The following is a 72,089-nucleotide window of genomic DNA, read 5'->3' as shown; positions in this document are numbered from 1 at the left end:
ATGCACTTATAGATAATGACACATGGACTTTATGTGATTTTCCTCCTGGCAAAAAGGCCATTGGTACAAAGTGGTTTTACAAGTTGAAACGCAAGCCGGATGTTGAGATTGATCACTATAAGGCTCGACTTGTTGCAAAGGGTTATGCACAATAAAAAGGCATAGATTATGAAGAGACTTTTGCTCCCAGTTGTCTTATGACTACTGTGTGTTTTCTATGTGCATTGGCAACTCGTTTTGGTTGGGATGTACATCAATTAGACATTGTTACTGCTTTCTGGAATGGTGACATATTTGAGGATGTTTATGTAACACAACCTCACAATTTTGTCAAGAAAGGACAAGAGGATAAGGTGTGCAAATGTAACAAAGCTTTGTATGGGTTGAGGCAATCTTTTTGTGCTTGGTATGAGAAGGCTGACACTCATTTGGTCAACCGAGGCTTTTGTAATAGTCCAACAGAAAGCACATTGTATGTAAAGCATGAGGGTGATGTACTTCTCATTGTGGTTCTTTATGTAGATGATTTGCTGATCATTGGGCCAAATGAGAGACATGTTTTCTAATTTAAGGCTGATTTGAATGCTACTTTCAAGATGTAAGATTTGGGGTTGTTGCATCATTACTTGGGTATATAACTTAAGCAGTGTGATGGTGATATTGCCTTGTGTCAGAAAAGTTACATATAAAGATTGCTATGTAAGTTTCAACGTGAGGATTGCAAACCTATCGCCACTCCCATGGAAACATGTTTGAAACACGAGGCCAGATATTTAGTTTGTAGTCGCACAAGTTAGTAGATTCATGCATAGCCCAGGGTCTAAGCATTGGCAGGCTGTCAAGAGGATTTTTTGCTACTTAAGTGGCACTTTACATCTTGGCTTGTTTTATCCCAAGGGGGAATCTTCACCGCCAGGCTTACATTCTTTTCGGACTCAGATTGGGTTGGTTGTTTTGACACGCGAGTGTCCACGAGTGGTTTATGTTTCATGCTTGGCATTTCATGTATATCATGGTTGAGCAAGAAGCAACCTACTGTGGCCACTTCCAATTGTGAGGCTGAGTACAGGGCAATCTTCACAGCTACGGTTGAGTGTGTATGGCTCAGACACCTTATGGCTGATTTGGGTGTTGGACAGGACATTGCCAACACTATCTACAGTGATAGTCAGAGCACATTGGCAATTGCGAGGAACCCCATTTTTCATGCTCGCACAAAGCACATTGAGGTGCATTACCACTATGTCAAGGAGAGGCTCTCAGAAGGAGAGATCAGCTTGGCTTATGTGCCAACACAGGACAACCTTGTAGACCTTTTCACAAAGGCATTGTCTCGTGAGAAGTTCAAGCTTTCCGCAAAGCTTTGGTCTTACTCCCCTTTGTGGACTGATCATGTCCTCACGGCATGGCACTTCCCTTTACTCATGTGCCAGCTCTCGTTCACGGAATCACTCGAGGGGGGATTTGTTACCATATACATGTGGTAGTGATGTGTGTGAACACACTTAGGACTGCCGGGGCATTTTTTCCCTCACTAGGAGGTTTTTTCCCACGTGCATTGTATATACTCCCATCATTCTAGGGCTATCTATCTTTCCTTTGCACACTAAGTAAAACACTCTCTATTGTGTACCTTGAGCTTCCTTAGTCTTCTCCAAGCTATGTGTGTGTTCCTTCAACCCTAATTCCAACAGCAACAAATTACATGTTCTAGCTACATTGCATGGGTTTGCCATACATGAACAGAAGGAAGTTCTTATATGGTATGTGAAAAAGTGTTAATATGAGACTATTCATTGTTGATGGATGTGGCTATATTCATTAGACTTTTTCAATTATCATCAATTTTTAAGAAAACTTATAGCTTTGTAGCAAGCCAGCTTGTTGTTCATAGGGCGATAATCCAATGCCCTATCTCGCATCAAAGGGGGAGGGAGCTACACCAAAAGGTTGCAATAGTGTGTATCACCAAGAAGGGGATATGATCAAGCATATAAGGGTGAGCACTATTTCCTCTTTTAACAAAGAACATGGTTTTATAGTTGAGGGCAATATGGGCGGTGTAATGTATGAAGTGCTACCCACATGATTCCTACCAAGCGGTAATACATTGGCATTGTAGAAAAGCTTCATTCACTTGGGAGTCTATTGAGCCATCATGTAGCAAGTGTAATGCATCCCATCTCCCAAACCACTTCTTTGTGTCTTGTATTCATATCATGCTCAAGATCTTGCTTTTATGCATCTTTTGAACTTTTTTGCTTGCTTCCCATGCAATTATAGGAAGTCAATGTGAGGGGTTGATCACATCTTTATCATGTTCTCTACAACCCTTTCCATGCCCATAACCTACTTTGGAAAAGATTCAGACAAGAAATAGGAGCATAGATGGTGTTTGTGTCTTAACTTGGAATTTTTTTTTAAGAAAATGCTTTTGGACATTCTCAAACTCTTTCCAAGCTAAATTTGAGATGTTCATGCCCCACACTTCAACTCCATACAAAAGAACCGATGTCACCAATGTGTCAAAATGGTACTTCTTGAGAACCCAACATTTGACATCCCCCGCATTACACATGTTCTCAAAAATTAAATACATAATATGATCTCTTCCTAGATTTCAAACAACCCATAGCATATTCATGCCACTTGTGATTGGGACTGGTATCTCAAGGCCAAGGTACTTAAAGCTCTTAACAACTTTGAGTGTCTCATTGTTGTACACAATTCATGGCTTCTCTTTATGCTTGGTTTTGACAAGTGTAACCTTGTTTTGGATTTATTCACTATCAATCATTGTGCAAGAAAAAACTCTCAAGGAAAGCCATAAGCTTTTATGCATCCTAACGTGTGTGATAGAAGCACTACATCATTTGCATACAACAAAAGCATGGTTATAGCATTACAAATAGTAACCTCTTCAATGTGTTCTTGTTGCATGAAGTCAAGTACCATTTTTTACAATTGATCGATGCATAGACCAAAGAGAGTTGATAACAACAAACATCCTTTTTTTACCCAAATAGTAATTGCAAAAAAAATTGATATTCTTCTTTCCATGCGCAACTAACATATCACCTTCCCATAGATTTGAGAGAGTGAAGGAGGGAAAGAAAGTGAGGGTAAGAGAGATTGAGATGGTGATAGGGAGTGAGAGAGAAGGGGGAAAAGGAGGCACCACATAATAGGGGGAAAGAGGGGCATGGCAGAGTGGAAGAATGGGGGGGGACACGGGGAGTGAATGAGAGAGAGAGAATAAGAGAGTATTTGGGAGAGGGTGGGCTAGAAAGAGTAAGAGGGCGAGAGAGAATGAGAGAGGGTGGGCGGGAGAGAGTGAGAGGGTTAGAGAGAATGGGAGAAGAGGGGGGCGAGAAAGTGGGGGGAGAGGGGGCATGAGAAAGTATGAGAGAGTGGGGAGTGAGAGTGTGAGGGGGGATTGTAAAAGGGGGGAGGGGGGGGGGGGGGCTTGATCCCCTTTTATAGAGAGGGGGTGGCACCCCCTCACAAATGGTCCAAATTGTTTATGAGGAGGAGGGGCCCCTTGCCCATGTTGGGTGCTCAATATGGGCACCCTTAGGCTAGGACACCCACATTTGGAGAGAGAGGGGGGGAGGGGGAGGGGGAGGGAGAGGGAGAAAGATGGGGTCTAGATAGGGAGAGAGGGGATTAAGGGGGTTAGAGAGAGAGAGAGAGAGGGAGGGGGGTGTTAAAGTGAGGGAGTGGGGGGAAGAGAGACAAAGAGGAAAGAGGGTGTGTGTGTGTGTGTAGCTGTTTTAACATAAATAATAAGACATAATTGAACTTCCACATTCAAAAAACAGTTGGCTCCAGAGAAAGGGAAATGATAAGTACAAAAACAACTTAGTCTTAGAATTATCTGTGTACAATGTTTATAAGAATGAAGCTTCATTCCAGTATATAGATATCAGAAGTACTTCCCTCGTAGTAGGTATAAGTGTAATCATGTGTAAACAACTGCTTTAAGCCAAAAAAAACTTCCAAGATAAGATATAGTCCTTACCTGCATCCATCCAAACAAGACAATAAATACGTTAGCCTTGGATGTGTTTTACATGTATCAAATGGACTATACCAGTTGTTATCCATGTCCAACTTACAACTTTTTTAAATGACAAGCTTAGTCCAAAGTATTTATGTGTTCCATATATATTAAAAAATGTTTTATTATTCCAAAGTTTATATTTGAGCATAAATATTATTCTGATTAGAAGGCCATAACCCCTTCTAATCCAAGTGTCTTATCCCCCCATCAACATCTTTATCAGTTTTTTTTGTTTTTTCCTTGGCCAGATTAGTGAAGCTCCATCACATGAAGCCATAAATGAAGCCTAAAAAAATTCCATTAATAGTTCAAGAATACCAAACTTGTTTTTGTTTATTTAGAACATAAATAGTTTATGCCCATTAGCATTCATGGAATCCAATTCTTCCCAAGTTTGTATGTGACTTACGTTAATTATACATCTCTTAGAAAACCAACTGGTAGAGAACCCTTGCGGTATCCAGTCGGATCGAATGTCAAACCATGAAGTAAAAGGAATAGCCTTTATGGGCTTTTTTCCCAAACTTACCTGACCATGTGAATGCAAAAAAAATGTATTGTATCATCTCATCAAAACAACCAGTAACGAACAAGTCTAGCATCAGTATGCAGCCAGGGCATACCCCCAAAAAAACCCCAACAACTATATTAAAAAAAACCCAACATTAGTACGTAGCTAGGGGCCAAACCCCAATATTCAATTAGCCAGTATTTTGCGCGACCTGTAACTACTACCAGTAACAAGTCCAAAACCAGTAAACACCTGGGGTATATCCCCCCATCCAAAAGATTTTTTTTGAACAGTATGCACCATTAGTATGTCAGGTGATCATCAACAGAGCATTGTATTGTCAAGCCAAGTGGCAACAATCACTATAACATACCCCAATAGTTTTAATTTAAACCAATGAACAGTTTACGCAGAGCAACTGAAAATCATAGTTTTATCAAGTCAAGCGAAAACAACCATTATGCGAAACCCCAATATTTAGGGAGCACCTTTAATCAAACCAATGAACTGTATTACGCAGAGCTACTCATAGTCGAAACCCAGTTATGGGACCATAGCTTGCCAACAAGTGTTTAAACCATTCAACCTTTTGTCACATACTGTCAAGTATAGCCAACCCATACAGTGGGCCTTACCAGGCTTAAGTGACAGCGATCAAGATACCATAGACTTGTTGTTTACATTATCCTAAGACAAGCAAAAAGGAAAGAAAATCATAATATCAAGCTCAGAAATCAATGGCCAACCTGTATCGGTTGAGTTGCAAGCTCCATGTTTGGTACAACAGAGAGTAAACAAACACACACAGTCCTAACTCTTTATGCAAGTAGAACACACACAAGGCTAAGTGAGGGGCAGAATGCACCTCACCTCTTAAATAGAAGAAGGTAGACCACCATTACTCATAGTGTGTAGCTTGCAAAATCGTTAACATCCCAAGCACTGAGTAGAGCGTGCTATTCCTCTTGGGGAATCCAAAACGTGTAGCCGCCTCTGATGTGGTCCGGCACAGTAGAGCAGAGCCAGCATTGCGCATCAAGGCAGGGTAGGTGAGGCCTAGTAAGAAATTTTTACCCACGTTATTAGTTGCCAGCTAAGGTCTTGCAACCATCATAACTCTATAGGGGTTTCATCCCACGGTGGATACCGACTTAGTGTAGCTAGGAAAGATGTAAGGGTATAGTGGAGATACATGGCGAGGATGACATCATTGGGGGGTAGTATAGATTTTTATTGTGCTGAAAACATAAAGACAAGTAACAAAGTGTGTGTGTGTGTGTGTGTGTGTGTGTGTGTGTGTGAGAGAGAGAGAGAGAGAGAGAGAGAGAGAGAGAGAGGGGGGGGGGGGGGGGAGCTTGAAAGGGGATTAGGGAGGGGGAGAGAGAGGGAGAGAGGGGGGTTAGAGAGAGTGAGAAGAAGGGAGGCTTTGCACATTATGCTCAGTTTGAGAGTCTGAGTACCACAAAATACTAGAGTGCTCAACTTTTGTTCACATCCGACTTGCTTCCCTCACATTTTCAGCCATGACTTAGACCTACACACTTTCCTCTCCTAGCCATAGTGTGGGCTCTCCATTGTGACTCTCGTCGCCAAAATTTTGGAGCATTGAGAATCCCCTTACATACTACATCACATGTATCTTTGGTCCCATATGTCATATTTGACCTCTGAGAACGATCATAAAATCTATCTCTCTCACGGATCCTCCTTTATTAAAAAAAAAAAGCTAATTCTCACACGATATCAATCCAAAGGAGTTGATCGTGAAGAAGAAATTTCTATAAACATGACTTGAGAGAGTAGTTCATCGCAAGCAACAATGTTCGTGGTTGCTACATCTGCAATGGTGGATGCACACGTAGCTCCATCTATAAGTGCAATGCCTTTGATGACCATAGAGCCAAAAAATGTAGGCAATGAATTATTGAGCAACCTCTTTGGTTTTGTTGTTGATAGTCACATTTTGGTGGGGTGGATTGATGCGTATATTTGCCATACAACCATATTTTGCTGAGGATTCCTCTTTGTCTTATTTTGACCAATCCAGCCATTAAAACGAATACTTCTTTGATAGCAAAGAGAAGCTACCAACCTACAATGGCCCACTTTATTCTTGCCCAAGATTTCATATCTTTTGATATGCGTGATCATGTTCATAGAAGAGAGCCGATCATGTCTGCCACCTTTGATGATCACATTTCATAGCTCAGTCATATGGAAGAAAAGATGTTTGTGGTGGTATGGGATGGGAACAATGGGCCTCATGTATAGAAAGATTGGGCATTGTATGAGCAATTTGATGAATTCACAATCCCAAAGGTTGAGTGCACCCTTGTGAAGTTCAACCCTCAGGAGATGGCAGAGTTATTATTTGTTCTTGCTATGATGGTTCTATAATTTTCCTTCACTGAAGTCTTATATATCTTATGATTGCTTAATAATACCTGTGATGAAGAGTCCATGTGCCACACACTACTACCCACAATATTTTGTTGCAAAAATTAGAGCTTACGAACCCACAATCCTTGTTGGACAAATTTAATGAGGAAGATAGAGCAAAATCTGAAAGGGCTCTTCATGGCACTGCCATGAGCCAATCGAATTGGCTTAAACTTTCAATGAATTTGTTAGCTCAACTTTTATGAAAGGTGAGTATAATTTACACTATGTATGTATGGAATGACATTAATACATTGTGTATAGGTTCTAATCAACCTCTATGTTGCTTAATGTAGGAAGAGTTAGATGCGATGTATCCAGAGAAAACACAAAATTTGCTTGCAAGAGACATAAGGGAGTACTTTTCAAAAGAAAAAGATTACAAAGCAAGCTATGACATGGCTGTAAAGACTGCAAAGAGATTCTTTGTTTGAAAGGGGATGGGGATTACTATCATCGCAAGCCCAAACAATGACACAAATATTTGTTGGAAGTGCATCACCTTTGTGGGTTGGGTTGAGAAAGGGTGCAAGGTGACCACTTTTAGAGTATTTTAGGTTACACTCGCACATATCGACTATGAGGAGTGCGTATACTTTAATTTTTCATGTGATTGTTTTTTAGCAACTTATTTTGACATTAGCTTGTTTTTGCTTTTGTAAGAAGTGTCATTTAGTGGATATATTGGCTAGGGGTAGTGTAGCAATGATCCAAGAGAAGCAATTCTCGCAGGGGCTGACAATGCATGTCCAATGGAGGAAATTGGAGAGGTAAGTACAATTGAGAACATTGATGTTAAATGTGTATATGAGTGCAATGCTACTTAAGCTTCTTGTGCAGGGGTGTATTACACTTGACGAAGAAAATGAAGTTTGAGAATTATCTGGTTAAGAAGATCCATGCACCGGCTGTACGTGATTATAGCTTCTCTTTTGAAGAGGCAATTCAAACTTTTCAAGACGAGCAATGTGGCAAAACCTTTGTGCAATGGAAGGCAACTATACAAGCCAAAAACAATGGAGAGGAGCAGCCGCACTATGCATGCATAGTATGTTGCTTATTGTATATGTATTTAATTATTTCGTTTCATGAGTACCATTGATCAATGTTGTATATTTTAATCGATCTTGCACTTTTTTATCAATATTATATGTTGTAGAGAGTGGATGGATGCCCTCAGAAAAGCCTCCCATTCCCCGTTCTCCATCACTTCAGTGATGGGTGGATGGAGTTGAAGAGAGAGGAATCTTGTACTTATTCAGATGAGTGGATTGACTCCATGGTGAAAAATGCTTGGAGAGACTATCCATGGTTCTTGAACTATCCCGATGGCGAGTTCCCAGCAAACAAAGTGGATCCATACAATGGTAAGTTCTACTGCTTTCACAGAAGGAATACTTTAATGCCTTCACTATTAGTATGATTTGCAGCACTACATAAGAAGGCCAAGTAAAAGGGTAAGAGTTCAAGCACCACCATTAATCCTCCCAAGGATGCCCTTTCTCCTAGCACATCCAAAGGATATCCAGGCCCAAAAACAATAGCAGGGAGGCTATCTAGTGGAAATAAGAGAGATTAGGTGGTCATCAAGGAGTTAGAGGAAGAGGAGAAGATTGAGACAAGCAAACAACAAGGTAGTGGTTCAAATTTTGAGCAAGGTGACTCCAAGCGGCACTCGAAATCATTAAGGTCGACTCCATCATGAGAGGTCTAGGGGTTTAATATGCAGAACCTCTCATGTGATTGGACAGAGCAAGCGTAGTCACTCCTCTTCCGACCATCGTAGAATGGCTTTTGATATGCTTGCTTCTTTTCCACTAGATAAGCAATACAAAAAGATGGCAATGCATGGTGTGCAAATTGGTGTTTATCAACCATTAATTATGTTTTATGTGATGTAGCTTCGACACACTCAGAGGAGATGACTAGTGGTAGGGTTGCTAGAGGGGTCCCTCTACATCTTGTAGTTCTCATCGATGTAGACCATCTATGAAGGTGCTTCACTATTCAAGAAGCACTCTTGAGTGAGTACACGTTGTAGGATCCTGACAGTGATTCATTGTTTTATAGGCTCCCTACCCTAGACCAACCTAATGGACTCTAAAAGTAGACTCAAAGGGGTGCAATTTGTGTGGATGGACTTATCAACACATTGCAAAATGAAGTAGGTGGCCTTCCTCTTTGGAATGTATTCTCTATAGATCTCATGGACATCATCTTTACTTCAACTGCCGTGTTGCCAGATAGTGCAATTGTGGTGGCACATTGAGCTGACCATCTCTCAGTCGGGACTCGAGAGGCTTGGAAGTGACTTTTGACATCTTCACACCCCTTTCCTTCGGATGTTCTCTCGCCCATATGCCATTATCAATAGTTTCATTGATTTAGTAAGATCTCAACCATTTCTCCTTATGTCTAGCGGTAGTTACATTCTTGTTTCCTTTGTGATGTAAAACCATATTGCAGGAGGTCGAGACTTTGATACTTGCCATGTTTGTATCGGATTGTAACGGGCTCCTAGTGGTTTCTTTCTATGATTCTTGTCCCGGAGATGTTGTAGTCGATGGAAATGGTTTAGATGTTGATGGTGACCTGATTCGAGAGTCGGTACAAGAGGCACCATGGACCCTCGACCATTGTGGATGTGTCTTTTTGCCCGATGTGGAGAAGAGCAAGTTTTGTGCTTGGTAAGTTGCGATGTGATTTAAGCTACAAATTATTGTCATCTATGAAGTGTCCAATGATGCAAGTGTCATATTTCAGGTGGCTTTTAGAAACATACATGAGGGTTGGTGATGCAGTCCTTGATTGTCTTGCTGGTTGCGGTGGCTTGGTGATGGAATGCGAGAATTTACTTCGACGTTGTATCAACATCCAATGAGAACACAATGTGTTCTGAGCACGTATGTTGTAGTAGTAGCAACTTTTGAGCAAGCTTGGGTTGACTCTACATTTCAATGATGTGTCACGACCCATGGAGATAGAGCCACCCACATCATAGCCTCAATGCCTCCTTCTCCCTATGCTACCATTTTATTGTGCACACATCCATATATAGTGCCAGGTTGGCCACCAATATGACCCATTCACCAGCTCTTCCGCCCATTTATGGCCCTTGCCACCAATGGTGCCTTTGCAGGCTTGTCGACCAACACTCCACATGTCACTCTCTCCCTAACCATCCATGGGACCACCACCTAGACCTACACAAATAGAACCACTTCCACCAGAACCATGATGTATACTTTGTATTTTTACTTAGCATATGAAATTAAAGGGTTTGATTGTTGTTGTCATAGTTTTTTTAACTTTTAATCAATTATTGTCATTTTCATGGTGTGAGTTTAGTTTATAATTAATTTAATCGATAGCGTCTAACTTTGAAAGCAACACGTTGATGAATGTGATATTTTATTCAATGTGCAATATATAATATTGTGCCTCACCCAAAAGTGTGATCGTGCTAATGTCTTAAAACATTAAGGCTACTTTAGTTTTCTTTAAAAGGAAAATTTAGCCAAACATTTCATTCATTCACAATTTCCCTCCGTACTTTTTTATGAGAGACTTCTCCTAAGCATTTTTTCCATTCTCCTTTCTTCTATATAAACGACATGTCGAGAGGGAACCGTGCAGCACAAAGGAGCTTTTGGTCATGTTCTAGCACCTCCATGTGTCAACCCTATCATCAATCCTCTTGCCGAGTATATTCTCAGTACTTTGAATATAATGCTTATAACTTTTGTGAAGCACAAAGTGCACGCAATCACAAATAGCTTTCTTTGAAACCTATGAAACCACGATACCCTTATTTTTCAATTTCAGTCAGTTGGACTGTATTGGAAATCCAATCGAGGAGGATGTCGAGCATTGTGCCTCTCTTGCTTAGAATCCAGTAATGAACTGGGGAGAGCTTGGACATCGTAGTGCAAACAAGCGTGCACCCTTCTAGAGGCGTGTGGAGGCTTGGACACAAGTATGGAGCTCGTTCTTTGCTTCACATGCGAAGGTATTCTCAGTACTTTGAATATAATGCTTATAACTTTTGTGAAGCACAAAGTGCACGCAATCACAAAATAGTTTTCTTTGAAACCTATGAAACCACGATACCCCCATTTTTCAATTTCAATAAGCTGGATTGTATTGAAAATCCAATCGAGGAGGATGTCGAGCATTGTGCCTCTCTTGCTTAGAATCCAGTAATGAACTGGGGAGAGCTTGGACATCGTAGTGCAAACAAGCGTGCACCCTTCTAGAGGTGTGTGGAGGCTTGGACACAAGTATGGAGCTCGTTCTTTGCTTCACATGCGAAGGTATTCTCAGTACTTTGAATATAATGTTTATAACTTTTGTGAAGCACAAAGTGCACGCAATCACAAAATAGCTTTCTTTGAAACCTATGAAACCACGATACCCCTATTTTTCAATTTCAATAAGCTGGACTGTATTGAAAATCCAATCGAGGAGGATGTCGAGCATTGTGCCTCTCTTGCTTAGAATCCAGTAATGAACTGGGGAGAGCTTGGACATTGTAGTGCACCCTTCTAGAGGCGTGTGGAGGCTTGGACACAAGTATAGAGCTCGTTCTTTGCTTCACAAGCGAAGGTTGGTGGCACCAACAATGGAAAGGATGATGACAATGACAATGACAATAGTGACAACAAATGACAATAACGATGATGATAATCAAAATACACCGTATGCTAATGTTGCATACCTAAACCCAAACCCCTAAAACTATTTAGCATTACTGTACCGGTTGGTTTCATTGTAGATACAGCTTATGCTAATGTTGTTTAAGTAAAAACGTAAACTTTAAAGCCTTTTGATATTACTCTATGGGTTGTTTTTACTTACATTAATGTTAAACTAGTGTTGTTACACATTCCACCATGAATAGAAGTGTGTATTTTTTTCCAAATTAACACATGAGTGAAACATGTTTGAGTGCGAAGTGTTATTTGTCTGTAGACTATGTGTTGCAAAGTGGATAAAGATCACTCAGAAGCAAAGCGAATGTTGGGAATCTTTGAGGATCCGTTCGTCAGATCCCAAAAAAGCGCTTGTTGTGAGATGCTCGCCAAAAAAACATGTCTCTACAACTATATATTATGATTTATCTAGTGACCATTTGAGTGACAATGAGATCTTTTAACCAACAATAACATTTTAATATAGAAAAAACCTTTATTTGTAATTTTAGTTAACAAAAAGACTACACATCACTACATCCTATGACTCCATCTTAAGACCATGTCTAGACTGCAGAGAACATACTTATCATTGCTAGAGGAGCTACACCTTTCGGTTAGATTGCAACTTTTTGCAACCTCTCCTCCATTTCCTTCTCCATACCAAAAAAGACACTAATTAGATAGTGGTCATATAAGATATAGTTATCATTAACTCTGATTGATAACTAAGCCTCTATAATGTTCATGCGAGAGAACAAAGTCAACATAGTAGAACTATGTCCAACTCTTCACAACTATGCCGATTTCGGCAAAGTTGATCAAGTATAGTGAAAGCTGTTAAATGAATGTTGAATACTCTATTAAAATTAAGCAAAAACTGTAATTTATTGAGTTTTTTTGCAGCAACATCAATGTGGACAAACCTCAGCTCCCTCACTCTCGTCGATGGGCCCCTGCCCTTGCAAAGTCTGCTCCCTCTCTGACCTCCAGTGCAAGTCTTGACAGCCTTCAAACACTAGGTGGCGGTAATTTGTTGCAGTAGGCACTGGCATGACCAAGATAACAACTCAATTTTTTGAAAGTGGCATCGTTGGGCTTAATTATCCATCATGTGGCCGTGCTCTTAGTGCTTAGGCCGAAGGTTCCAGTTCGAATCCCACATGGGCATGAGGACAAGGACCAAAGTTTATCCACAACCCTGGTCCCCCCTCGTCACTATATGGCACGGTCATATGGTTCAGAGGTGATCTAGGGCCCAAATTTGGGGGGGGGGGGGTGCGGCTTTAATCTCATCCGTCGGATCATGCAATGAACTAGGGGTGAATTGGGGTGAACTAGGGTGGGTGAACTGGGGGTGAACTAGGGGCAGGTAAACTAGGGTGTGATCATGTGTCATGCCAACATGGGCAGTGACACGCGCTATCGTGATGATAGGACATCCGTGTGACCGGGAGGTCTTGGACCCACACCCCGCGAGGCGGGTGAACTAGGGGTGAGCTCGGGGTGCCATTTTTTCCCGTTCACTCCTACTTCACCCTCCTTACTATATGGAATGACCATATGGCTTAGAGGGGATCTAGGGCCCAAATTTGAGGGGCTGAGGCGGCTTTAAGCTCAACCGTCAGATCATGTAGTGAACTAGGGGTGAACTAAGGGTGAATTAGGGGCAGGTAAACTAGGGTGTGCCTCGTCACTATCTCACACGGGGTCACCCAGGAGGTATCTAGAGTCCAAATTTGGGTGTGCGGAGCGGCTTTGATCTCAGCCGTCCGATCGCGTGATGAACTAAGGGTGAACTAGCCTCGTCACCATCTAACACGAGTAGGGCGAGAGGGGATCAATGGTGGAGGAGAAAAACGGGGGGCGCGTCAATCGTAGACCGTCGGATCTGATGGCACGGGGCTCCGAATTTACAAATTTGCCCGGAATTTACAAATCCCCCCACATTCACTATATGACATACTCAAATCCCCTATATTTCAATGAACGCAAGCGAGCATAGTGGTTAGTGCACATGGCTTGCAATGTGGAGGTTGTGGATTCAAGACATGGGGCGCGGCCCGCCCCAAATTTACAAGCCTACCCGAATTTACTTTTCTCCCCGAATTTACCAAATGTCCCTAATTTACAAATGTGCACCGTATGGCCCAAATCATCTCATCCATCAATCCCCTCCCACCCCGCCCATGTGAGATAGTGCTGAGGGTGAACTAGGGGGTGAACTCACCATAAACTAGGAGTGAACTAGGGGTGAACTCGGGAAAAAAATGGTGCCCCGAGTTCACCCCTATATCCACGTGACCAAATTTGGACCCTAGATCCCTCCCGGGTGATCCTATGTGAGATAGTGATGAGCAGGAGGCATCTAGGGTCCAAATTTAGGCACACAAAACGGCTTTGATCTCAGTCGTCCGATCGCGCGGTGAACTAAGGGTGAACTAGGGGGTAAACTCGAGGTGAATGGCGCCTCCAGCTCACCCCTAGTTCACCCGCCTCACAAAGTGTGGGTCGAACCCAAGACCTCCCGGTCCTCGTCACTAAATGGCACAGCCATGGGGGTGAGGTGGCTTTAATCTCAGCTGTCGGATCATGCAGTGAGCTAGGGGTGAACATGGGCAGGTGAACTAGGGTGTGATCATGTGTCATTCCAACATGGGCAGTGACACGCACTAGTGTGATGGTAGGGCATTTGTGTGGCAACCTGGAGGTCTTGGGTTTGACCCACACCCTGCGAGGCGAGTGAACTAGGGGTGAACTCAGGGTTAACTTGGGGCACCATTTTTGCCCCTAGTTTACCCTTAATTCACCGCGTGATCAGATGGAAGAGATCAAAGTCGTTCTGCACACCCAAATTTGGACCCTACCTAGATCCCTACGGGTGACCCTGTGTGAGATAGTGACGAGGTTCTCCGACTTCTAGGTGCAAGTCTCGACAAGCCTTCAAACTCTAGGTGACAGTAATTTGTTGTAGTAGGCACTAGCATGACCAAGATGACAACTCAATTTTCTGAAAGTGGCATCGTTGAGCTTAATTATCCATCGTGTGGCCGTGCTCTTAGTGCTTAGGTCGAAGGCTCCATTTCAAATCCCACATCGGCATGAGGGCAAGGACCAAAGTTATCCACAACCCCGATCCCCCCTCGTCATTATATGGCATGACCATATGGCTCATAGGGGATCTAGGGCCCAAATTTGGGGGGGTGCGGGGGATGAGGCGGCTTTAATCTCAGCCGTTGGATCATGCATTGAACTAAGGGTGAACTGGGGTGAGCTAAGGGTGAACTAGGGACAGGTAAACTAGGATGTGATCATGTGTCATGCCAACATGGGCAACATACGTGCTAAGCGTGATGGTAGGGCATCGTGTGGCATCCGAAAGGTCTTGGATTCGACCCACACCACCGTGCGAGGCGTGTGAACTAGGGGTGCCATTTTTGCCCCCGAGCTCACCCCCTAATTCACCTCTAGTTCACCGAGCGATCGGACAACTGAGGTCAAAGCCGTTCCGTGCGCCCAAAGTTGGACCCTAGATCCCTCCCGGGTGACCCCGTGTGAGATAGTGACGAGACCGGTCCGCACTCTACATTTGAAACGAGGTTATTATTCCAGCCGCAGTTTACAAATTCCATAGCCTAGATCAAGCCCACATTTCCCACCATGGATCCCATCTCGAAGGTTATTAGTGGAGTCCATCTCAGCAGCATACGTTCGCTTTCTCTAAAATTTGTGCAGTGGTCCAGCTTTGTTGTCACGACGCAAGGCACACACCCCCCCCCCCCCCCCCCCCCCCCCCTCTCTCTCTCTCTCTCTCTCTCTCTCTCACACACACACACACACACACACACACACCCACCTCGGTCACTGCTGCCGAGCTCTCGTTACACGCTTGCGGCGTTGGCTGGTTCCTCACAACACGGAAATGTGTGTAACGAATGGTACCTTTGTGTGTGTAGCTTTGTGCATCCTAACTAGTTTGGCTCACACCTGCAGGGCCAGCACATGCCCCATAGATTTCAGCTATGTGAGCTCCTTTCCATGGGGGCCCTTGACATGCCAGGAGCAGCAGACGGCAGACGCAACATGCTGCAACTCACTCTTGTCAACATTTGGCATCGGTTTGTCACAGTACCTGCTCGATACTGGCTTCTTCGAGCTCCCTGACCTTCCCACTGCTCTTGCTTGCCTTGCCTCTTTCCAGGCTACCCTTCAGCTCCATGGCCTCACCTTCAACGCCACAGGTATCTTACTCATCTCTATCCTTTCCGGCCTCGTAAGGTTGATGTTCTGGTATGCCCTCTGAGAGAGAGAGAGAGAGAGAGAGAGAGAGAGAGAGAGAGAGAGAGAGAGAGAGCTTGGAGTCCAAATCGACCAAGGCCGCTCGGTTACATCTTTGTTGCGCCCGTAACTAGGAAGGTCATTGTAAATCATCATAATCCGCCAGCAGTCGCTATCAGTCTCGTCATTTTCCTCCTCCCTTGAAGTGCGACGGCCGGGAATGGTCGTTCAGTGACCATTCCCTGTTTAAATCAGGTTCTCGGCCTCTCCCGGTTTCCCAAATTAGAACAGAGAATGGTCACTAAATGACCATTCCCTACAAACATGAGAACCCAGACAATGAGAACACTTAAGGAGAAAATAGTTTTTCCAGACATTATCACATCCTGATTAGAGTATTTGATGTATCGTGTGGTTTATATGGAATTTGCCTTCATGATCTCATTGTATATCTTTCAAGACTTTTTTCCATATTTATGACCTATGTTTGATATTTATGGAGAGAGAGAGAGAGAGAGAGAGAGAGAGAGAGAGAGAGAGAGAGAGAGAGAGAGTTGCGGTCTCTAGTAGAGTGCGCCTATTTCTAGACGATCCAATTGCAACGACAACGATAGGAGAGGATTGCATGATGCCTCGACTTCCATTCAACATCTTGTTGATCAATTCCCTAGGGATGATTCTCTCATTGAAAGAGCGTCTCATGCTTCGGAGAAGCTCCTTAACCTCTAGGCTCTAGCAAAAGCGTTCTAAATGCTTGTATCTTACTTCAGTGGCTAGATGGATTGCCTAACGTTGGTTGCATGCACAAAGTTTTTTTGGGAGAGACCTCAAGGCAACACTTTCCAGGCCTCAGTGGCTTGTGGGATTGATGTGTCAAAAGTGTAGCGGAGGGGTGTTGATACGATAGCAAGGGAGAATTATTTTTTTATGTTTGCAAAAGGCCTAAACGACTTATGAGACCCAAAATTACAGCATCGTCATACCATATAATTGTCAAGTAAAAAAACTACAAAGACTAAGGTAACAAATGCTAAAATGTGAATTAATAAGTGACTGTCATACCATATAATTGTCAAGTAAAAAAGTACAAATTCTAAGGTAACAAATGCTAAAATGTGAATTAATAAGTGACTGTCGTACCATATAATTGTCAAGTAAAAAATTACAAAGACTTTAATGGAAATGGCCTATGAACTTTGAGAATAGCGGAATTATGAGAATTAAAGAGAGCATTTTTGTGAGACTACTTCGAGAACATAGAGGGTGAACTTAATTGATGGTAGCAACATAATCATAGTACTTAATTAATTTGGCATGAACAATACTTTTGCAAGAGAGAGAGAGTTTAGAGAACTTGACAACAATTGAGGACTGGATTTATGTGGAGAAGGTCCCCCTTCCGATAGGCTTTTGTATTATAGATTCTCCCATCAATATAGACAATGACGCGCTGAAAACGTAGATGCTGAAATCTGCGTTTTCCGGGCTGAAACTGTAAACCTTGCGGAAACTGACCGTGCGGCGAGAAACTGCTGCGGGAAGGTGAGATCTGCGAGGTTCGGGACTTGATCTACGGGTACTAAGGGCTGAAAACTGAAAACGCTGATGTTCTTTGATCTTCCGTCGCAGAGAAGGCTAGGGTTTGTAGCAGATGCAAAAACACTAGGGCTGAAAATCTGTAAATCTGACGCCGATTGTCTGCAAAGGCAAAACGCTAGGCTGATCTGCTGTCTGCTGTAGTCGCCGGGGCTGATCTGCTGTGCAAAACACCAGGGTTGGTTCTTCATGCAAAAACTCTAGGTTGATGGATCTGCTCCAAAAACGCTAGGTCTCTTGGGGGGGGGTTCTGCTGAGAAGTTGCTTGTTGAGCATGTGCTCCTGCTACCTCTTTTGCCAGAAAGTGCTAACTTGGGCTTGCTTATATATTAACTTAGCAAAATTGCCCTATTTACTTTTGTAGGAAAGTCGCTTAAAAATAATAAGTGAAAATCCCAATAAATAGGAAAATAGGCTAAATGCACTGGAAAATTCCCCTAACTGATGCGAATGGATTCTGATGGGAATTCCGATGATCATGCTGTGTGCAACCGGAGGATATGCATCTATGCTAAGTGACTGGGCATGCACGGTCTACGAATAGACTCACAAAAGTGCCAGATCACTGCTAATCTAAACTGACTGAACCCTGCTGTGGTGTAGCTGGTCCACGGACACATAGGGTTGGGATGTGTCACGTGACAGATTTGCATTGTATAGCCAAGAGTGTTGGTGTAAGCTCTCAACTTCTCTACAAGCTTGGAAAACGAGATGGAGCTCTTGCACTTTCCACTCCACACAATGAGAGAGTGTGTGTGTGTGTTTGGGGGGGGGGGAGAGTATACCTCCCAAGCTAGCCCCTTTCTTGCTTTGGTCGATCCCCTCTTCTAGCACTCTCTGGCACTTGATTGGACCTCCTCAAGCCTGGCCAATCATAGGCTTAGTGTATATCAAGCAACAAGGATAGCCCTGGGACAAGTGTCTCCCTGTCCCCTTTGAGAGAGAGGACTTGACAAATGCAAAAAAATTAATAAAATCAACTAAATTATCATTGGACCCCTTGGGAGGCTAACCAATAGGCAGCAGGCTTTAGGCACACCTTGAGGGCAACATGAAGAGGAACTTGAGAAGTGTCCTATTTGCTTTCTTTGTACCAAGCTTGCCTTGTGTGAGGGTGTGTTTGCTCTCTCTCTAGCCCCTACAATGAGGGCTCGCCTCCCCTTGATTAGGGATCATATTGACTTTGTGGAACACCTTACCCCCCTCAAGCACCTTAGTCATGGAGCACCTTAGCACCTTAGTCATTAAGCACCTCAAGCATCTTAGTCAGCAAGCACGACAACAAGCTTGGGCCGGGTTCCTACCTCAAGCACAACCCTAGCTTACCTAAGGTCAAAAGAGTTTTAACACTAATCTTTGGAGGTATGTAATGAAGCTAACCCTAAGGTCTTTAAGCTCTATTAGCTAGCCTTGCTCTTTGACAGATCATCTCTCATTTGGACCCCTTTACCATTGGCGCCGTGTTGAGATAGAACCGTAAGCACATGTCTATATTCTAACCCTTGTTCCTGTCTATTCTCCCACATTAAATGATCAGTTTAATATGAGAAAATCATTTAGATTGGTTAGATATTAGATTTTATGACACTACCTCTCTCTTGAAATCATAGTCGTCCTCGACTATGAGGTAGAAGAGCTAAAGCCTTAGTCATTAGTCAATGTTTCTTAGCGGGTAGAGGATACCTTTTTATCCTACGACATCATTCCAAGATGGATGACTAATCCATTTGGTGCTTGGAAGACGTAGCTGCCGCAAACATGTCTGCTCTTTAGTCAATTTCATTCTCCCAAGTAGAGTGACAAATTCTACTGGTTGTTTGAGAGACGTTGTCATCACACATGATTCTAAGCATGCATACTACTTAAATTTGTGCACAATAAAAAGAGGTAGTTTTATAAGACAAAAACATTGATCATTTAAAAGAAACATGTACATTTGCTTACTCTAATGTAGCATTGTAAGCATTGATAAGGCTTGAAACATACTCTTGTATGTCCACTTTCACGGTAGGCCAATAGAAGTACGTCTCTACTCCTCGAAGAGTAGCTTGAATGCCTCTATGCCCCGCATAGGGAGGAGCATGGGATTTATACATAACTTTCTTACGAAGGGAGTGGGTAACACATAGCCTATTGCCATGGACAAGATAATCATCCTGCAAAGTGAATGGTTCCTCTTTCTTCCCTAAGGCAAGGGTAGGCATTATGTTTTTAAAGTCAGGGTCAATAGTATACTCATCTGTCATAGAAGATAGATCATTGTGAGCTGCTATAGACACCGCATTAACTTTTGGTCGTCGTGAAAGTGCATTGGCCACTTGATTGTGCTTACTAGCAATGTGAGCAATATGAAAATAAAATTGCGAAAGAAAATTTGCCCACCTCATTTGTTTGTCGGAAAGCTTGATTCGCATCATGAAGTACTTGAGACTTTGGTGGTCTGTTTGTAAAATACATGGAGTCTCCAATAGATAGTACTTTCATGTGTCTAGGACATGTAGAACAGCTAAAAGCTCTTTCTCATAAATGCCAAAGATCCGTTCATCCGTATTGAGCCTTCGGCTCTCATATACTATGGCATGCCCTTCTTGAAGCAAGACTGCTTCAAGGTAATCACCACAAGCATCACATTGGACCTCAAATGGCTTTGAGAGATCCGGAAGCATAAGGACTGGTTGGGAGGTAAGCTTCTTTTTGAGCTTGCCAAAATCATTTTGCTCCTTAGCAGTCCATGAGTACTTAATGTTCTTCTTTGTTTAGTCATGTAATGGTCCTGCTATTTGAGAGAATTTTGCTATGAAGCGTTTATAGTATACACATATACCAATAAAGCTTCTTAGCTCATGTAGATTCTTTGGATTAGACCATGCTTTTATTACCTCTAACTTGGGTGAATCCATACGGATACCATCTTGAGAGATAATATGACCTAAGTATGTAATCTCTTGAAGGAAAAATTCGCTTTTCTTTTGATTGAGAAAAAGCTTGTTCTCCCTCAATGCTTAAAAAATCACATGAAGATGTTGCTTGTGTTTCTTCAAGGACTTGGAGTAGATGATGATATCATCAAAGAATACTCTAGTGAATTTGCGGTAGGGTCTAAAGTTTTTCTTCATTAAACGACTGAACGTGGCTGGTGCATTAGTCAAACCAAAACGCATGACTAGATATTCATAAAGACCAAATGTTTTATGAAACGTGATCTTTAGGATATCTTCATCCACTATCCTTATTTGATGATAGCTACTTTTAAGGTCAATCCAAACTGAAGTAGGTAGAGTCTTGTAGCTTATCAAACAAACCTTCTTGATTTCTACCATTTTCATTTGATAAAACATTACTGTCGTTTAGAGACTCTTTGACAAAAATTATGTACGCAGAAATTGAGCTTTTCATTGATTTATCAAAAGCAGGAGGATTTACAAGTGGAATAGTACGACCAGACTCACTAACATCTATATACATGCTCTTTCCCCTGTAGGTGAAGTAGATTCTCCTTTCAGGGAACTTCATGTTGGTAGCCATGCGGTTGAACCATAGTGCCCCTAGGATAGTATCCTCATGTTGGAGAGGAGAGATGAAAAAATCTTCTTTGTTGACATAGCTTTGGACATGAAGCCTCAACTTCCCAATCAATAGAGTAATGGAGGCTTGCTGTCTCTTGAAAGTGGTATCGGCGGTTACAGTATCTCTCATCTCGAAAGCTTGAATGCCCAACTTGGTGGCCAACTCCGTTGATATGAAGTTGTGAGTACAGCCAGGATCAAACAAAATGAAGGCACCATGCTCCCTTACCTTTCCCCAAGCATAGGAGAGAGGTGATCCTTTGCAATGAGCATCCTCTTTTGGAGCTTCGATAGTGGAAGCTCTAGGAGTCTCATTGTGGGCATTTCTCTTGGGGCAAGAACAGTAGCCATGTCATTGCTCCCCACACTTAAAACATTTGTGATCCTTGCGAAAAGCTTCAAGCTCTTTAGGAGAGAGTTTATTTTTACCTTTGTAAACTCCTTTCTCCTTGGACCAAGTGTTGTTGATGTTGGAATTGCCTTGGGAAAAATTTTGGACATTGGTTTTTTCCTTTGCATCACTTTTGTCTTTGCTTTCCATGGGCTTGATATTCCTTCTAGCCCTTTGTTGGAAATTGATGCGCGAAGCAACCATAGTGTGGTGGATTACTGGTGATAGAACCGGGCCGTTGGGAGTTGACGTACTCGGCCATCTCTGTAGGTAATCCTGCATAGAATTGTTGTTTTTGCTCGCGAAGTCTATCTTTTGAAAGACAGTAGCCTTGAGATGTAAATCCTAAAACTTGTCTACATATTTGTGGATAGACTCATGGGAGAGAAGCTTCAAACTCCGCTATTTGGTAAGCACTTTGTCCTTTGCATCGCTTGCAAGGAATTGCTTCATGATAGAAACTCGTAGAGTTTTCTATGTCTTTGGGGCTTCGCCGTTGCCACAAAGGCTAGCCCACCATTGACGAGCCGATTTCTAGAAGTGCATAGCTACATGGCGTAGCTTGGAGGACTCCGTGAAGCCCTCATCTCCAAAGGCCGCATCAAATTGATGGATGAAAGCCAATACTTTGTCGATAGCACCAAAGGTGCCATCATAGGTGAGAAAAGAGATACTCTTTCCTCCCTCTTTGAACGTTGAGCTTTTGTGACCTTCGCCATGCAGGGTAAGATTTGCGATGTCCTTCCCTCTTGTATTCTTTAGGAGAATAGCCATAGCTTTCGTCAGAAGAGGAGGTGGGTGAAGAAGGAGAAGAGGGTGACCTCTGTCTTACCCTATTCTTCCTTTGTTTCCTCTCTTCTCTTTCGGAAGGACGAGAAGAAAAACTGTGGATTGACCGTTTCCTCTTGGGAGGAGTTGGCGGCCATCTAGACCGCCGTCTTCGTGGAGCCACATCTTCAGAGGAACTTAGGGATTCATTACTTTTTTGTTCTTTGGATTCCTCCTCTCGTATGGAAGAGAGTCGTTTTTTGGGGGTCTCAAGAGGCCTCCTAAGCTCTCTCCCCTCTTGGAGAGGAAGGAAAATCCCATAAGCGCGAAAACTTCAGCTTGCAAAGTAGGGTTGCCCATAGCTTGTTGCAACCTAGTAACAAGATAATTGACAAACATGGGGGCATCATCATTAGCACCTTCATGTCCAAAATCAAAGTTATCAATGTTCATTCTACTCTCATGGTTATTGTCAACCATGCTAATTATACTTGTGTATATAGAATACTTTGTGCTTTGGTACCCTCAAAAACCTTAGTCGCTACTCTTCTTTACCTTTAAAAATCAGTCCTCAAGCAGCCACACCCGTGGTTTAAACACTGTTAATTGCAAAGACTAGTGGAGAGGGTCTAACATTGCTCAGTTGATTATGGATCTTGTTGAGCTTGCTCGTAGCTCAATAATGGTAAAGCCAAAGGCAAGCTCCAAGAGGCTCCATTATTAAGACTGTAGTTCGTAACGGTGTATCTCGAACTAAGTCCTTCTTAACCAAGATGATAGATCCCTATCCCACTTACTCTATTGCAATAAACATGCCCAACCTTTCATGGACAACTTAAGGACCTCTCTTCTTAAGCAAGAAAATAGAAACCAATAGCTCTGATACCAATGTAATGGAAATGGTCTATGAACTTTGAGAATAGCGGAATTATGAGAATTAAAGAGAGCATTTTTGTGAGACTACTTCGAGAACATAGAGGGTGAACTTAATTGATGGCAGCAACATAATCATAGTACTTAATCAACTTGGTATGAACAATACTTTTGAGAGAGAGAGAGAGAGAGAGAGAGAGAGAGAGAGAGAGAGAGAGAGAGAGAGAGAGAGAGAGAGAGAGAGAGAGAGAGAACTTGACAACAGTTGAGGACTGGATTTATGTGGAGCCGGTCCCTCCTCCAATAGGCTTTTGTATTATAGATTCTTCCATCAAGAGAGACTTGTACAATATAATCTTTGTGTTCCTTGTGACCTAGGTGATGCAATGAAGATGGAAAGCTTCATGCATCACAAGCATAACATAGACTTTGTAAAAAGGATTAACTATCCCCAGCCTCAGACCCAAGGCCTCAAACACTTTCGAAGGTGGAGAGAGCTAGCGGGGAATGAGGATAGGGAAGAGGAAGAAGAAACATTCATAGGAGAAAGAAATAGTTTCGCACTTATCGTCACTCTTCTTGCTAGCATACATAATAGTATAGTAATGAAGATAGAGAAGATGGCAAACTTAAGTATTGAAGCATGGCTCTTGGTTAGATTTGCATTCCATAGCCAAGAGTGTTGGTGTAGGCTCTCAACTTCTCTACCAGCTTGGAGAAGGAGATAGAGCTCTTGCACTTTGTACTCCACACAATGTGTGTGTGTGTTTTTTTTTTTGGGGGGGGGGGGGGGAGAGTATACCCCCCAAGCTAGTCCCCTTCTTACTTTGGTCGACCCCCTCTTCTAGCACTCTCTGGCACTTGATTGGACCTCCTCAAGCTTGGCCAATCACAGGCTTAGTGCATATCAAGCAACAAGGGTAGCCCTGAGACAAGTGTCCCTCTTTCCCTTTTGAGAGAGAGGACTTGATAAATGCAAAAACAATTAATTAAAACAACTAAATTATCATTGGACCCCTTGGGAGGCTAACCAATAGGCTTTAGACACACCTTGAGGGTAACATGAAGAGGAACTTGACAAGTGTTCTATTTGCTTTCTTTGTACCAAGCTTGCCTTGTGTGAGGGTGTGTGTGCTCTCTCTCTAGCCCCTACAATGAGGGCTCGCCTCTCCTTGAGTAGGGATCATGTTGACTTTGTGGAACACCTTACCCTCCTGAAGCACCTTAGTCATTAAGCATCTCAAACACCTTAGCCAGCAAGCACGACAAGCATCTCAAGCTTGGGCCGAGTTCCCACCTCAAGCACAACCCTAGCTTACCTAAGGTCAAAAGAGTTTTAACACTTAACCTTTGGAGGTATGTAATGAAGCTAACCCTAAGGTCTTTAAGCTTTATTAGCTAGCCTTGCTCTTTGACAGATCATCTCTCATTTGGACCCCTTTACCATTGGCCCTTTGTTGAGATAGACTCGTAAGCACATGTCTATATTTTAACCCTTGTTCCCATCTATTCTCCCACATTTAATGATCAGTTTAATATGAGAAAATCATTTAGGTTGGTTAGATATTAGATTTTATGACAAAGACTAATATAACAAATGCTAAAACGTGAATTAATAAGTACTCAGTAGGTCCTACAAATTTCGAAATAGAAAGACATAACAAAGAGTACCATTTTGCTTAAGACCATGCCAATCTTCTTTTAACCGATCAAGGTACTGTGGCGGCATGAAGCGCGTCTTGAGCTTGTCTTGGAAGTCGACCCAACTAAAAGAGAGGGGTACGCCATCCTCGGAATTCTCAAGGTGCTCCGCCAACTGTGACTCCTGCCAAGCTTGATACCAATTAATGGCATCACTTGCTAGATATATGGCAGCCATAAAACTTTATTGTTACGTGATTTTTTGTTAGTTGCAAAGTAAGCATTAAATTAATGCAACCAAGAATGAATCACAGATACATCCATCTTACCATCATACTTACTAAACGTCAACTTCTCAATGACTAGATTGTTGGAGTCGTTGTCTCCACCTGTTCTACGTGATGACTCGCCGGCCTCCTTGAGTGGCTCGCCTTTCGTAGAGAGTACTTGTAGGACCAACTCTTGTATGCGTTGGTCCCTCTGCGTCTTTCGTTCTAACTCCATAGCCTCTCGCTTTTCTTCGGCTGCTATGCGTTGAGCCTCGCATGCTTGCTCATGCTCGAGCTCCATATGTTACCATATACATGTGGTAGTGATGTGTGTGAACACACTAGGACCGCCGGGACATTTTTTCCCTCTTTAGGAGGTTTTTCCCCCCGAGCATTGTATATACGCCCATCACTCTAGGGCTATCTATCTTTCCATTGCACACTAAGTAACATACTCTCTATTGTGTGCCTTGAGCTTCCTTCGTCTTTTCCGAGCTGTGTGCGTTTCTCTGCAACCCTAATTCCAACAATTGGTATCAGAGCAGGTTGCGTCCTCCCGGGCTTAGTCGCCAGTTGCTCCAGCACACGCCTGCTCACTTTCTCTGATTTCAGTGAGCTTTGGCAAGCGTCCGCAGGTCGACAAAACTTTCGGGGGAGCTCAGTCTGCTCAGATTTTTGATTCGGGCTCATTTCGGCATCCGTTTCCACTACAGACAGTACTGCACAAGCTATTTCGTCATTTTGTGTAGAGTTTTTGTCAGTACCGTTTTTTGCATAATAGGTGCCTTACAGTCTTCTACGGTTTGTGCTATATAGCACGTGTTGTTCCCGCTCCATTTCTCCTATTTTCGGGCAGTTTTTACATCAGGTGCAGCATTACCATGGTTGACAACAACAACACAGATGTGTTCAAGATGTTTGCTGTTGAGGATAGGTTGGATGGGAACAAAAACCCTATGCTGGCTTATATGATGCAACACGTTCTTGTGTCAAAGGGCGTCTGGAATATTGTGCAGGGCATTGATGTACGTCCTGGTTCTGAGGATGTAGGCGATGTTAAGGATGTTGCAGGTCTTGCTGCTATTAGAGTTGTTTTGCCTACGGCAGAACAAGCTTGTTGGGATGTAAAGGATGCGCAGGCTCATGCATTGATTGCCTTGTCTGTGAAGCGCACCATTGTTTCTCACATCCGTTCAGCCAAATCTGCAAAACAGGCTTGGGATATTCTAGCAGGTCTTTATGCAAGTCGCAATGACGCTAAAATTGCTTTGCTGCGTAAAGAGCTGGAGTCGAAGATTATGCATGAGGAAGATGATATGGACACTTTCCTTGCTAGTGTCAAGGATATCTGAAACCGGCCTGTTCAATCCAAAAAGGGCGGTAGACTTTACTTTAAACCTTGATTTAGCTTTCACCCATTATTAGTCGTCTATTTTACCTGTACTTTCAAGACACAACAAAGGGGAGAGGGATACAGGCTGCTAGATTGCACCTGTATGAGTAGACAGACACCAGATTGGCCCCTAACTTAGGCGCCCCTTTCGGTATTTCTTTATTGTTCAAAAGAGGGAATAAACGCTGTGGTTCCTACAAGCTGCCCCGCACAAACTCGGCTGAATTTCCACTGTTCCAGCCCGATTTCGGCAGCATAACTGTACTAGAACCCTTCACGGTCAGTATTCCCACGCATTGACTGACTTTCCCGACGCATACGGGCACTTTGCAAAACCTGGCGAGAATCTGCAGCACGCTGAATTCTCTGTTTTCAGCCCTGAAAATGCTCCAGATCGCCTGTACAGCGGTCCCCTTGCGTCCCCGAACCTCCTGGGGGTATTAGGGTCCGTTTAGGGCCAAAACCCTAAACCTGCAAAAATACACAGCAGGCTGTAATTCACTGTTTCGGGCTCCGTTTCGCGTGCCGGTCGCATCCCTAGCAAGTCCTCGAGCTCCCGCACCTGTAGGGCTACTTGCCCTTTGAATCGGACGAGATTTCTGGCGTGAAACCTCTCCGAATTCACCTGTACCTGCGGGGGGATTAGCCGCTAGCTAATCCAGTACCTGTGCAAGAGGCTCTTGCCTCGGCAATCGCGCATGAACCCACACAACTGTACATTGGTCAAATGAAGAGCCCACTAGAGGGGCATAACATACTGCCAAAGGGGAGAGAGAGGGCAGTGCGTAGCGTGCAGGGCATCACTCCTGGCACCGCACTGTGCATAAGAGGGAAAGCAAGCACTCCATAGCTCTTAACCTGTGACAGAGACTTGCAAAATGAGCCTCCCAGCTATAAATCACGTTTTTGCCTTCTCTATAAGTAGTAAACTGGCCTCAGAGTGCCAAGTGTCACTCATTTGTGCATTTTCCCGCTTTAGACCCTCGGGTCTAAAAATATCTCACCTGCAGCCTCTGTTGACTTGGCCACAGAGTAACAAAATGATCCCCATGTCAAACTGCACGTAATGACGCGAAGACATTTTCAGGTCCCAAAATAGCAGTTCCCTAAATTTTAGGAGATGCTGCCATTGTATCTTTCTAGGTCATCCGACCCTCTTTGTACACTGCGGCCACATCCAAAACTGAAATGTAGCCTCTGTAGCAAAGGATTCCACTTTGGCTAGTCAATGACCCCACTTGGCTAACCATAGTCCTTGTCCAACCTTAGTGCTCTCTTGCCCTCAGGCCTGGACTCCCTCTGGACAGTTCCACACTAGCTATGCAATGCAGGGCAGTTAGATTTCCCGAGGGGTGTTTCCAAAAAGTGAAAGTAAATAGATAATAAGAAAGAAATCAACAAAAAGGATAGATAGTAGTCACACGCTGGTGACATACCCCCCTCCTGAAATCTCAAACGTCCTCGTTTGCATCTATGTCGTACATGCTTACTGTCAACACTGATGTATTCAACACCTGTCGACACATATACGACACATACATGCTCATTGTCAACCCTGGTGTATTCAACACCTCGTCGACTCATGTATTGCCTGCGTGTGAACCCTGTCCCAATGACATAGTGGTAGCTGCACACTCTGCCATTGCTTTGAGTCACTAACTTTCCAATGACAAAATGGTAGCTGCACATTTTGCCACTGTCTTATAGTACACGTTGGATCCCGTAACACTTTCGAGCATACCCAAACCGACAGTTTAAGAATGCAGTTACACATGTACTCCTGAATAGAAGCAATCATTGTATCCTTGACAAACTGACAAGAAATACTCACTTCTATAGCACTAACCAAACTTTTGGACATTCCATAAGAGCAATTGCCAAACTGACAATCTGTACAGCTCTAACATTCATGTAACAGGTATTTCATTTGAGCTCACTTTAAATACCATGTACATCATTTGTTTCAGAAGCCATTGTCACACTGACAATCCATTTAGCTTTGAAACTCAAGGGGTCAAGGTAGGTTGCAAATCGAAGGCTTCCAGGTAAAGTGATAACACAGTTGGTGACTCTGCAAGTTCACCTTCTTCCATCCACTTAGCATCCATTGGTGGATAGTTTCTGAACTTTACCAAGTAACGCCTGGCAACCTTGCCTTTCACTTTCCTTTCTTGTCTTCCTTGTCTTCAGAATCAGCTGGCCTTTTCTTTGTAGGACAGTTGTAAGCAATGTGGCCAGGCTGCTCACATATAAAGCATTTGTTCTCTGTCCTCAGGACCTTCTTTTGCTCTTCTGACTTGCGAGGAAAACGTCTTTTCCATTTCTTTGCTGGTCCTTTTTCTGATTCAGCCGTAGCTTTGTCTTTCCCTGCGTTGGCTGACTCCTGAGTCCCTTTAGGAGCCTCATTGGGAACGTGCTTCTTGGCTGAATTTTTCTTGCCTGATCCTGCCTTGACGCCAGTGTTAAATTCACAATCTTCTCCCTTGAGCAAACCATTGCCAGTGTTTGCTACCTCGATGAGCTGCGTCAAAGTAGTGACTTTTGTCTTCGTACAGTACTTTCTCAATCCTTTAGGTAGGCCACAACAGTATTTTTCAATCTGTTCTGTCAATGGCACAAACCTATAGGAAGTTACTGGAAGTAGAGCTTTCCAAAACTTCCGATTGTAATCATCCAGATTTCTGCAAGTGGCAGCATTAAGCTGGTGCCATTCTGTCATGACATCTGCTTCGAAATCATCAGATAACCAAGCTGCTGCAAAAATCTGCTTGAAGTAAATCCATGTGGACGGAGCTTGCCCTTGAAGCAATAAAGTTGTCCACCATTGTCCCGCATTCCCTGTCAAGAAAGTGGCTGCCTTGCGGACCTTTGAAGCCTCTGTAAAGTTTCCCCCTGCATAGGCCTTATCAAACTGCTGGAGGAATGAAAGAGCCTTCTTCCTGTCATCAAACCCTGTAAAGGTCGTGAATGACACACCTTTGCCACCTTCTTTGTACGGAGTTGGCCTCTCCAGCGGCGTTAAATTGTCATATGGAAGTGACTGAAACATGGGAACACTATTAGGGTTCATCTGTGTTCCTTGGCCGCTATTAACTTGACCTGGAAATGCCATATTTGGCTGCTGATTTGTAATTCCAGCCATGCCAAAATTTGCTTGTGGCATCCCAAATTGTCCCTGAGTGCTTTGAAACCCTGGTTGCATACCCATGACACTGTACATGGGGTTAGGCATCATCGTTTGAGCACCCGCAAACACTGTTCCTGGCGTATAAAACTGATTTCCAGGTGCATGACCAGCCATGCTTTGGAATACGGATCCACCTCCAAAATAGCCAGGGTGTACTGAAGGTGGTGGGAAGACCTGTTGCATAGCCTGTAAGTTGCTTCCCTGCCCATTAGAACCAGCTATAGGCTGCTGAAAGGTGGCGGGCTGAATTGGTACAGCTTGAAAAACTGGCATCTCAACCACCTGTTCTTGCACCTTAGGCATACGTTGTGGAGACTGCATGTTCTCCGTCAAGTGTACAGGTGTTTCCATTGACTGTGCGGTATGAATCACCTGTGTTCGAGCCTTAACAGGCTTTTGAATATGATCCAGTGACCCAACTTGCTGAGACGGAACAGGAGGTTGCAGAAAGGCTAAAAACCTTGGATTCTGCATTACTTGTGTGAACATAGCCACAGCAGTAACCAACTGGGTCCTGAATATATCATCATCAGTCTGTGGTGGTCTTGAGGACTCACCCACTTCATGTGTCTGTTGACCCTGTGAAGAGGAAACCTCTTCAGTCACATCATCTGGTCTGTCAGCCATAATTACAATTCCCTGTGTCTCGTCTATGATCCCCTGTGTCTTCAAGCCCAAAAACTGACCAAGGCTCACTTTTATGGGAAAAAGTGATCAAATCCCGTCGATGGAACCATGAAACCGGCCTGTTCAATCCAAAAAGGGCGGTAGACTTTACTTTAAACCTTGATTTAGCTTTCACCCATTATTAGTCGTCTATTTTACCTGTACTTTCAAGACACAACAAAGGGGAGAGGGATACAGGCTGCTAGATTGCACCTGTATGAGTAGACAGACACCAGATTGGCCCCTAACTTAGGCGCCCCTTTCGGTATTTCTTTATTGTTCAAAAGAGGGAATAAACGCTGTGGTTCCTACAAGCTGCCCCGCACAAACTCGGCTGAATTTCCACTGTTCCAGCCCGATTTCGGCAGCATAACTGTACTAGAACCCTTCACGGTCAGTATTCCCACGCATTGACTGACTTTCCCGACGCATACGGGCACTTTGCAAAACCTGGCGAGAATCTGCAGCACGCTGAATTCTCTGTTTTCAGCCCTGAAAATGCTCCAGATCGCCTGTACAGCGGTCCCCTTGCGTCCCCGAACCTCCTGGGGGTATTAGGGTCCGTTTAGGGCCAAAACCCTAAACCTGCAAAAATACACAGCAGGCTGTAATTCACTGTTTCGGGCTCCGTTTCGCGTGCCGGTCGCATCCCTAGCAAGTCCTCGAGCTCCCGCACCTGTAGGGCTACTTGCCCTTTGAATCGGACGAGATTTCTGGCGTGAAACCTCTCCGAATTCACCTGTACCTGCGGGGGGATTAGCCGCTAGCTAATCCAGTACCTGTGCAAGAGGCTCTTGCCTCGGCAATCGCGCATGAACCCACACAACTGTACATTGGTCAAATGAAGAGCCCACTAGAGGGGCATAACATACTGCCAAAGGGGAGAGAGAGGGCAGTGCGTAGCGTGCAGGGCATCACTCCTGGCACCGCACTGTGCATAAGAGGGAAAGCAAGCACTCCATAGCTCTTAACCTGTGACAGAGACTTGCAAAATGAGCCTCCCAGCTATAAATCACGTTTTTGCCTTCTCTATAAGTAGTAAACTGGCCTCAGAGTGCCAAGTGTCACTCATTTGTGCATTTTCCCGCTTTAGACCCTCGGGTCTAAAAATATCTCACCTGCAGCCTCTGTTGACTTGGCCACAGAGTAACAAAATGATCCCCATGTCAAACTGCACGTAATGACGCGAAGACATTTTCAGGTCCCAAAATAGCAGTTCCCTAAATTTTAGGAGATGCTGCCATTGTATCTTTCTAGGTCATCCGACCCTCTTTGTACACTGCGGCCACATCCAAAACTGAAATGTAGCCTCTGTAGCAAAGGATTCCACTTTGGCTAGTCAATGACCCCACTTGGCTAACCATAGTCCTTGTCCAACCTTAGTGCTCTCTTGCCCTCAGGCCTGGACTCCCTCTGGACAGTTCCACACTAGCTATGCAATGCAGGGCAGTTAGATTTCCCGAGGGGTGTTTCCAAAAAGTGAAAGTAAATAGATAATAAGAAAGAAATCAACAAAAAGGATAGATAGTAGTCACACGCTGGTGACAATATCAATGAGCAGCTCATTTCTGCAGGTGAAGTCATTTCAGACAGTTTCCTTGTGCAGACTGTTCTCGATGCCTTACCAGATTCTTACCAGACTTTTGCTAGTACTGGGAGACTTATGACCCAAGGAAATCCAGAAGTTGTCAAGTTTGATGCATTATGCACATTGCCTTTGCAAGAGTCACTTTTCAGAAAAAACAGGACTAGACAACGTGCAATTGAACAGGCTTTTATTGCTTCTCAAAGAAAGGGTGGTAACAGCAATGCAGCCACTTCTTATGGTTCTGCTGCGAGTGGCAAAACTTCTATTCCCAATGCTTCTGCTGGCAGCACTTCGTCTGGCAATTCTGGTGATAAGGGCAAAAAAGAAGATGCGTTGCCATTGTTGTAAAGCTAATGATCACTTGATCAAGTCGTGTCCTAAGTTGAAGGCCAAAGAGGCTAAGAAGAAAGAGGGTGGTTGTCACCAGGAGGTGTATTTTTCCTGTTGCCTTCCGTAAATAAGTATTAGATATATTTATTTTATTTTTACTTGTTTGTCCCAAAACCCTTGAAAAGGTGCAAGTGGACATTGCATGGCCAGTGTGAAACGGTTGCAGCCAAATGGGTTTCTCACATCGGGGATCTAGGTCGGTCAGATAGGGACTACCCGGGCCAGTTAGCACTGAATTCTGATGAGTATGGAAGCTCGTGTGCGCCAAACTGGATATTGGGCCACTCGTCAAGTCACTGCAACTTTATAAGTTGAAAGGGGCTAGTAAATTAACCCACATTGTAGATGTTGGTCAAATGGTAGTCTTCAATGATGGTCAGGAGACCGATAGGGACTCCATGGAAGCATCTCCTAAAATTTAGGGAACTGCTATTTTTGATCGGAAAATGTGTTCGCGTCATTAGCTCTGGAATGACAAGGGCAACATTTTATTGCTCTGCTGCCAAGTCAACTGACGCACCAGTTGAGATATTCTTAGCAGGGAAAGCCCAAACTCGGAAACTGGGCGACGTGTCAGCCTGTGAGCGATTCTGCCACTCTGGGAGGCAAAAACGAGCTGCATATCAACAAAGGGGGCGCCATTTTCAGCCTCAGGTGGATTGTAGCAGGTACAGAAGCTATGGAATGCTTACCTTGCCCTCTATGCACAGTATGGTGACGGGAGTGATGCCCCGCACGCTACATACTGCTCTCTTTCTTCCCTACGTACAGTATGTTATGCCCCACTAGTGGGCTTCTCATTTGACCTATGTACAGCTGTGGGGAAATATGCTTTCATGCCGAGGCAAGAGCCTCTTTGCACAGGAACCGGTGTAGCTAGCTGCTGCACCAAAGCAGGTCCACGAGAGGGTGATAACCTCTCGATTGCGCAGTAAATTCAGCACTGTTTGCTTGCTGTTTTTACTCTGTTTTGAGACTGTTTTGTGCCCGGGATGCTTCCAGAATCAAGGGGCACCAAGCCCAAGGTGCAGGGAACAGTGTAGGGACTGTCGTGTGCCCAAATCAGGTCAAAAACAGGACTGAACCAGAAATTACAGCGACCTGGAATTTACTGTTTTGTGCTCCCGACTGAGGGATAACGCCAGTGGGATAGAGTCTTGAGCTTGGAAATTGATTCGGGTTGATTTCGGTATTGTTATGTTGCCGAAATTTTGCCGAATCTGGAGCGTACTAGCTGGATGCAGGTGTTATCTTCCAAGGACTCTCTTTTTTGTAATTCTCTCTCTCTAAATTAAAGAAATACCGAAAGGGGCGCCAGTCTTTGGGGCCTACAGGATGTCGGTCCCGTGTGCGCAGTGACATTCTAGTCGTTGGACGCAACTGTGTTCTCTTCCCTTCTCAGTGCTCTGTGTAAAGTTAACAGGTAATTGAAATAGTACCGCCCTCTACGTTGTATAGGCCGGTTATATGGTTCCATCGACGGGATAGCCACTTTTTCTTCAAAAAGTGCAGCGTGGATTGTTGTGGGTGAAAGCAACACAGAGCTTGTCGATATGGCAGAGAAGAGAGACCAAGTACCTGAAGAGGGATCTTCCTCACATGGCACAGAGAAAATTCCTTCAACTCTTCAAGAAGAGGACAGGTTGTTTAGAACTCAACTGCGTTGCTGCATGGACATGTTTCAGCAGTTGGCTAACAACCCAAGGATGCAGGAGTTCTTACAGACTCCGACACAGGGTGTTCAGACTCCTACACAGGGCATGACTGAGCCGTTGCAGGAAAAGGAGATTTCCAATGCGCAGAGGACTCGTGATGCTCGAGGGAAAGCCCATGTGGTTGAGCAACTAGCGGTGTCCAATGATCCAAAGCAACTTGCTTTAGCTGGACAGGAACCGTTTGTGAATGGTCAAGGGAGCAATGAACAAGCTATGCGTCAGACCCTTCCATTACCTAATACTTATCTTGGTTATTTTGGAGGTGGTTCAGTGTTTCAAGCTATGGCTGGACCTTCCACAGGTTATATGTCAGGGAATGTGTTCGGGACAATGCAAACAGGCATGGGTAACCCTATGTACGCGAACATGGGTGTCCAACCAGGTTTTCAGGGTGCCTATGGCCAGTTTCGAGTGCCTGGAACACAATTTGGTATGGCTGGTTTTTCGCAGCCATACGTACAAAATGTAGATATGACAGGGAAAACAATTGATGCGAGTGTTGGAATGAACACTCATGGAGCACCACTATTACAAGCACCTGTTTATGATAATGTGGCTCCTTTGAGTCAGCCTAAGGATTACAAGGAAGGTGGGCAGGGAGGGAAGTTTGAAACTTTCAGAGGAACTGAGGACCAATTAAAGGCTTTGACCTTCATACAGCAGTTCGATGCAGCTTATGCTGGAGGCAACTTCACGGAATCTTCAAAGATACGCAAGGCTGCCACTTTCTTGAAAGGGAATGCGCTTCAATGGTGGACTGCATTGTTGAACCAAGGTCAAGCCCCAACAACGTGGGTCCAATTTAAACAACTTTTTGCGCCTGCATGGTTGACAAACACTTTTGAAGTGGATGTGATGACGGAACGGCACGAGTTGAATGCTAAACAGTGTGCGAATCTGGAAGAGTACAATAAACGGTTTTGGGCCGCACTGTTGCCAGTCACCTCTTACAGGTTTGTGCCTTTGTCAGAACAAATTGAGAAGTACTGTTGCGGATTGCCCAAGAAAATCAGGGACTACTGCACAAAGACTACTGTCATGAATATGTTTCAATTGATAGAGAATGCAAGAGTGGCCAACAATCTGTCGAAGGGAGATTCCGATGGATTTTATAGCCACAAGAAAGGGGCCCAGGGCAAACAGTTTTCAGCCAAGGGCAATGTTGCAGCAAAGCCTTCTGAGTCTCCTGCAAAGAAGCCTTCCATTGAAGAAGCTGATACGTCCAAGAAGCAGTCTAAATCTTCTTCGGAACGAGGACAAGGACAAAAAAGGCATTTTTCTAGCAAAACTTTTCAAGAAAGGAAAGCTCTTAGGGAGGCCAAGAAATGCTACATTAGTGAACAGGAAGGACGCTTTGCAAATGAGTGCCCACAGAAGAAGTCACAGGATAAGGATGATAAGTCAGACCATAAAGGGAAGAAGCCAAAGCCGAGTGCAGGACTTGTTCCAGATTTGGTTGGAGATCAACCAAACACAGATGCCACGGAGCTGTGCAGAGCTTGGGGCAAAGTTAGAGACCAGATAGTGCTGGTTTTCTTTGATCCAGGAGCCCGTGCAAATTTCATATCACCAGAATTGGCATCAAAGTTGGGCATTCGTGCAGAGGAGATGGGTATGACAGGCGAAGCAGGTTTGGCATGCCCAGGACATTCAGAGCCTGTTACTCCCATTCTGGGAAAGCTTCGTCTGCACATTCAGAGCTATGTGGATGCGAAAGAATTTCATATTATGCCGCTTGAGGGCTGTGATGTGTTATTGGGTATCCCATGGTATTACAGGTTGCATGCTATGGTGGATACTTACAACAAAAAGATTACCCTTGTACATAGAGGAAAGACTCATGTCCTTGATGTAAAGCTTAAAGACGAGTCTGTTCCCGTTGTTTCTGCTTCTACTATTTCATCTGTAATAAAGAATCATCTTTCTGCGTACTTGATCTTTGCAAAAGAAGTACCTCAAGTTGTATCTAATTTGTCTACCTTAGATAAAGACAGGTCAACTTTTTTGAGTGGTTTCAGTGATTGTTTTTCGGACTCTTTGCCAGGGGAGTTACCTCCTGAGAGACGTGAGGATCATACTATAGATCTTGTGCCAGGTTCTAGTCCACCGAATAGAGGAAAGACTCATGTCCTTGATGTAAAGCTAAAAGGCGAGTCTGTTCCAGTTGTTTCTGCTTCTGCTATTTCATCTGTAATAAAGAATCATCTTTCTGCGTACTTGATCTTTGCAAAAGAAGTACCTCAAGTTGTATCTAATTTGTCTACCTTAGATAAAGATAGGTCAACTTTTTTGAGTGGTTTCAGTGATTGTTTTTCGGACTCTTTGCCAGGGGAGTTACCTCCTGAGAGACCTGAGGATCATACTATAGATCTTGTGCCAGGTTCTAGTCCACCGAATAGACCACCATACAGGGTTAGTGCAGCCCAGTAGAAAGAGATTATGGGTCAGGTCAACGAGCTTTTAGAGAAGGGGCTGATTCAGCCCAGTTCATCCCCTTTTTGTTCGCGTGTACTCTTAGTGCAGAAGAAGGATGGTTCATGGCGCATGTGCATTGACTATCGCGCCTTGAATAAGAATACCATCAAGAACAGGTTCCCCATACCGAGGATAGATGACATTCTTGATCGGCTTGAGGGAGTGTCATTGTTTACAAGAATAGACCTAAAGAGCGGGTATCATCAGATACGCATTAGACCAGAAGATGTCCATAAGACTGCGTTCAGGACAACATTTGGTCTCTATGAGTTTCTTGTCATGCCATTTGGTCTCACAAATGCTCCTGCCACATTTAATAGAATGATGGACATAATTTTTAGACCACATAGAAACTTCGTGGGTACCTTCTTTGATGACATGATTGTCTTCTCAAAGTCTGAAGAGGAGCATAGGGATCACGTGACCGCAGTTTTCAATGAGCTACGCAAGAATAGGCTACTCATTAATGCAAAGAAAAGTGAGTTCTTTTTGCAAGAGATTCACTTCCTTGGGCACATTGTTTCAAAGGATGGGGTACGCATGGATCCTGCTAAAGTGGAAGCAATTAGGTCATGGCCAGACTTGAAGTCCGTACATGACATTCGAAGCTTTCTAGGCTTATGTTCCTATTACAGGAGGTTCATCCGAAATTTTGCTGAGATTGCTTCTCCACTCCATGCACTGCAAGGAAAAGGAGTTACTTTCAAGTGGACAGCCAAGGAAATTTTAGCGTTCAAACACTTGAAAGAGAAGCTGACTTCAGATCCGGTAATTATTTTGCCAGATCTTTCTAAACCTTTTGTGGTTCAATGTGATGCGTGTGGCCATAGTCTTGGTGCAGTTCTAATGCAGAATAGCCGAGTAGTCGCGTATGAGAGCAGAATTCTTTTGAAGACTGAAAGGAACTTGCAAATCTATGAGAAAGAATTGCTGGCAGTTATTCATGCTCTCACTAGTTGGAAACACTATTTGCTAGGGGCTGATTTTGTGGTCCAAACGGATCATCAAACCTTGCGATATTTTCTTACACAGACGAAGTTGTCTGAGAAGCACATGCGATGGGCAAACATCTTGTCAATGTTCCATTTTCAGATTGTGCATGTGCAAGGGAAAAAGAACGTGGTGGCTGATGCGTTGTCACGAAAGCCCCAAATTTCAGCAGTGTCAATTCCGTACCATTGTGAACTAGAGGAAATGAAGACACAATATGTTGAAGATTCAGATTTTGCAAGGATCTATGACTAGCTTGTTGATGGGCAACATCATGAGCACTATATGCTTAAGAATGACTTTCTCATGATGCATGGAAAGTTATGCGTTACTAAACAATTACGGCCAAAGATTTTGATGGAAAGTCATGCTCCACCTTATGCTGGGCATCGTGGAATTGATGCGACAGTGAAAGGGGTTGAGGCATTCTTCTATTGGCCAGCTTTGCGTCAAGATGTTGACACATTTGTAAGATCATGCTTAGTATGCCAAAAAGTCAAATTTGACAGACAAAAGCAACCGGGATTGTTGCAGCCATTGCCGATCTCTGATAGGCCATGGGAAAGTATAGCAATGGACTTTATCTTTGATCTTCCAAGGACGCAAACAGGAAATGATGGGATTTGGACTATCATTTGTAGGTTCAGTAAGCAGGCCCATTTCATTCCTGTTAGAAAGAAGATAAAGCCAGAACACATGGTCAAGATATTCATGAGCAATATCTTTAAATATCATGGGATGCCTCAGTCAATTGTCAGTGACAGGGATCCATGTATGACTAGTCTTTTCTGGAAGGCATTGTTTGAGAGCATGGGCACTACGCTCAAGTTCTCTTCTTCGTTTCATCCGCAAACTGATGGACAATCAGAAGAGGCAAATTCTACTGTCTTGGATCTGCTCAAATGTTATGTCTCAGAGTACAAGGCAACTTGGGAACACCATCTCCCATTGGTTGAATATGCTTACAATAACACTGTGCATACGTCAACAGGTAAGGCACCATTTGAGATAGTGGAAGGAGGAAAGAAAGTCCCGCCCATTTTGCAGACTAAGGACAAGATATTTGAGGCAGACAAGTATGTGCAAGATATGGATGAAACATACAGGAAGATAAAGATTGCTCTTGAGAAGACTCAGGCTAAGCAAAAGAAAGCTGTTGATCGTCACTGTCGTGAACTTGTATTTTCACTTGGTGATTGGGTACTTTTGCGCTTTAAAAAGGCCAGGTTAAGGAAAAGGAAAGGCAAGGAACGCTTATTTCCTAAGCTCAGTATGCGATATTATAGTCCTTTTCAGATTTCAGAAAAGATCAGCGATGTAGCTTACAAGTTAAAGCTACCAGAAGGCCGGAAAATACATAATGCTTTTCATGTCAGCCTTCTAAGGCCCTTTGTTGGTGATGTGCCAGAGAATATGCTTGATGAGGAACAACCAGAAGTGGAAGAATTGGATGAAATCCTTGTTCCTGAACAGATATTGGCACATAAAGAAAGAAAGGTTAGAGGAAAAGTTGCAAGACGCTATTTGGTGAAGTTCAAGAACTATCCATCGTTAGATGCCAAATGGATGGAAGAGTCTGAATTGGTTGATTCACCTCAGCTATTGCAATTGTATCTTGAAGCCTTTCAGATGGAACCCACAGTGACTTGATGCAGCCTTTTTGGAGCAAGGCAAGAGCATGGTTCATGATGCTCAAGAGAGTAGTTAAGCAATTGTATCTACTCTTTCCATACAGAATTTAGCTAGAGAAGTTTGTGCTCAAGAGTACACTAGAAGACTTCTATGCTTGATATATGTGTCGGAGCCAGATTGGTGGGATTGTTTAATCGTCCAACGCTACATTTCCGGAAGCATGTATATCTTGGATTCCCATCATAGAATATATGTGATATCAGGAGATATCCGCATGTATTATTGGCATGCAAGCGAGGTCGCTTGTAGTATTTCAAGGGTGGGGTGTGTCACCAAGAGGTGTATTTTTCCTATTGCCTTCCGTAAATAAGTATTAGATATATTTATTTTATTTTTACTTGTTTGTTCCAAAACCCTTGAAAAGGTGCAAGTGGACATTGCATGGCTAGTGTGAAACGGCTGCAACCAAATGGGTTTCTCACATCGGGGATCTAGGTCGGTCAGATAGGGACTGCCCGGGCCAGTTAGCACTGAATTCTGATGAGTATGGAAGCTCGTGTGCGCCAAACTGGAATTTGGGTCACTCGTCAAGTCACTGCAACTTTATAAGTTGAAAGGGGCCAGTAAATTAACCCACATTGTAGATGTTGGTCAAATGGTAGTCTTCAATGATGGTCAGGAGACCGATAGGGACGCCATGGAAGCATCTCCTAAAATTTAGGGAACTGCTATTTTTGATCGGAAAATGTGTTCGCGTCATCAGCTCTGGAATGACAAGGGGAACATTTTATTGCTCTGCTGCCAAGTCAACTGACGCACCAGTTGAGATATTTTTAGCAGGGAAAGCCCAAACCCGGAAACTGGGCGACGTGTCAGCCTGTGAGCGATTCTGCCACTCTGGGAGGCAAAAACGAGCTGCATATCAACAAAGGGGGCGCCATTTTCAGCCTCAGGTGGATTGTAGCAGGTACAGAAGCTATGGAATGCTTACCTTGCCCTCTATGCACAGTATGGTGACGGGAGTGATGCCCCGCACGCTACATACTGCTCTCTTTCTCCCCTACGTACAATATGTTATGCCCCACTAGTGGGCTTCTCATTTGACCTATGTACAGCTGTGGGGAAATATGCTTTCATGCCGAGGCAAGAGCCTCTTTGCACAGGAACCGGTGTAGCTAGCTGCTGCACCAAAGCAGGTCCACGAGAGGGTGATAACCTCTCGATTGCGCAGTAAATTCAGCACTGTTTGCTTGCTGGTTTTACTCTGTTTTGAGACTGTTTTGTGCTCGGGATGCTTCCAGAATCAAGGGGCACCAAGCCCAAGGTGCAGGGAACAGTGTAGGGACTGTCGTGTGCCCAAATCAGGTAAAAAATAGGACTGAACCAGAAATTACAGCGACCTGGAATTTACTGTTTTGTGCTCCCGATTGAGGGATAACGCCAGTGGGATAGAGTCCTGAGCTTGGAAATTGATTCGGGTTGATTTCGGTACCGTTATGTTGCCGAATCTGGAGCGTACTAGCTGGATGCAGGTGTTATCTTCCAAGGACTCTCTTTTTTGTAATTCTCTCTCTCTCTAAATTAAAGAAATACCGAAAGGGACGCCAGTCTTTGGGGCCTACAGGGTGTCGGTCCCGTGTGCGCAGTGACATTCTAGTCGCTGGACGCAACTGTGTTCTCTTCCCTTCTCAGTGCTCTGTGTAAAGTTAATAGGTAATCGAAATAGTACCGCCCTCTACGTTGTATAGGCTGGTTATAGTGGTTCCACTGCAAATGCTGGTTCCACTACAAATACAACCATTGTTGAGTCTTCTGTAAAAGGAGACTGTAATGCTGATGTTGATGCAGAATGGGCTTTTAGTGCAGATTGCACTTACAATCCTGTTGTCCATGATGCATGCTTGTCAGTTGTTGCAGATTCACATGTGTGGTATTTCGAGAGTGGTGCTACAAAGCAGATTACCTCACATCGTGAATTGTTTACCTCTCTTGAGTCTGTCCCTCATGGGAATTCAGTCACTTGTGCCAACAATGCCTCTTATCCGGTTCAAGGAGTTGGAAAGATTGTGCTTACTGCTGCAAATGACAGTTTCTTCACACTTGTTGATGCACTTTATGTACCTGGGATTAAGAAGAATCTCTTGTCTGTATCCGCACTTGCTAGACTTGGACTTGTAGTCAAATTTGTGGATGACAGATGTACAGTTCATGATCTCAGTTTTGGTGATGAAATTGTTGCATCTGGCCTTTTGTGCCGTGGGCTGTATAAGCTCACTTTGTATGACAAGTGTGGACAAAGTTTTGCAAATGCTGTTGCAGATTCAAGGGCTATTTCAGATGCAAAACTTTGGCATGCACGTTTTGGTCATCTGAATTTTGTCAATTTGTTGCGTTTGCAGAAATCTGATATGATTGCTTCTTTGCCGCCTCTTGAAGCACCTGTCAAACATGTTTGTGAAGGCTGTATTTTGGGTAAGATGCAGCGTTCTAAGTTTTCAAAGGATAGTTCAGTTTGGGCCACATGCAGGTTGCAGCTTGTGCATAGTGATGTTTGTGGGCCCATGCAAACTCCATCCTTGGGCAATTACCTTTACTTCCTGACTTTCATTGATGATTACTCCAGGCATGCATGGGTATTTCCGCTTAAAGCGAAGTCCGAAGTTCTTATGTGCTTCAAATAATTTCTAGCTATGGCTGAAAATGTCTCGAAATGTATTATGGGCACCCTCCGTTCTGATCGAGGGGGGGAGTATATGTCTCATGAATTTAATGCATTTCTGGCTAGTTGTGGGATAAAACACCAATGTACAGTGCCTTATACACCTCAGCAAAAGGGGGGTTCTTAGAGGAAAAACAGGTCACTGACGGGAATAGCACGATGTATGGTCAAAAGTTAAGCTTTGCCACATTCTTTTTGGCTTGAGGCCATCATGTGTGCCACTTATGTACTTAACAGGTGTCCTACAAAAGCTTTGCAGTCTATTATTCCATATGAAGCATGGCATGATAGAAAGCCTTCTATTGAGCACATGCGTGTTTTTGTTGTTTGGCATATGCTTTGGTGCCACAAACACAGCGCAGAAAATTGTATGATAAGACTGTCAAATGTATTTTTGTTGGTTATAATGCTGAAAGCAAAGTTTACAGGTTGTATAATCCGCAAACAAAACGTATTCTTGTTTCACGGGATGTAGTGTTTGTGGAAGATTCTGTTCAGCCCTTGGTGTCATGTACTAGAGACAGTAATGTAAGCTCACAGGACATTTATGACACTTTGTTGCCTCTTTTCAGTGGTGGAAATACGAATGTAATTTCCAATGAGGCAAATGTACAGCCTATGGGGGTTTCTGGAAATGTTACAGATCAGCCTATTACTGATGCATCTACATGATGTACTTGATGAGGAAAGGGTTGAAAATGAGCAAGCTAGAGGTATGCCAAAATGGCTGGTGCACACTTTGCGTGACAGTAAATTGGATGCACCTTTGTCTAGTCGTACTCGTTCACGCTCTTGCCATGCATCTTATGCATCAGATTGTTATGGTTTGGCTGTTTCTAGCTTACATGATGTTGAGGAGCCTTTGTCTTTTATGAAGCACAAAATTCAGAAAATTGGATGGCTGCCATGCAATCAGAATATGATGCAATTATAGAAAATGACACATGGACTTTATGTGATTTGCCTCCTGGCAAGAAGGCCATTGGTACGAGGTGGGTTTACAAGTTGCAACGCAAGCCGAATGGTGAGATCGATCGCCATAAGGCTCAACTTGTTGCAAAGGGTTATGCACAGCAAAAAGGCATAGATTATGAAGAGACTTTTGCTCCCACTTGTCGTATGACTACTGTGCGTTTTCTATGTGCATTGGCAGCTCATTTTGGTTGGGATGTACATCAATCAGACATTGTTACTGCTTTCTTGAATGGTGACATATTTGAGGTAGTTTATGTAACGCAGCCTTGCGGTTTTGTCATAAAAGGACAAGAGGACAAAGTTTGCAAATGTAGGAAGTCTTTGTATGGGTTGAAGCAATCTCCTCGTGCTTGGTATGAGAAAGCTGACACTCATTTGGTTAAACGAGGCTTTTGTAACATTCCAACAGAAAGCACATTGTATGTGAAGCGTGAGGGTGATGTACTTCTCATTGTGGTTCTTTATGTAGATGACTTGCTGTGCTGATCACTGGACCAAATGAGAGACATATTGCTGAATTTAAGGCTGATTTGAATGCTACTTTCAAGATGAAAGATTTGGGATTGTTGCATCATTATTTGGGCATACAGTTTAAGCAGTGTGATGATGGAATTGCCTTGTGTCAGAAAAGTTACATAGAGACATTGCTATGTAAGTTTGGACTGGAGGATTGCAAACCTATTGCCACTCCCATGGAAACAGGTTTGAGTTGAGTCTACATGATGCTGGCGATCCTACTGATGTCACTCTTTACCAAACTACTGTTGGCTGCCTCATTTATGTATGCAACACGAGGCCGGATATTTAGTTTGCAGTCTCACAGGTCAGCAGAGTTATGCATAGTCTAGGATCTAAGCATTGGCAGGCTGTCAAGAGGATTTTCCGCTACCTTAGTGGCACTTTACATCTTGGCTTGTTTTATCCCAAGGGGGGATCATTGCCGCCAGACTTACATGCTTTTTCGGACTTAGATTGGGCTGGTTGTTTTGACACGCGAGTGTCCACTAAGTGGTTTTTGTTTCATGCTTGGCAGTTCATGTATATCATGGTTGAGCAAGAAGCAACCTACTGTGGCCACTTCAAGTTGTGAGGCACTTCGAGTTGTGAGGCTGAGTACAGGGCAGTCTTCACAGCTACGGTTGAGTGTGTATGGTTCAAACGCCTTATGGCTGATTTGGGTGTTGGATAGGACACTGCCAACACTATCTACACTGACAGTCAGAGCGCATTGGCAGTTGCGAGGAACCTAGTTTTTCATGCTCGCACAAAGCACATTGAGGTGCATTACCACTATGTCAGGGAGAGGCTCTCAGCAGGAGAGATCAGCTTGGCTTATGTGCCAACACAGGACAACCTTGCAGATCTTTTCACAAAGGCATTGTCTCGTGAATAGCTTGAAGCTTTCCGCAAAGCTTTGGGCTTACTCCCCTTTGTGGACTGATCATGTCCTCAGGGAATGGCACTTCCCTTTACTCATGTGCCAGCTCTCGTTCACCGCATCACTCGAGGGGGGATTTGTTACCATATACATGTGGTAGTGATGTGTGTGAACACACTAGGACCGCCGGGGCATTTTTTCCCTCTTTAGGAGGTTTTTTCCCCCGAGCATTGTATATACGCCCATCACTCTAGGGCTATCTATCTTTCCATTGCAACTAAGTAACATACTCTCTATTGTGTGCCTTGAGCTTCCTTCGTCTTCTCCAAGCTGTGTGCGTTTCTCTGCAACCCTAATTCCAACACCATAGCTGCCCATCGTTCTTCGGCCGCTATGTATTGAGCTTCGCGTGCTTGCTCACGCTCAAGCTTCATAGTTACCCTTCTTTCTTCAAGATATCAATCAGCCTTTTGTTGTAGCATTATCTCCATCATTGACTTGAACAAAGCGGCCATAGGGTTCTATGCAATCCGTGGCGTAGATGGGGATGGGGGAGGATCGGGAACAATCCTCCTGGTGTAGAAGCTTCAACTTCTCCAACTCTACTCTAATCACCTTCAAGCAAAGTATCCATTCCGCTTTGAGTGATGACCATGCATTGAGTTGTTGGTTCTTGGGTTCTTGAGGTTTTTGAGTACTTGGGGTTTGTGAGTACTCGGGGTTCTTTGGATTCTTGAGTATTCGAGGTTCTTGAGTACTCGGGGTTCTTGGTTTGCAATTTGTGTTTAAGAAGGCTTTTATCTACCTAAGCTCAACTCCTTCCTGGGGGTGCACCCCTTGGCGGCCTTGCGCTCATACCAAGGTTGCTTTTCCCACATCACGTTGATTGGCATGCCGCTAAGTGCCAGGTGCGGCTCTCAACGAGTGAAAAAGAGGAACGAGGGGAGGTTGGACAAGCCCTTCTTTCTTGGGTTACCTGCCACTCTTCAAAAACATAGATTAGGGATCGACACGCCCAAGTGGTCTTGGGTTACGTGCGACCACAAGCAAATATGTTTTTGTGATTCTTTCCTTGAGTGATGATACCGAACATTGCCAAAGAGCTCTAATACCAATGTAATGTGCAACTGAAGTGAATGATGGTGTAAGCTCAGGATGAGTGATCAGTGAGTGCTCAAGGTTCCTTTTACTTAGCGGAAGGGAGAGCCTTCCGTACTTAGTGAGAAATGTGTGTAATGACCAAAACAATGAGAGTTGAAAAGTGTGAGTCAAAGTGCATGAGAGTGCTAGAGAGAGAGAGAGAGAGAGAGAGAGAAGAGGCGACACTAGATGGGTCCCAAACCCCCCTCCAAGGGCCACCCTCTCTATTGCTAAGAGAGGTATTTGCTTTAGATTGCACAAAGTCTAGTACAATGCTTCTCGATGCTATGGTACTTGACAACAACGATGTCGACAACGACGACGATGTTGATGTTGAGGTTGAGGCTAAGGGTTGAACTAATGAAAATGGAAAACGCTGTGTATTCTGATGGGTCTTCGCCTCATGTTGCTTCTCTTCTTCTTTGATCTTCCATACATGCTCTTTGATGACTTTGAGTTCCTCTCTCATCGAGGGCTGGATTTCTCCTTCTTCAAGTCCACTCCCCACTCTAGTTTCCGCAAGCTCTCGCTTGAGGTTTGAGACTTCTTCCCAAGGCGCTTGGACTTCTGCTTGAAAGTCTTGTTTCTCCTTTTTCCATTGCTTGTCCTTGTTGAAGACCATTTGGATGAAGTTGGGCTTTTTCCACCATCCTTCCCGTTTTCCACTCTTTCATCTTTGTTTCCACCTGTGCTATTCTTTTGTTCGTGACCATGAATGTTGCTTTCGTTATTGTTGAGGGAGACTTGCACATGGATGAGTTACTCTTGGTCTCCATTTCTAGAGAGAGAGACTCTTAAACAACCAAAAAATACAAGAAACCCTAAAAAACAGCAAAAAGTAATTGTGAAACTCTAAAAAATAGAGAAAATCAGCTTTGAAACCTATGGCGAAACCTTAAAAAACAACAAGAAACAGTTAAAAAACAACAAAAAACTATTTCAAAACCCTAAAAATAGCAAAAAATAGTGACTAACCCTAAAAACAACCAAAAGCAAATTCAAAACCCTAAAAACAGCAAAAAATGGTGACGAAACCCTGAAAACAGTGAGAAAGTTCAAACCCATGAGAGAGAGAGAGAGAGAGAGAGAGAGAGAGTCACTGGAACAGAATAATAGAGATAGACGACAAAAGATAGAGAAAGAGATCTTTGTATTGATAGAGTTTTGATACAATAGAGGAGCAATAAAATATATGGGCGCACTCTGTTGTACGGAGCTCGAACCTCCCGACCACCCTCGAGCTTCAGTCCAGCGTCTCACTCGCACTCGCACTCGCACTCGCACTCGCAGAAGAGGAGATCTGTGAATGATCCCAAAAACGCACCACCCGTCTTTCTTTTCTGATTTTTCCTCGAAAAGCATGCGACCTCTCAAAATAGCCGCTTTTCTATTTTTGGCGTTCGGTCGACTCGACTTGCGCACCAAGTATACCTGCGAGAATAAGATAAGAACTTGATCGCGAAGCGATCCGTAAAGGTTAGATTTTTGAAATAAAAATTTTTAAATCTTAAAATTTTCAGTTGTCTTCAACTAAACATAACTCCCAAACGGAGCCAAAACAGCTCAAGTCCGTCTCACACAATCTTGTTGCCCTCATTGCGCTCTTCGACGGTAATGTGATGGAAAATTTCCATAGCCTGCTCTGATTTGCTAAAAATCAACCTGCAAAACAGCATTTTCTACAAAAAGATGCAAAAACAGCAAATCCCACTTTTTTCTTAATCTTTGGCCCTCAACGAGCATCAAAACATCAAAATCTCTAAAGACTCAGAGAACCAAAGTTGTTCCTTATAACACAGGCTTCAATCGCTTAATACATCACATTTCCAAAATCCCACGTTAACACCTGCAAAAATGCCCCAGAAAGTGCCTTCCGGATCAAAAAATTTTATTGGACGAAAACAATCCACACATCCTTATACACAGTGGACCAACTTTAAAACGACCAAAACTTCCTAGAAAAACAAAATTTATTGCTAAAACACTTCAAAATCAAGTCCTGTTTACAGAGAGAGAGAGAGAGAGAGAGAGAGAGAGAGAGAGAGAGAGAGAGAGGATGCTACATTCTACCGTACTGCCACTCCATTTGAAGGGCCTAGGTTTCAAATCTGAAATTGATAAAGGGAGATGTCCTTTTGAAACCAAATGAGAAGTGGAGGAGGAAGTGTTTTTTATGAAAAAGACAACCAAAACATATAAGTAATGTAGAAGAAAGAGGATTACACAATTTACACCAGCTATCAAAGTCAAAACTCCAAGCATGGGTTTCCTTTTTGACATGAACACCTTCATTAATTCTTCCACCGCCTTTTATTTTTATGAAATCTAGATCTTCATATTACATAACCCAATCTTAAGTTTTAATTATCAATAATACACCTTGTCTTTGTAATAGTGACCTCCAACCAATCACAAATTTTTGTAATAGAATTCTTTTAAATCAAGGCCAAAAATAAATTCCTGTTTTTCATTAGTCTAAGAGGGTACCTAACACTAAGGCCTTTGCCTTTTGGGCAAGCCAAAAACTTTTTACAAACTGAAAATTTTCTTATTTAGTGCACACAAAGATGTGTTACTTCTGTATCAGAAGGAGAGAGTGTGGGAAAGGGGTGAGATTAATTTATTGATTGCAGAATGTTATTGAGGGTTGAAAATTACTAATATGGAAAACATTCAATCACTAACAGGGGAGCACCCTACCTATGTTGGTGGAGGTTTTCGAGAGTTGTTGCGCTCCTGTTTGCCCACTGCATGCCTTAAACTATTCAGTTTTGACCTTTTAACAAAGCTTGTACTTGTAGCACAAACAGAAAAACAATTCTAGGCTTATTTTAAGCCGGGGATTCCTCTTCAAATTATTACCACTACTCCTGTACATGACCATCATGCCCACCACTACTACATTCACTCTGGAGCTTACATTTTTCCATGTGGCTCCTGTTAGATGCATGCCAGATATCTTGCTAAATCTGGGGCACAAATTCACCTGATGCATTTTGCTACTTTTTTTTCTAATCTTCTCATGCACTTGAATTTGGAAGCACTTAGTTTTCTCTTCTTCAGATTGTTATATGCAGAATGTTGGCCTTCGTCTTTGCTTCGAGCAGGTGAGACGTAAGCCTAGGTAATACCCTAGCCCTTCGGCATCTATTTTCACCTTCCTGTTACTCCTCCCTATCTTGGTTGAAATATATTCTTGACATCCTCATTGAAAGTTGAAACTGTTCATTCGAAAGAGAGTTTTTCCGACAAATTTCCAGAAAGAGTTTTCTTTTACTTTTGAAGTTTGACATGATTGAAATCTCATGCTCAAAACTCAATCCCACCTTGTGAAGAGGATCTGAATGTTGGGGATGTTTTAATACAAAATGTAAACTCAACAATGCTAAAGTTAATCATGCTTTCAGTTAATAGTGCATATAAAAGATTTGATGTTATTTGTAGAATTTTTGGTCTTCGTAGGCTAGCGGAGGTAAACACACTGGTCAATCGTTTTGTGATGAGCAAAAAGTGTGATAAATATAGAGATGAGTGCTCATGATCTATATTTTGTCTTTTCTTTCATGAGTTTGCTACGCAAAATTTAGATGAGAGGCAAAGACAAAGGGCCATAAATTCTCAAATGAAACTTGTCTGTTGCGAATGCTTTCTCAATAGAGTTGGAAAGTGCAAGCATGGGTTTGGTTTTTACTCTGACACAAGCTACATCTTTTTTTAAATCAAGATTTGTGAGCTCATATTGTTAACTGGATGATAAGTGCAGTTTTCTTCCTTACAGGTCGATGTTTTATGGAGCCAATGGCACAGTACAATGCTTCAATGTTTGTAAAGAGTCCAAATCTGTGTGCTGGAATTGAGACTGCCAACAATTGGTCCCAAAAGATCGGCGACTTACCTTGCCAAGCCGATCTGTCCGACTTAGCAGCCTGCACTATATGCACTGATTATGCGGTAACAGCAATTGGCAAGGCAAAGCTATTGTCCAATAAAACTTCTTCATGCATATATTTTTATGTGATATATGCGGCAGGAATATCCAATCCCAGAGGGCCCAAAAACCCTTACAATGCACAATGTTTGTTAGGGGTGGAAATTTGGCAAGCAAACAAGAAGAGGGTGTCAACTGTTTTTATTGCAGTTGGTGCAGTGGCAGGTTTGCTGGTTGGGCTAGGTGTTGCTATACTTTTCTGGCTATGGTTCAAGAGAAAAAGGTGGTTGTTGCATCAAGAGTTTATTGACAGGAATAGTAAATTGATAAATGCTTCTATGCTGCCAAACACTGGGGCTGTGTGGTTCAAAATACAGCAGATCAAAGAAGCTACAGATAATTTTGCGGAGGCAAACCTGGTGGGACAGGGTGGTTTTGCGAAAGTTTACAAAGGCAAGATGCCTGATGGTCTGGAAATTGCAGTGAAGGTGCTGCAAAATACGACAATGGACGGAGATGCAGAATTCTTGAATGAGGTTGAGGTGATAAAGAACATCCGCCATAAGAATTTGGTAGCATTGCGAGGATGCTGCGTTGATAGCACTGAAACGGACGGGCATTGCCGACTTCTTGTATATGATTACATGCCTAGTGGAAGTTTATACGACTACATGTTCGGCTCTACAAGACCCCCTCTCACATGGCCACAGCGCCGCAAGATAGCATTGGGTACAGCTAAGGGACTTACATATCTCCATGTCGGTGTAGAACCTGCTATTATCCACAGAGATATCAAGGCAAGCAACATTCTTCTGGATGCAGACCTCCAAGCTAAAGTGGCCGACTTTGGCCTAGCCAAGATAACAGAGGAGGGGATGTCTCATTTAACAACAAGAGTGGCTGGCACACAAGGGTACGTAGCTCCGGAGTATGCCCTCTATGGACAATTAACAGAAAAAGGTGATGTTTACAGCTTTGGTGTTGTGCTTCTGGAGCTGCTTAGCGGACGGCGAGCTTTGGACACCACTAGAGGTTCAGCTGCAGAATACCTCATAACAGACTGGGCATGGGGTCTGGTGAAGAGCGGAAAATTGCTGGATGTCATCGATGTTACGATAAGGAATGAGAGCTTGAAAGAGGTCATGGGAAGGTATGTGCGCGTGGGTATTCTGTGTTCGCACTTGCTAGTTGTATTCAGACCCACCATGTCCCAAGCTCTCAGAATGCTGGATGGGGATGAGGAGATCCCTGACATACCAGATAGGCCCTTGCCATTGAACTTTGACACCACAGACATGGAGCTGTAGTATCCTTGACAAAGGAATTTGGGTGGCTCCTCTCACATACATGGCATTATGAGAGTATGTGCATACATTGGGCGCCTAAGAGGGTTGTGATCATGATAATAGTGAGCTAATTCAGGTCCCCAGCTCTGATCATGGGGGCAACGATAGCAGCCCTTGGTTGGGGGCTCTATGGGGGTAGCAGCCCCCCAGGTAGGAGTTCGGGGGCGGCGCCCACGCCGATGGGTGTGGCCAGTGGCCGGTGTGGACTGTATGTGTCCATTTTTATATCTCCTTTTTTTTTCCCACAGGTAACTAGTCTGCTAGTTTTATGCAAAGAGGAACAGCTTACGGTTTTCCAGGTACAAAAATAATGGTTTTAGGAAACAAAAACTTGTGCTTGTAGTCTTTGTACACTGTCAAAATAGCTTGAGATTCTGGAAAAAAATTGATACTCCGGAATCAGTAATGGGCAGATGTAGAATCATGATCAGTGATTGTTTCTAATGGCCATGCTGTAGAATTAATGAACTTTATGAGACTGCATGATAGTTACCCATCTCATTGAGGAGGAAGCTGTCTTACTCTCCCAAGGCAGATAGTTTCCCAAGGCGGGGTTCGAGTTTTGAAAAGTGATGAATTGGCAGATGCTACACTTGCAACTAAAACAACCCCCATCCAGAACCGAATCTCTAGTATTTCAAAAAACAGGATGAATTGTCCAACCAAGTAAAGCTCGCATTCTGATTGAAAGAAAGATTACTATAATAATTGTATTTACTAAGAGATCTTTACCATGGCAAGGAAGTTGAACAAATGGGGGGGAAGAAAAATTAGGGCTTAGGCTGTTAATTTTAGAGAGCAATAGTTATTCATCACCTTTTTGACATGGGTACCAAAATGTGCAGGAGGTCAGCTAGCGTCACAAGTAGATTTAGAAATTTTCTTATGTAGGAAAATGCAGTCTTTTTCAGTGTTTTTCATACAATGCATAACATCATGAGCTTCTGCTTGAGAGGCACCACATACCTAGCTAGGTACGATTGGGGGCAGGGGACCCCCGGCCCCCCCACTGGGCCGGCGGTCCCTTGCCCCCAATCGTACCTAGCTAGGTATGCGGTGCGATTGGGGGCAGGGGACCGCCGGCCCCCCCACCGGGCCGGCGGTCCCTTGCCCCCAATCGTACCTAGCTAGGTATGCGGTGCCTCCCTCGCAGAAGCTCATGATGTTTAGGTAAGTCACAATGTGAGAATTATTGTAAGAATCTGTCCAAAACTTCTTGTGCGTAGTCATGACTAAGCTGCCAAAAGATCATATCAATATGAATACTATCTACTTGGAAAGGAAGACTTTTGCTCTCATTCTTGTATAGCTAAAGTAATTTGCATACCAGGTGCAATCTCAAAGGTTGAACAAAACTAATGTTCAAAATGCAGTATGCGTGTACAACGTGCTCATGAGTACCTTGGTATTGTAGCTTATGGTGGCTCTCTTTTTGCCTTGCTTAGTCATGGGCTTGTCGGGCTTACCGCCTTTCGACGCACTAGGAATGCATAAGCATGCAATGCACTTGTAGCTCAATCAGTCATCACTTTTGCTTCTCATTTGAAGAGCACAATTGACAAGCCCTTAAAAAGAAATTGCTTGTGGCTAGACATCGATCCAAGCTCTCTCTCTCTCTCTCTCTCTCTCTCTCTCTCCAACATGTACTTGTTGGTTATAAAGTCTCGTGGGGAATACCTTGAGTCTCTATCTTGTACCCTTAATGGGAGTTTTTGGTATTAGCTATGAGCTATAATGACTAGTAGGCGTCGACACTTGGTATTTTTCGCAATGGATGATAATTGCCAATAGTCTTTACCTTTCTCTAATTTCCATGTCGAATTTGTCTCAGGCTATGCTAATTGGAGCTAATGGCTACACCATCTTGTGGGTAATTTTTGGGCACCCATGGTTGGAAAACCGGCCTTGGTTGTGGGGATTTTCCCTTGCTACTTGTTCTAAGCATATGCCATGATTTGTGGGAACTCACCTTATTTAGACCAAATTTTGTGGGATGGGGGCTCTTTGTATGGGAACTTATGCTATCCTTACAAATCCACCTACTACATCTATTGACCTTGGTAGCCCCAAAAATAATGACTCATTTATTTGTACCCTATCCCTGCATACCTCACGCGGGGTCGTTGCGGACTGTTTTTGAATACCCCCCCTGCTTTCGTTGTGTAAGTTTCATTTTTTATACCCAAGCATTGATGTAATAACTCTCGCCCACTCTCTTCCAACGTAAATGGGCCTTTCCCCTCTACTGCATCTTTGCAAATTCCGTCCTCTCCCCTATGTACTGGCCTCGATGCCAATTGGCCGCTCAGTTGCCTACCCTATTGTATGCTCTGTACAATCCGACTTTGCACACCAGGATTTGGGTGGATTCGATAGCTGTGGCTATGGACTCCATCTGCTACAGCGATGGTAACTCCCTACCTATTTAAAGGTGAGGGGTTCTTAACTCCCTCACTTAGCGTTGCTTTGCGTGAGTGTGTTTTTGAAAATGGGTGAGAGTTGGTATTTTCACTGGTTGATCTCGATTTGTATTGTGCATCATGGACATCATGTCTTTGTCTCCTCAGGTGCTCTATTACTGAAGCTTTGAAACAATTATCTTTACTGCCGTTGTGTATTTACTGACAATAATCTAGTTTAATGACTTTTTCTGATGATGAATGGATTCAATTAATTATAGGCCATATTTAATCATGTTATGATAAATGGTGGTTTTACTGCAACAATCTTTAACATTTTTTTATTTGATATCAATGTGGTAGAAATATTTTGGGAATCTCAGAGAGGTGCATGGGGACTCTGCCTTAAATTAGTTGAGCCTCAGTATTGTGTCTATCTCAATGTACACTGCGGCTTGACCCTATGCATCATGAGAGTGATTGAGCAAAATGCTCCTTCTCTAGAGGCCTTTTTTTGATATCTCGACGCGTTGTATGTATTGCTGCATTGGTCAACATTCATTGTGGCAACATTATTGTTGAAAGCATGATGCCTTTTTATCTTTGGTTTAATCAAACTCTGGTGAAATCTCTTTCTTCTAAGTGTATTTCTACTGCAAACATATATAGCGAAGATGGCTAAGTGTAGCTAGTCCTGACCTAAAACTTGTATCCTACAAAACGAGAGCATGATTTGTTGTAGTTCATTTTTTATCAAAAACATAGACAAAATCTTATAATGACCTATACGTGCCCTATGAAAACTTCACACATTCTGGCAATTTACTTTGAATGCTTACTCTAGTGTTGGTTTTTGCAGACCCCGACTAGTACTAGTTTGTAACAAGGAAAGATAAAATTGTACTTCACATTGGTTCCTTTTAAACAAAATAAAAAATAGTGCCCTTTCACAGAAAATTTTAATAGAATGTATATATTATGGCAGTGATCATCCTGGTTCAGTCTGGTTCTCGGTGGTTAAAGCTTGATGATTGGGTATCTTGGGTTCAATTAAAAAACTGGAGGAACCGCCTTTGTGTACTATAAATCTATTGCTGACATGATGAAGAATTAGAGACTTTTACTTGATGTGGCTGGTCCTGACCTAAAAAGTGTTGTTTTGGGAAACTCAGGTCTAATGTCTTTTTTTCGACCCTTTGCTACTAGGAATCTCAACTAGTTCTCTGATTTACATTCTAGTTATTATGGAACGAGCTTACTGGACTTTTTTGTCCCTACAACTGATAATATGCTAAATGAGAAATGGATGAGTGATCCTTGGAATGGCCTTTACAAAAAAACCATGAATTTATTGATAGCTCTAGTTCTAGGGCTTGAGTGTACTTTAGTGTCGGATTTTGCGGACCATGGCTAGTGCTTGGTTTGTGATAGTAAATCTCTAACTGTTCTTACATTGGTGTAAACAAAGCCGGATCAGATGGGCTTCTAGAATTTCTAAATTTGTAGTTGTATGGCACATTAGTCCTGAGAAATAGACTGGCCCGCAACTATCTAGGCTACTTAGAGCTTCACTTTTCATGGTATTTTGATAAACAACTTTGACGCCATTCTGATAAAGTTTTGTTTGAACTTAATAAGTAGTTGGTTGACTGTGTGATTGGATCATGTTTTAGGATATTTTACACTTCAAAAAGTTTTGGGACAACACTTGGATCATAAGGGGTGATTGTCTTCTGATCACAACAGTTACAAAAACTTGTTAACCATTCACTTTTGAAAGGATAATTATATCATATTTTAAATATTTCAATTTTGTAAAATATTTAAGGGATCTTTTGACACTTGGATCAGATGGGGTTGTGGCCGTTTGATCACATTAAAAACATAAGAAAAAGTACTTTATGTTTTGGGGTTTATAATTCAAAAAGTCATATAATATTTCGAACACATCACAAAATTTGTTTAAAAAATTGGGATCAGAAGGGGGGTTTGCCTTTCGATCATAACACTTCAAACTTAAAGGGATTTTTTGACATTTGGATCTGAAGAAAGGGCTGGTGGCTTTTTGATCACAATAAAAGCATGTGAAAATACACTTCTTTTGGTTTATCTACTTACTTTTGGAAAGGATATTTGTCTCCTAAATACTTTGCACCATTTGATGCTTTAAAAAAGATAGTAGGTATATAAGTTAAAAAAAATTCTAAGTAGGACATGGATAACAACTAATAGGTTCGTTTTGACACATGTAATACATAATCAAAGCTAACGAATTTGTTGTCTTGTTTATATGGATGTAATTGAGAGTTTTATCTTTACTTAGGATCGTTTTGGGGTAATTGCTGTCTGGCACTAAAGAACCTAGCCTCCTCTACTTTAGAACCTTTTTTTTTTTTGCTATCTCATGTATAAAAGCACTAGAATGATACTTCATTCTCACTTTGATATACAAAAATGAATCTAACACTCATTTTTGTGTTAATCTTTGTCCTTTGTCTAAAGTCAGTTGTCTTTTGAACTTTTATATTCTTGTGTGTATAAATATAAATTTAATACAACAACACACAACAAACCTAGCTATGCTTTTTTGTTAGGGAGCTATTGACAACCCACCTTTGACGTATACTATACTACATCATGTGATTGTGGAGGAATAGATAGAGCAAGTATTTGCCTTTTCCTTTTAGAAAATCTATAATCTCCTTATGCATAGCAGCTTCAATGTTAGATTTTAACCTATGATCAGGGCCTTTTGCTTTAACTTTCACATGCTATTTCTTCTTTCCAGTTGATGCTTCCTTCATAGACACCTCAAGAAGAGGAGGCACTTGTGGTGAAGCCTCATGAGAGGGTCCTAGATTCTGTGAGTGCACGTGTGCGCGGTGTGTGCGGGGAAGGGGAGGAGCACGAGAGTATGTGGGTGGAGCAACCTCTAGAAGTAATATGTGAGGAGCTAATTATTCTTTATATAGAAAGAATAATGGTATGTACACACGGTGGACGGGCGATCGGACATTGGACGCCTGACCTCGGGCAAAGGCGCAACGTCTTTACCCCAAGAAACTCCCACTTCATCATGGTACCGGCTCATCAACCTCTAGCATGAGTATATCAAAGAACTCCATGTCTGTCATCTCTGCCTATGTCTTTAGGGAGCAGAATTGCTCTACCTCTACTTGCACAAACTCTAACAACACCTGTCATGTCTCACTTAAGCACTGCGGCTCTACCTCTATCTCTACAGAGTCTATTGGCATGTCCTGCACAACTAAATGCTCTGTCTCATGAGCATGGTGGAGCTCACCCACGAAGGAGACACGTCTCATCCCTCGCTTAAAGCATGCCTGCAACAAAATCGAGATTACTCCGTCTCAAACCTTAGACACATGCATAGGATATACCAAGCCACTACAGGATCCTCTGGCAATCACTAATGAACCGCAATGCATTCGGAAAGACTGCTCTCTAAACAATATTTGAAAACCAAAGTATACTAATGATTGTCTCACTAAAATCAAGCTCTGTCTCAACTGAGGAACGTAGTGCACATGTCGTAGCATATATGATGCACTATTGGGCAAAGACAAACAAACATCTCCTGCACTCTCCATGTCAAACGCCGAACCATTGGCCAAGTGTACAAAACCAAGTCTCCACTAGAAAATATGCAACCACTCACGACATGGTGTGACGTGGAAAGCAACATCACTATCTAGTAACCATTGTGCAGAAAGTGTGCTATGTATAGACATATCTGCAAGAGGTTCACTCGAGGCAAGCATGACATCACTGTCACTGGCATAGACTGCCACTCGAACTGCCTCTCTAACATGCATCACATATACATCTTTGTTGCTGTCTTATACGTCTGAAACAACCGCCATCTCTCACTGTCACACATGTCCGCTGCCATAAGTGAATGCCAAAATGACAACAAAGTGGGAGATCACTCAACCACTACACAATCATGAAAACCATGACCAATCACATCAAAAGTGATGCTCATATATGTATAAAACAACTCCACAATCTGCTATGTGCAAGCATACAATATGGGACAAACTGCTCAATCGAGCGTAAAGCGCATAACCATATACGCAAGTAGAGAGAAAACTAGCTCAAAACGCATCGAACAAGAGAAAATCCATGTAAAAGTCTGCAAAAATACCTGTGAAACGTGTGAATGTCTATCTATAGCCACACAAGCATACACAATCCTCACTCTTGTGAGAGTGGGTACAAGAACACCAAACTGTGTCCAAGTTGACAAAACCTGTCAAAGTGAGAGTAAACACTCGATCACTATCAAAGTGGGAATATACTGGCCACTGTACAAGATGGCATAACACTGCAAACTTTTATGGTGAGAAGATGGGGAAAAACAAATAGAGTTTCCTTTGCAAAATGAGCCAAAACTCAATGTAAACTGCATGTCAAAAAACTGCACATAATTGGGAGTAAACTCAACCACTAAACCATCAAAGTGTAAACTGCAATACGTGCAAAACACGGGGAGAATCTGAAAAAAATTCGATAGAGTTTCCCTTGAAAACTGAGCAAAAACTCAAGAAATCTCACCAAAAATTGCACCAAAACAGACACTTAGTAAACATATCCACAAATGACATACATAGCACTGCCAAAACCGTAGCAAAACAGCTCACACCTGACCAAGTGACTCTATGGACATATACCTATCCAAAAACACCTGTAAACCTACGACCTTGCTACCTACGAGTTATGACTAGCTCAAACTGTATCCGCATAATGCATACATAGCATGAAACTACACAAGACCGTACCAAAAGCTCTCTGGAATGCTCCACACAATCGTACATGAGCACTACATGTGTTGCATACACTTCCTCATCGATCAATAAACTCGTCGATCGAAAACACCGTCGAAGGGCTGAGCACGCTCAAGGGAAAACCCGCTTTGGAATGGTCCGTTAGAGCTATATGTGTCGTATATTGGTCATCAAAGCACCACTTGTGAGTGTGCGAATGCGTGTGCGGTGTATGCGAGGAAGGGGAGAAGCACAAGATGGTGTGGGTGGAGCAACCTGTGAGCAAAACCGCTAGGAAACTGGCACACACTACCTCATCGGTCGGTAAACTCGTCGACCAAAAACACGTGCCAAGAGCTGAGCGCGCTCAAGGGAAAAACCCACTTTGGAATGGGCTGTCAGAGTCATATGTGTCGGTATGTGTAGCTGTTGTAGCAGAAAACTGGAGAATCATCGAAGCCGAAATGCCGTGGAGAGTATGTCGGAGTCGGGCCGCTCCGGATGGGGGCTGAAGGAGAATTGATGCCGCTCTCTCTTGATCGTCTCCTACGTGTCGAGGTTGGGATTTTGGGATGCCGGGGATGTCCGTCGGAGCCGTCTTCCGTCGTTGGGCAGAAGCGCCGATGCTATAGCTGCCTTTGCTCAAAGCCGAGAAAACGCTCGATGTTGACTTCCACCATCGGGCAAAAGCACGCTAGCCAAGTAGCCGCCTGATCAATGTCAAAATCGATGCCGAGAAGTAGAAGAACACCGGAATGCCGAGAAGAAAATCGTCGAACTCGCTGATGTCAAGTTAATGCAAAGCCATGCCAATGCTCAAAACCAATGGCAACAAAGGAAACCAATGGCAAGAAGATGTTGGCGGGAGAAGCCCTCTTTCGACCGGAATATACTAGCTCTCCGAGGCCGAGAGCCGAAGGGATGTCAGGGAAGAATCATCGATGTCAAGGCTACGTGGAAGGAGAGCCTAAAGCTGCTCTCAGTCCCTCTAAGTGGAGAGCCGTTGATGTCGTGAGAGCCGAGATAATATCTCTCTTGCTTCGGCTCGCACCAATCCTCGCTCTCTCTCTCTCTCTCTCTCTCTCTCTCTCTATAATGATTGGGTCTCTTATGGCAAAGTTGTTTGGGTGCATAATGGAAATGAAATTGAGTGATTGGACTGAAGAGAATGACAAGCGTGCAAAGGGACAAGCGGGTTTTCGTCGATGCCATAGCACCATTGATCATCTTGTCACTCTTCGTGTTCTCATGGAGGAAAGTCGGTTGAAAGGCAAGCGATTGTATTGTTGTTTTGTGGACTTTAAGAAAGCCTTTGATATGATTCCACGTAACAATTTGTGGAGAAGGATGGAAGAACTCCAAGTGCCAAGTGAGTTTATGCTTGTAGTTTCTCGAATCTATGAGAAGGTGATTTGTCAATTGCGCATGGGAAGAGAAATTTCAGAAATTTTTGTAAGCACTATTGGGGTTAAACAAGGATGTCCATTGTCACCAACTCTCTTTGGTCTATGCATCGATCAATTGGAACAAATGGTACTTGACTTTATGCAAGAAGAAGGCATTGAAGAGGTCACTATTTGCAATGCGGTAATCATGCTTTTGTTGTATGCGGATGATGTAGTGCTTCTAGCACACACTTTAGAAGATGCACAAAAGCTTATGGTTGTCCTTGAGAACTTTTGCTTGCATAGTGGGCTGATTGTAAATGAATCCAAAACAAAAGTTATGCTTGTGAAAACCAACCATAAGGAGAAGCCATGCATTGTGTACAACAACGAGACACTTGAAGTTGTTGAGAGCTTTAAGTACCTTGGCCTTGAGGTTCCATCCAATCACAAGTGGCATGAATGTGCTATGCGTCGTTTGGAAGCTGGAAAGAGAGCATATTACGCATTTGAGAACATGTGTAATGCAGGAAACATCAAGTGTTGGGTTCTCAAGAAGTATCTTTTTGATGCATTGGTGACACCGGTTCTTCTTTATGGAGTTGAAGTGTGGGGCGGGAGCATCTCAAAGTCTACTTGGAAAGAGTTTGAGAATGTCCAAAAGCGTTTTCTTACAAACTTTCTCCAAGTTAAGACACAAACACCATATATGCTCTTACTTCTTGAGTCGGGATCTCTTCCAATTGAGGTTATGGGCATGGAAAGGGTTGTGGAGTACATGATAAAGATGCGTCAAAACCCCTCACATCGACTTCCTACAATTGCATGGGAAGCAAGCAAAAAAGTTCAAAAGACGCATAAAAGCAAGATCTTGAGCACGGGATGGATGCAAGACATAAAGAAGTGGTTTGGGAGATGGGATGCATCACACTTGCTACATGATGCTTCAATTGACTCTCAAGTGAATGAAGCTTTTCTACAACGCCAATGTATTACGGCTTGGGAGAAATCCGGTGGGTCACGCTTCATACATTACACCACCTATATTGCCCCCAACTACAAAACCATGTTCTTCGCTGAGAGAGGAAACCGTACTCACACTTACATGCTTGAGCCTATTCCCTTGTCCGCGATACGCACTATCGCAGCAATTCGGCTTAGCTCCCATTTCTTTCGATGCGAGATAGGGCGTTGGGGCAATGGAGAAGAGTCAAATCGATTGTGCACATTATGCTCACTGCAAGTTCGAGAGTCTGAGTACCACACACTACTAGAGTGCTCAGCTTTTGATCACATCCGAACTTGCTTCTCTCACATTTTCAGCCATAACTTAGACCTACACACTTTCCTCTCCCAGCCAAAGTGTGGGCTCTCCATTGCGACTCTCATCACTACAATTTTGGAGCATCGAGAGTCACTCATCAGCCATAAACATACTACATCACATGTAACTTTGGTCCCATAGGTCATATTTGACCTCCGAGGACGATAATAAAATCTATCTATCTATCTCTTGTGTGTTTGGGTGGGAATGATCCCCTGCACACATTCAAGGTTACTGATTTTTTTTTTTTTTTTAATCCAATCTTTTACTGGCTCTCTCAAAATTCGCAGGCTTTGAACGATTTCCTTCTACTGCAGAGTGTGTGTGTGTTTTCTGCTCGCTACCTTAGGGTGCCTAATGTGTGCTGCAAATCGACAATTGTCTCGAAAAGCTCAACATGGAATTGAGGTTTATAATGTGTGTGTGTTTGTGTAGTCACCATACTCGCAAGCTTTGCAATTTCTCCCGATTTTGACTTTGCACACTCAACTTTGTTCTCTGCAGAACCTTCAAGCCTCCCTTTCCCCTAGCTGTCGATCTGCATTTTGATTCTCTACTGCTTACTCCTGTTAAGCTTTCGATTCTATGGTTTTACCCAATTCCGTGTGCTTGCTTTCAAAGCCTTGCTTCCCTGAGCCTTCACTTGCTTTCGACAACCTGCTCCACAAAATCTAACCCAACCTCTTAGATTCAACAATCGAGATCTATCTACTCTTTGTATGCAGAGCCTCCAAAAGCTCTCAATCCCTTGCTTGATCGGGGTTGCTGCGCACATGGACTAGCCAAGATCTCGCCCAATCTTCTCCGGGTGCTCATCGAGGAGCTTCGATCCGACACCGTCAAGCGCCATCGAGCTCAATCCGCCATGGCCAAGCTCCGTCGCTCCTGTGTCGCTGGGAAGCCGTCGCGCACGCGGTTTGCCACGGTAGCTCTGATACCACTTGTGAGTGAGCGTGTGCACGGATGCGTGCGTGTGCGGTGCGATGCGTGAAGGGAAGGGGAGGAGCACACAATCAAATATGTGGGTGGAGCAACCTTTGGAAGTAATATGTGAGGAGCTCTTTATTCTTCATATAGAAAGAATAAGGTATGTACACACTATGGGCGGGCGATCAGACACTAGAAGTCCAGCCCCGGGCAAAGGCACATCACCTTTACCCCAACAAATTCTTCCTCTCTCCAATCCTTGTAACCCTCTTTGAAGTTGAGGGCCCCTCTTTCACATTTTCATGCCTATAATTCTCTTCTAAAATCACTTCGTTATTGTGACATTTGGGGAGATAGGCATGCACTACAAAAGAGTCCACAAGATAATCCTAACCTTTTGTGTGGTAAGACTAGTTGATACAACATGAAGAAAATTTTGGTGTCATCTTTGACTTTAAAGTCCAAAAACAAAAAAATATTATTGTATTGAAAATTTTCTTTGTATGATGCTTGTGGAGCCAATTTTAGCTTCTTTTGGCAGTCCCAACCGTTTCTGAGACTCAGTCCGAAAGAGCCCTTTCTAAGATTGTGGTTAGTTGTGTTTGCATAACCTTTTCTGAGGGTCATTGCTTGGGTTTTTTTGAAGCCAAACACCCGAGGCTGAGTTACCCAGTGTGATGTGGGTTAGGTTTTTTGGAGATCTCCATTCGTGGCCTCACCATAGGACATGTATAGAAGTTTATAGGTGCTTTTGAAGCCAAGTTAGCAATCTTTTAATATATTTTTTTAGTAGTATATGCGAGTTTATGTCCTATCAACACTCTATTTACTGTTTATTCATTGGTTTGCTGATTTTTTCTTGAGATTTTGATCTCTCTACCTACTGGATTTCTCCCACGAGTCCTCTGTTTTCTTACAACACTCTTTTGCATTGCCATTGTAGTGATTTTGTTGAGTTTCTAGTTAGATTTTGAAATTTTTGCAGAGAGACTCTGTCGAATTTTTTGTCAAAGAAATTGCCATAAGTTCTTAGTGTTACTCTCTTGGAGTTGTCCCTTGTCAGTACAGTTGGATCTTTTGAAAAAGAAGATTACCATATCAAAAAGTTTGACTGCACAATTTTCATTATATGGAAGCAGAGAATGCTCGATGTGCTAACCAACAAAAAACTTGCAGCACCATCGAAAGAGCTTAGAGAGGGTTTGTACACTGATGACATCAGCGGCGGTAGGAGCTAGATGCTCATGACATGGCAACTATTAGGTTGCATCTTGGTGAGTCCATATTCTTAACGATTATAGACGACCAATGCTAAAGAATTTTGGGACTCTTATGGTTAGCATGGGATGATAAGAGTGCATCAAAAAAAGTGTTTTTTATGAAATAGCTTATGCGTCTTAACACGAAAGAAGGTAGCAGTGTCAGTTCACAATTGAACGAATTTAACAGTGTGCTTACTCAACTGAAATCAAAGGGTCTTAATTTTGATGATGAAATGAAGCCCATTTTCTTACTCTGTTCTTTTTTTGCATCGTGGGACACATTTAACATTGCCATTAGTAATTCCATACCTAAGGGAAAGCTTGTTTTTTGTGATGTTACCAGTGATTTGGTCACAAAAGAGATTCAATGTTGGTCTCTTGACATTAGTGGGCATGGCGTATATGGAAAGTGGAAGTAGCCAGAGAAACGATCAAAGGGCAGAGGGATCTTAGTTGCAATCGTGGTCCTTCTCAGGATCGTAAGAATGCATGTAGCAAGAGCCGTGGACATGACACGAGAAACCTTGAATACTATCATTGTCACAAGAAAGGACATATGAAAAAAGATTACCATTTGTTGCAAAGAGAGAAGGGTAAATCCATTGTCGTAAGTTGGGCACCTCGTAAGAACTGTTTGAAGATAAGGAGCTCAATGTCATTAGTCTCCACATGTTGATGTTGTTCCTGACGACGTGCCAGAGTCATAAAAGGTATTAGTCTTCACTTTGATTTGAGTCTAGAGGCATTGTTATCTCTTGATGAATAGGTGTGAAGAATTGGATTATTGATTTAGTTACCAGTTTTCATGTTACTCGATCCTCACAAGGAGTGGCTCTTGAGTTATGCTTCTACACATGGTTCAATTAGGCTACGTGATTCTCATCATCCTGAGATATGTGGCATTAGATATGTGAAGTTTCTTTTGCACAATGGTACTGATTTCATGCTACGAGGTGTTAGACACGTGCCAAAGCTAGCTAAGAGCTTGGTTTGAACAAGACTGCTTGATGATCTTGGATACACTACAATGTTTGGCTATGGTTCTTGGATGACCAGAAAAGTTAATGCTTAGAGGTAAATTTTTGGCTCATTATATTCCTTGTATGTCTCTTCTATGAAAGAGAACTCTATCTATGTAGCTTGAGCTGCCTTTTGCTAAGTTGTTGCATAGCCGGCTTGGTCATATGTGTGAGAACCAGGGAGGTGAGTACAAGAGAGTGAAGGAGAGAAGGAAGAGGAGAAGTAGACAAAGTAGTTTGGGGGAGGAGCTTAGAGGAGAAGTAACTTCTCTCTCCTTATTCATTCAGTATAACCAAAGAATGTAAGTAGGTAGGCGCCCGACCGAAGCCGGCCACGAGGCCTGAAACCTAACAATCTCCCACTTGAAGGCCAAAGTGGCCCAAGTGGCTAAAGAATGCAGGGGCTATTATGTACAACTATACAAACGTGAAGCATGACTGTAGCTTCACCCGCAAACATTGGGGTACTCAATGCTTTCCCCCCTTGTATATTAAAATGTTGCAAGACCTTGTGAACATACTCTTCCTGCAAAAGTTCAAGTATACCCACGTTTGCGATCTCTCTTGATACGCATACCAAGAAAATGATGTGCATCACCCAAATCTTTCATATAAAACTGCTTGCTTGAGGTATTTTTGAGAAGTGCAATCTCATCTTTGGACTTCCCGGCTATGAGCATATCATCCACGTACAAAATCAGAATGATGAGGGAACCATCGTTCAACCTCCTTGTGTACAAGTAGTGATCCTCTTGGCTCCATACATAACCCTGGGACTGAATGTAATTATCGAACTTCATGTACCATTGCCTTGGGCCTTCCTTTAATCCGTACAAAGATTTCTTGAGTCTACACACCAGTTTTTTTCCGTGTTGGCTTCTAAGGCTTTATCGCAAAACTTCTAGGGCTGTTTCATGTAGACATCCTCTTCAAGATCCCCATGAAGAAACATTGTCTTCACATCCATTTGGACCAATACCATGTCGTTGATGGCTACTAAACAAAGCACAAGACGGAGTGTAGTCATCTTGACCACGGGAGAAAAGATTTCATCGAATTCCATGCTTTTCGTTTGCTTGAACCCTTTAGCAACCAATCTAGCCTTATACTTAGGCTCCGGATCATCTGTGGTATACTTCTCCTTGTACACCCATTTGCATGGAAATGATTGTTTATCCGCTGATAACTCTGTCAATTCTCAAGTTTCATTTGCTAAGATCGAGTTATACTCAGATTGCATAGCCTCTTCCCAGTTCAGGCTATCGTCCATTTGAATGGATTCTTTGTAGCAAGTGGCCTCATCGTAGCCAGTGACTAGCAAATAGTCCAATCCTGGCTCAAAAAATGCAAGTGCACGAGATGTACGAGTAGAGCTCCGAAGTGCCTGACTGTTGGATTCTGCTCTCTCTAGAGCAACATGTGTGTGTTTACTAGTGGAAGGTGCATCACTAGCACGTCCAACATTGTGTAACTGGTGGTGAGGCAACATCCTCAAACCGTACTCTGTGGTACTCAATGTCTTTGATTGGTTGTCTATGCATCTTAGACTTGTTGAATATCACATTGAGATACATAGAACCTTCTTAGAGTTCGGGTGCCAGAGACGATATCCCATCTCTCCGTCCACACCATATCCAATGAAGATGCACTTGTGTGATTTGGGGTCCAGTGTTTGTCTAAGTTCTTTTGGTACAGTGAGAATGTCTCACACCCAAATACACATAACTTGTCATAATTGGGTTGTTTACCCGTCCACATCTCCTATGGAACCTTGTACTTCAATGGTGTACTAGGTGATCGGTTGATCAAATAAGTATCCGTCGTAACACCAAAACTCTTGAGGTAAGTTGGTTGTAGACAACATAGAAGTGACCCGTTCTTGAATGGTTCTGTTCATCCTCTTAGCCACATCGTTCTGGGTGGGTGTGTAAGGCGTTGTAAATTGTCTTCTAGTGCCTTGTTTACTACAAGAATCCTTGAGCTCGGAGGAGATGTACTTGCATCCATTGTCACTTCGCAAATCTTTAAAGATTCTTACCTGATTGGTTCTCTACCAAGGCTAAGAACTTTTGAAAGCCACTAAAGACGTCGCTCTTCTGATTCAAGAGACATCTTTCTAGTAGAGTCATCTATGAATTTCATGAAGTATAATGCGCCCCCTAGAGACTTGAGTGGCATAGGTCCGCACAAGTCGCTATGAACAAGATCTAGAGGACTCTTTAACTCCTTGTCCAAATGCGCTGATGTCAACCTAGTTTTTTTTCCATAGATGCATTGCTCACATAAAGAAAAGTTATAGTAATCTAGCATAGGGATATAACCAAAATGCTGCAAAACTTTCATTCCCTTTTGACTCATAGGACCTAGCCGGCTATGCCACAACTCTGTAGACGGTAGCTCGGCTACACAAATGGAATTCTCTTTTACGGAAGAGATATAAAGTGAGTACAATGAGCTAGACTTCTGGCCTTTAAGCATGACTAGATTTCCCTTCTTGATAATCCATGAACCATGAGCAAATATGTAGTGTAACCATAACCATCCAGCTGTCCAACTCTTTGTCAATTTGGGTGCATGTGTGACATTGTGCTGCATAAACTCAGTGCCATTACGCATAGAAAATTGGATGCTACCCACACTGCATATATCAAGCTCATAAGAATTGCCTAGCTTCACTACACCATGTGTGGCAATGTATGTAGAAAACCACTCCTTGTGAGGAGTCACGTGAAAGCTAGCACCCGAGTCCACAATTCAATTTTGCGCATAATACTTGTTAAGAGATAACAATGCATCATGACTCCAATCCGATGTGAAAATCAACACATCATTTGGCACGTCAAAAATTGTCTCAATGACTATAAACTCAACCACATTAATCTCTTCAATTTTTATGTTGCTTTTAGGTTTGTCACACTTCGCTTTCTCTTTGCCCTTGTCACACTGCAATGTGCAACAATCTTTCTTCAAGTGTCCCTTTTTATGGTAGTAGTAACACTCAACATTTCTCATGTCTTTGCCACGACTTTTGCTACAACCTTGCCTGCAATCTTGATAATGACCATGGCTATGAACACGCTCTCTTTGTTTGTCATGATTGCCATTATCCACATACGCATCACCATGCCCACTCGCATCAAGAGATTGACGTTGAATCTCCTCAGTGAGAAACACACTAGGAACATCGCTGAAAACTAGCTTGCCAATAGGTACAGAATTGCTTATGGCTGTGTTGAAGGTATCCCATGATGATGGTAGCGAACATAGCAAGAAAATGGCCTTCATTTTATCACCAAGATTGAGACCTCTTGAAGTATCTATGAAAATATGTTGTTGAACTTGTTCTAGTGAGAACTAACATTAGTGCCCTCTTTTATATTCATGCACATAACTCTTCATCAAGAAAACCTTGCTCGAGGCATTATTGCTATCCCATGGTGCACATAGAACATCCTATAAATCTTTGGCATTGGTCCTATCCATTATCATAAAGTAAATGGAGTCACCAAGGTGCAAGCGAATGTTACCATAGCATGCTCATTCAAGTCTTCCCAATGATCATCAGTGTATGCATTCTCTCTTCTTTCACACAAGGTAACTATCAAATCTTTGTTGATCAAAACATCTAGCATATGCTGCCACCAAATAGCAAAGTTTATGCCATCAAACTTTTTGACATAGTACTCTTCTCTTTTGGAAGCACTACTCGCAACCATGACTCAAGAGAATGTGGCCAAAAAACTTGTGGCAAATTTATTGGGATAATTTTGGCACAGTTTTCCCTATAATAGGAAACCAAAAGTAGCAGAATCACTATGTAAGAACAATCGAATGTGCCAAGAACGCATAAAATGGACTCGCGAAAAAACTCCGATAGAGTCTCCTCTGTACGGGGAGCAAACTCTCAAATCCAATAGGACAATAGTAAGCGCATAAACTGCTCAAAACAAGTACTGGGCATAAACTGCTCAAAACCATTGCCGTGTGACCGTCAACTCGGTGTCAAAAGCAAAAGAAATCATTCAGATACATATCCTATGGCAAGGGTACCGTAAGAGGAGAACTCCAGCTACCTGTATCACCAAAGGTATCTCAACATTCGAGAATACCCCAACTCAAAAGCAACAACCCTTCAAAGGCTAAAGCAGACTCAAAAACGATTAGCCACAGTCTCAAAAAGGGCTCTTTCGATCAGAGTCTTAGAACCAACCGCGAAAAACTACCAAAATGTTAAGCCAAAATGGCACCACAAAAGACGTACAAAGGCAATATCCGCAACTCAACGTACATGAGTGATCGCGCACGAACAGGCGCCAAGAATTACTGCGTGCAATAAAAAGGGTCCCCGTAGGGAATATCTACCCTCAAATGAGCTCAATAGCACTAAATGTGCTCAAACGAACAAGCATCTGTCAATGCATGGTCATCCACAGAGGAACTGCTGCCAAAAGACTACCAAAATCACCTGAAAGCGATGTGCGTGTGAGTGTTTGAAAACCTGGCAAAAATGGTGTATATGGGCTTGAAAACCCTCTGTAACCTGCGTGTCAGTGTAGAATGGGAATGTCGGTGCCGATTTCCATCGGCGGACAAAAATGTGCTAGTTGAATAGCCACCAAAGAAGTTGAATCTCAAAACTGTGCCATAGAGCGTATCGGTGCACTCAGTGCCGATGCCAGGTGTCACTCCTCTATGATAGAGGCACCTCATCCGTGCGTGTCACAAGCACAACCATCCATGGAAAAACGCTTGTACGCGGGAATGCTAGTGTCGGGGTCAGATGTCTTAAATCCATCACGTAATGTAAGCGATGTTGTTGGTGCCAAGTTGCAAAAAATGGTGTCAAAACCGATGTGTCGTGCCATCAAAGAATGCCAAAAACTGAGTCGATGTCAGAGACTAGTCCAGATCTAATTCACTCTCATCAATGTCGGTGGTGAATCGCTGATGCTGAGGCCACCTCCCGCCGTTGGATGGGAGTCTCCGATGCCGAGAATTGAGATCGAGTTGGTGGCGGTACGGAGTGACGAGTCACCGATGTCTGGTGCGGAGCGGCGAGTCATCGCCATGTCAAAGTGTCAAAAAACCTGCTCTCTCTCTCTCTCTCTCTCTCTCAATGCCTCTCGAGTATGTGTGAGTGGAACTGGACTGCCGAGGGCTTGGTGGATCAAGGGCTTGCACACACAAATATGTAAAAGTTTTTTTTTTAAAACTCAATTCTTTGCAAACTGTCAAAATGCTGACTCTGTCTGACGAGCCTGCAGCGGTCTAAAACGAGTCGACCAACTTCTGAAGGGGTTGTGTGTGTGTGTGTGTGGGGCTCACAAGCTCTGCTCGCTGTCAAGTTGCTTCAAAAGGCCAGCGCTGCTATGGTTTTGATTCTCCAATCCTGCCACTATGGTTGTTGAATTAGTTGCATAACGATCGATTTTCTCCAAGTGCCGATTGTGTGTGTGTGTGTGTTTTTGTGACACCACCACACACTCCCACGCTTGCAAGCTCAGCTCTGTGAAAGCCCCTTTGCTTTTCTTTGCAGTCCTCAATTCTCTGTGTGTGCTGTTGTCCGAGCACTGCTCCTGCCCGATTGCTACCAGCGCTGTGCTCAAGGCTTGCTTCAATTTTTAGCAAAGTTCAAGCTCTAGTGTGTGTGCACACACGATCTCTCCCAAGCTAGTCAATTCTCTGTCCCGTTTGCTCGATTCTCACCTGTTGCACCCGATTCTACAGAGCTTCAAAAAGCTCTCAAGTTTCCAAGATTTCCATTGAAGCTGCAAGGGGGATTGCACGTGTCGAGGTCCGCCTAGCTCACTGAGCTCTGATACCACTTGTGAGAATCAAGGAGGTGAGTGCAAGAGAGGGAAGGAGAGAAGGGGGAGAAGAAGTAGACACAGTAGTTTGATGGAGCTTAGAGAAGAAGTAACTTCTTTTCCTTATTCATTTGCTATAACTAAAGAATGTAGGTGGGTGGGTGCCAGACCAAAACCGGCCATGGGGCCTAAAACCTAACAGTATGAGTTACAAGGGAATGAAGTAGTTACATCGTTTTGGCTATATCCCTATGTTGAACTATTCTAATTTTGGCTATATCCCTATGTTGAACTATTCTAATTTTAGTTTGTGTGAGCATTGCACATAGGGCCAACAGACTAGTCTTACCTCATCACCATTAGATCAAAAGTTAGGGAATCCTTTAGATTTAATAGATAGTGATCTATGTGGACCTATGCCGCATAAGTCTTTAGGGAGGGCATTGTATTTCCTAACTTTCATAGGTGACTCTACGCAAACGGTGTGGGTCTACCTCTTGAAGAGAAAAGATGAATTCTTTTAGTGTCTTTCAAAGTTCCTAGCTATGGCAAGAAACCAGTTAGGAAAGAAGTTGAAGGCTTTGCGTACTAACAACGGCGGAGAATATGTATCCTCTTAGTTTAAGGACTTCTATAGACAACAAGGCATTAGGAGGCAATTTACTACACCGTTTGCACAAACTCAACTTGAAGTTGCCAAGCGCATGAATAGGAATATTTAGGAAAGGGTCACTTCCATGTTGTCTATGGCAATTTTACCTTGAGAGTTTTGGGGAGAGGTTGGTATGATAGCAGTGCATATAATCAATAGGTCACCTAGTATATTGTTGAACTACAAGATTCCACAAGAGATGTGGCCAAGCAAGAAGCCTAATTATGACATATTATGTGTGTTTGGGTGTGAGGCATTCTTACATGTGCGTAAAGAGTGGATGGTATAGATGGAGAGATGTATTATCGTCTATGGCACTTGAAATCTCAAAAAAATGTTTATAGCTCCCAAGTGATTTTTAATGAAGCAAAGATACATAGACAACCCATGAAAGAGGTTGAGTATTACAAAGTGAAATTTGAGGACGTAGCCTCAACTTCAATTACGCAAATAGCTTAGACTACTAGTGATGTACCTATCGCGAGTAGTGCTCTAGAGAGAGAGAGAGAGAGAGAGAGAGAGAGAGAGAGAGAGCGAGCGAGCGAGCGAGAGCAAAGGCCTATCCTATAGTTATTCCTGCTATCAAGAGGGTATTCAAATGAAAGATAACGTGAAGTGGGAGCACGAAATGCAATCCAAGTATTACTCAATTATGGAAAATGAGACTTTGGAAATTGATCCTGAGCCTAAATACAAGGCTAGAGTGGTTTCTAGGGTTTCAAGCAAAACAAAGGCGTAAATTTTGATGAAATATTTTCTCAATGGTTAAGATTTTCACATTGCATCTCACGCTTGGACTAGTAGCCAGTGAGGACATGGAATTGGTCTAGATGGATGTGAAGACAACATTTCTTCATGGGGATCTTGATGAGGATGTCTACATAAAACAACCAGAGGGTTTTGAAGTCAAACATGAGAAGCCTACGAGGGCAAAACTAGTGCGTAGATTGCGTAAAGCATTGTATAACCTAAAACAAGGCTCAAGGCAGTGCTACATGAAGTTTGACCAGTGCATGTAGTCCCAAGGGTATGAAAGGATCCAAGAAGATCAGTGCTTGTATACCCAAAAGTTCACTTATCATCTTGATACTTACGTTGATGATATGCTCATTGTCAGGATAAAGACGAGATTTCCGTCTTAAAAAAGTCACTCAGCACATTGTTTGCTATAAGATGCAAGTGACTTTCTTGGTATGCATATCAAGAGGGATAGAAAACGTGGAATACGGGTGTTGTCTTAGGAAACGTGTATCCACAAGGTCTTGCAACATTTTAATATGTAGGGGAGGAAAGCTTCATTGAGTACCCCAATGCATTCATATCAAAACTTAGTAAGAATGATGCTCCCAAGTCTGATGCTGAGAAAGAAAAAATGGCCAAGGTGCCATATTCTTCAACATTTGGCAGTCTCATGTATACCATGGTAGCCATAAGACCGGACATTGCATTTGCAATGGGAGTGGTTAGTAGATTTAGATCAAATCCTGACATAAAACATTGGGAAGTACTGAAGCACATCTTGAGGTATCTGAAGGATACAATAGACAAGTTACTCTTTGGGAACATTGATGTATCCATTGTGGGCTACACGGATGTAGATTATGCGGGTTGTGTGGATAGTCAAAGATCCACCTCTAGCTATGTATTCCTATTTGCTGGAGGATCCATTTCATGAAGATCATGTCTCCATGATTGTACGCCATCTTCCAACACAAAGGCAAATTATGTGGCAGTTTTTTATGCTAGCAAGGAAGTTGTGTGGTTAGCTCGCCTAGTGGGAGCTTGTCATTACTCAGACTCCAGTGTTACATTGTGTTAGTCAGAGTGCGATCGTATTAGTGAAAAACTTGGTGTTTCACTCGAAGTTGAAACACATAGAAGTCCATTATCATGTGATATGTGCCTATTGGCTAGCAGTG

General features: G+C 43.0%; 1 protein-coding gene across 3 annotated transcripts; it reads left to right on the top strand.

The window, feature by feature from the left end:
- The first annotated feature begins 15,495 nt into the window (after positions 1-15,495).
- On the top strand, positions 15,496-53,534 carry LOC147447671 (putative receptor-like protein kinase At1g11050). 3 transcript variants are annotated; one of them, XR_015189630.1, is made up of 4 exons: positions 15,496-15,945; positions 49,113-50,412; positions 52,440-53,039; positions 53,371-53,534. XR_015189630.1 is itself a non-coding variant. In XM_086523396.1 (3 exons), exons 1-3 carry the CDS (start codon positions 15,627-15,629, stop codon positions 52,447-52,449), a joined length of 1,629 nt encoding a protein of 542 aa, XP_086379522.1. In that variant the 5' UTR covers positions 15,496-15,626; the 3' UTR covers positions 52,450-53,216. The 3 variants fall into 3 exon arrangements, 2 of the variants coding, with proteins under 2 accessions (XP_086379522.1, XP_086379521.1); XM_086523396.1 differs by lacking the exon at positions 53,371-53,534 and having other exon boundaries at positions 52,440-53,216; XM_086523395.1 differs by lacking the exons at positions 52,440-53,039; positions 53,371-53,534 and having other exon boundaries at positions 15,497-15,945; positions 49,113-51,195.
- Positions 53,535-72,089: the final 18,555 nt, after the last annotated feature.

The sequence above is a fragment of the Adiantum capillus-veneris genome, chromosome 11, assembly GCF_014529385.1.
Source record: "Adiantum capillus-veneris isolate H3 chromosome 11, ASM1452938v2, whole genome shotgun sequence".
Taxonomy (NCBI): domain Eukaryota; kingdom Viridiplantae; phylum Streptophyta; class Polypodiopsida; order Polypodiales; family Pteridaceae; genus Adiantum; species Adiantum capillus-veneris.
Note: the sequence above shows the minus strand (reverse complement) of the source record. Positions and strands in the feature narration are given on the sequence as shown.

Coding starts and splice junctions, on each gene's coding strand:
- LOC147447671 (XM_086523395.1), top strand. CDS start 15,627: ATGTGTGTAACGAATGGTACCTTTGTGTGTGTAGCTTTGTGCATCCTA. Junction 15,946..49,112: donor CCTCACCTTCAACGCCACAG/GTATCTTACTCA, acceptor TCTTCCTTACAG/GTCGATGTTTTATGGAGCCA.